The sequence below is a fragment of the Neovison vison genome, chromosome 8, assembly GCF_020171115.1.
Source record: "Neovison vison isolate M4711 chromosome 8, ASM_NN_V1, whole genome shotgun sequence".
NCBI classification, from domain to species: Eukaryota; Metazoa; Chordata; class Mammalia; order Carnivora; family Mustelidae; genus Neogale; species Neogale vison.
In genome coordinates, this window is record NC_058098.1 from 28,267,522 (window position 1) to 28,339,388 (window position 71,867).

At 44.7% G+C, this 71,867-nt stretch overlaps 2 protein-coding genes across 4 annotated transcripts; both read right to left on the reverse strand.

The window, feature by feature from the left end:
- Positions 1–17,971: 17,971 nt before the first annotated feature.
- Positions 17,972–30,412, reverse strand: LOC122915620 (signal-regulatory protein beta-1-like). Its single transcript, XM_044262381.1, has 6 exons — positions 30,253–30,412; positions 26,707–27,063; positions 24,061–24,381; positions 22,949–23,287; positions 19,053–19,160; positions 17,972–18,521 (listed from the first exon to the last, which is right to left on the reverse strand). Exons 1-6 carry the CDS (start codon positions 30,320–30,322, stop codon positions 18,502–18,504), a joined length of 1,215 nt encoding a protein of 404 aa, XP_044118316.1. The 5' UTR covers positions 30,323–30,412; the 3' UTR covers positions 17,972–18,501.
- A 2,471-nt stretch (positions 30,413–32,883) lies between these two features.
- Positions 32,884–55,257, reverse strand: LOC122915621 (signal-regulatory protein beta-1-like). Of its 3 annotated transcripts, none has more exons than XM_044262383.1 (7): positions 55,153–55,257; positions 53,231–53,542; positions 52,020–52,340; positions 48,587–48,895; positions 44,526–44,852; positions 44,301–44,410; positions 32,884–33,034 (listed from the first exon to the last, which is right to left on the reverse strand). In XM_044262383.1, the coding sequence occupies exons 1-6, from the start codon at positions 55,211–55,213 to the stop codon at positions 44,304–44,306; spliced, it is 1,437 nt and encodes a 478-aa protein (XP_044118318.1). In that variant the 5' UTR covers positions 55,214–55,257; the 3' UTR covers positions 32,884–33,034; positions 44,301–44,303. The 3 variants fall into 3 exon arrangements, with proteins under 3 accessions (XP_044118318.1, XP_044118320.1, XP_044118317.1); XM_044262382.1 differs by lacking the exon at positions 32,884–33,034 and adding an exon at positions 34,957–35,437; XM_044262385.1 differs by lacking the exons at positions 44,301–44,410; positions 44,526–44,852 and having other exon boundaries at positions 32,994–33,034.
- Between the last annotated feature and the right edge of the window lie 16,610 nt (positions 55,258–71,867).

Sequence of the window (71,867 nt, forward strand, 5' to 3'; positions counted from 1 at the left end):
AAGTCCCATCACTATTCTGCTTGGATGTGAGTTGCTTGGTTCCCTTGAACATAGGACACTTCTTGACCCACATGAGATGCACACTCTGTGGATAGAATCTCTGCACATGGTAGGTAATAGCCACCAAATCCAAGGGAAGTGATACTGCCACTATAGGAAGAGGGGACACACTCCAGAGAAAGCAGAGAATTACTACAGGAAATCCACCATGGGTTCCAGGGGCCTCCTGGAAGATGGGCCATTGTCTCAGAATGAGGAAAATCTGGAAGATATTTAGATATTATAAACTATTATGTATTTCAGTAGATTTCATACAGATACACAGCATAGTACTGTCTAACACTAAACCAAGGGCAGGGAGATCTAGATTGTGGTCCTTGCAGTAACCACAGTCAAATAGAGAATGGCAGGTAAGCCACTCATACTATATTTTTCAGCCTGAGGGAAATATGTAACTTCCATGGCCAGTCGGATGGCATGGAATGTGGCTGGACTTGAAGAGAACATTACTGAGGAAGACTAGTTCTCCCAGCAGAACAGATGGACACACTAATCTCACTGGATTTAATGTAATTAATTCAGGGAGTGGCAAGGAGCAGAAAACACTGGTGGATCTCAGAGAATAAGAGAACAGTAGAGCAGTGGGTATACCAGGGCAGACCAGCAAAAGATTATGTGACAGGAGAATGACTCTGCCTTCCAGGACAGCTTCTCCAAACAAGACCTGGGAGTGGATGACACACAAGACCCCTCCTTCCTGTCTCCTGGCTCTCCAGAAGCCATAGTAGGAAACAACACTCACTCATTGACTTTCTGTGTGAAGAACAGGTCCCTGACTGCACTGTGGGGGCCCCTAGTGACTGGCCACTGGGCCTCAATCACATTACAGTTAGAAATGGGTGAGTTGGCCTGTGGATCTCTTTGTTTTGAGTCAGGAGATATTAGGCTTGGCTGCTAACTACACCCATATTGAGATTTCATCCAAATCCAGAAGCTAACTTGTGGCTACAAGGACTGTGAGTGAAGGGTAGAGAGTCAGGAAACAGACTACAATAGACACAATGTGTATTCCTAAGGTCAGGTTTGTTTCTACACCTTAGAAAGGCCAATCAGACTTCTAGGCTCAGTTTGCCAACTTTTTGGACCATGCAATGCACACTTGTGGTTTTACTTTATCTATTTTTTTAAAGATTTTATTTATTTATTTGACAGACAGAGATCACAAGTAGGCAGAGAGGCAGGCAGAGAGAGAGAGAGAGAGAGGAGGAAGCAGGCTCCCTGCTGAGCAGAGAGCCCGATGCGGGACTCGATCCCAGGACCCTGAGATCATGACCCGAGCCGAAGGCGGCTTCTTAATCCACTGAGCCACCCAGGCGCCCTACTTTATCTATTGAATATCCTTTTATTTTTGAGTTTCTCTTACCTGATGTTTAGGTTTTGGGGGTTGTGCCATCAAAGAAGAGCTTGGTTTGCCAATATGACTTGATTCAATATGGGGCATAGAGTCCCTGACTATTAGAAGGGCCAGCTACAGAATACCAAACTACAAGGTGTTCATGGATTAAGGGGCATAGTATCCAGTGCATAGCAATGATTTGGTACATGTTTCAGGTTTTGAAAAATTTAGTTTTCCAAGCCAAGGAAATGGAGTTTCTGAGGCTGTACTCACCATTCAGACACATAGGTGCCTGGATGAGGTCCATATGCTGTGTCAGGATGCCCTATTACTTTTAAAGATTGATTGATTGATTGATTTTAGAGATGGAGCGAGATAGCCTGACCTGGGGCTCATTCTCACGACCCTGAGATCATGAGCTGAGCCAAAAATGAAGAGTCGGATGCTGAACTGACAGAGCCACCAGACATCCACAGATGCCCTCTTGTTCACGTCACACAGTAACAAGTGCCCACATCTTTGGGTTACATGTCAGTGATGCAGATGGAAGAGTGAGTTTGATTGACCTCTGTGTTTTCTACTTGGTTTATTCAGGGGCAGTGGTTTCCATTGAAACTGTAGATTAATTGCTGTTTTTGCCCATTTTCCCAGAACCACAAGACAGGCCCTGCTGGGGAGAGAGCAGACACATTGCAGCCCAGGGTCAAGGTCTCTCTAGCTCTGACTGAAACTGAACTCTCAGGCTGGGGCACCTGGAAGTCTTGATCTGAAGTTCCTGGAAAGAAAATTGGCTTCATTCCTCATGTTCTTTGTTTTGGACCAAGATGATGTGAGGGTCTGGTTGTAGTTCAAGGTGGAGACTTGTTACATACTCTTTTAGCAACGTTTACTGACACAAATTGATGGAAATTACAAATTGTGTTGGTATATGGAATAAGGGGAAAGGGACACATGTACAGAAAGGGGGCGGGTACCTTCCTACAGTATTATGATACAATGGCCTGTAGCACAGTCGATGCTGTGTAAACAGGGGAGCTTGCTGCATAACAAATTACCAAAACTTAAAAGTTTAAGAAAACATTTATTATTTCATAGTTTCTGTGCACCAGGAGTTCAGCCATAGCTCAGCTTAGCTGTCATACACAAGGGAAGATGATGTGAAGATAAAGGGGAATGCCGTGTACAATTCAAGGATGGTCTGAAGCTACCAGAAGCTAGAAGAGAGGCCTGAAACAGATTCCTCTTCGCAGTTTATAGCAGCTTTAGTTATAATTGCCAAGTTTGAAGGCATCCAAGATGACCTTCAGTAGGTGAATGGATATAGAAATTGTGGTACATCCTGACAGTGGAATGTTATCCAGCACTAAAAGAAATGAGCTAGCAAGTCCTGAAAAAATATAGAAGAAACCTTAATGCTTAGTATTGATTGAAAGGAAAAGCCTGCATACAGCATGATTCCAACTATATGACATTCTGGTAAAGGCAAACTGTGGTGAATGTAAATATATCAGTAAAAATATCAGTAAATATATCAGTGATTGCCAGGGGTTAGGGTGGAAGGAGGTAAAAAGGCAGAGCATAAAAGATTCTTAAGGCAATGAAACTACTCTATAAAATACAATAAAGGTTGATATCAAACCCCTAGACTATGCAATACTAAGAGTAAAACACTATGTGAACTACGGATTCTGAATGCTAATGACATTTCAGTGTAGGTTCATAATTTTAAATAAATGTATCACTTTGGTGGAGGATATTGATAATGGCAGCAGGTGTGATGTGTGGGGATGAGAGTCTCATGGGAAATTTCTGCACCTTCTGTTCAATTCTATTGTGAACCTAAAACTGATTAAAGAAATGAAGTCATACTATGAAAAAAATAATCCAAATCAAAGATCATCTAGATTTTCTTCTATGATATCTACTAGGAATTTTATACTTTTGTGTTTTATGTACGAGGTTTTTTTTTAAGATTTTATTTATTTATTTGACAGAGAGAGATCACAAGTAGGCAGAGAGGCAGGCAGAGGGAGAGGGGGAAGCAGGTTACCTGCTGAGCAGAGAGCCTGAGGTGGGGCTAGATCCCAGGACCATGAGATCATGACACGAGTCACAGGCAGAGGTTTAACACACTGAGCCACCCAGGTGACCCTATGTATGAGTTATTTTTATGAAGACTGTTAGGTCTGTATGTAGAAGAGATTTTTTTTTTCATTTGGATGTCCCTATGTCTAATTGCCCCAGCACCATTTTCTGAAAAGACTGTCTTGGTCCTTCTCAAAGACCGGTTGGCTGTATTTATGTGGGTGTATTTCTGGACTTTCCATCCTTTTGCATTGATCTGTGTGTTAGTTCTTTCACCAATGCCACTGTTTCAATTACTGTAGCTTTCTTAGAAGTCTTATAGTCCAATGGTGTCAATCTTGAGTTGGCTGTTCTAGATATTTGGACCAATGGCCTTGGGGAAGAGACTCCACAAGCTCATTTAACTTTTTCAGCAAGTAGAGACAGAAATGCATAGTTCTCTGGAGAGCGTGCAGGGTTCAGCTTCCATCACTGACCCAGAGAGACCTCTAATGACCACTTCTGACCAATATACCAAGAACACAAAAACTCTGCAAATTTTTAACAGCGGCCATTCTTGGATGGAAGCATCATAGATTCTTGTCCTGCTTTATAATGTCATGTTCTCCGACATTTGTTGTCCATTGAGAGGTAGCATCTGTGTGCTTGTAATACATTGTAAAGACAGGTTCTTTGTTCCTACTGGTTGAGGAATGATAATTCTGATGTGTGTGCTGTGCTCAGCCCTGTAACAATTAGTGGACGCCCATTCCCTAAACAAAAGTGTGTGGGACAGACACAGTCACGGGGAGTTTTTGTGAGCTGGGAACCCTTCCAATTTAGTTCTATAAATTCTGGGAGGACAGAAAAATTCTCTCTCCAAGAAATTCTGGGTAAACAGGTGAAAAGAACACAGTAAACAGGTATAGGGGTGTCCCCAACACATACTCCTGAGGACCCATTCCCCTGTAAATGCCAGCAGCAGTATCAGAAGTAGGGATGGGGATCCAGGCATGATGGCGGGGAAGTACGAGGAGGCACCATTTCAACCTGTGCCCTAAAGTGAGCTGATTACCTACCAAAGAACTCTGATCACCCATGAAATCAGTCTGAGATTAGAATTATACACTTCTGGATCTCTATGGGGGCAGAACTCACCAGTGGGCAGATAAAGCAGTGTGGGAACATCCAACTGATATGGGAAGATGAACAAAAGGGGGAGGGATCCACCAGAGGAGACCCATTGGAAAGTAATACTCCAATAAGAGAATGCCCTGCAACTGGGGACCAGCATTAACTTGGAGTCTGGTTGAAAGCACTCAAAAAGAGCAAAGCATCATGGGCGGAAATTGTGGGAATGGGGGCGATTAGGGACAGAGGCTTAAGTCCCCGGATCCAGGACAGCCACTCTGACACTGAGCCAGAGAGAGTGCAGCGAAGGAGCTCCGTCTTTATCCCTGAGCCTCCAGCGCACCTGAGAGTGTGTGGGTGGCAGCTCTGGTGAGGGTGAGGGAGCCTCACTAGCTGATAGAACCACAGCCTTTTGCACTCTTCACGTGCTCACCTCGAGACCAGAGTCTGAGGAGCCCCCCACACCCTCTCTGAGAGAGGTGCTTGCAGGCGCCAGCCTGAGCTCTCTCGGATCCTAGAGAATCTGAGCACTCCCAGCTGGGGCCAGCAGGAAAATCTCAGTGTGCCATCACTGCTTGGGACCTCTCTGGCCGTCTGGAGTTGCACAGACAGCCGGGGCTATCCTGGTTTTGGGTACAAGCGGGAGTTCCTGTGACCCCAGAGACTGTGACTGGGAACGTGCTCTGCCAGTGGCCGAGGGGGAATTTATGTGCTCTGAAGCACCCAGAGGGGAACAGACTGAGGCTTCTCTCTGAGAGGGAGGTCTGGAAGCAGTTTTCTTTCCTCCAAACCTCCAAAAACCATCAAAAGTTGCCAAGGGGAGAGAAAACAAATGAACAAACAAACAAAAAAAAACCTCCAGAGAACATAAGCCCGAAAAACCAGTTTCCTCAGAGCCTACCCCCTTGATGGGGGCAGGAGGACTTAATTCTAGGGACATTGCCTGAAAACCCATGCAGCAGGCCCCTCCCCTAGAAAGCCAACCAAAAAAAAAGAAAAAAAAAGAAGACAAGAGGACAACCACCACTACTTCATAGATACAACGTTTATTTTTAATTTGTTCCCACAATTCTGGTTCATTTTTTTATATGTAACTTTTTAAAAAAATTTTTAACAAACATATAATGTGTTTTTATCCCCAGGAGTACAGGTCTGTGACTCGCCAGATTTACACATTTCACAGCACTCACCATAGCACATACCCTACCCAATGTCCATATCCCCACCACTCTCTCCCGTCCCCACTCACCCCAGCAACCCTCAGTCTGTTTTTTGAGATTGAGTCTTTTATGGTTTGTCTCCCTCCTGATCCCATCTTCTTTTATTTTTTCTTCTTTTCCTACACCCCAAACTCCCCCATGTTGCATCTCCACTTCCTAATATCAGGGAGATCATATGGTAGTTGTCTTTCTCTGACTGACTCACTTCGCTAAGCATAATACCCTCTAGTTCCAGCCACATCATCACAAATAGCAAGATTTCATTTCTTTTGATGGCTGCATGGTATTCCATTGTGTATATATACCACATCTTCCTTATCCATTCATCTGTTGATGGACATCTAGGTTTTTTCCATAGTTTGGCTATTGTGGACATTGCTGCTATAAACATTTGGGTGCACGTGCTCCTTCAGAGCACCACTTTTATATCTTTAGGATATATACCCAGTAGTGCAATCGCTGGGTCATAGGGTAGCTCTACTTTCAGTTTTTTTGAAGAACCTCCACACTGTTTTCCAGAGTGGTTGCACCAGCTTGCATTCCCAGCAGCAGTGTAGGAGGGTTCCCCTTTCTCCGCATCCTCGCCAGCATCTGTCATTTCCTGACTTGTTCATTTTAGCCATTCTGACTGGTGTGAGGTGGTGTCTCATTGTGATTTTGATTTGTATTTCCCTGATGCTGAGAGATGTGGAGCATTTTTTCATGTCTGTTGGCCATCTGGATGTCTTCTTTGCAGAAATATCTGTTCATGTCCTCTGCCCATTACTTGATTGGATTATTTGTTCTTTGGGTGTTGAGTTTGCTAAGCTCTTTATAGATTTTGGATACTTGCCCTTTATCTGATATTTGGTTTGCAAATATCTTCTCCATTATATCAGTTGTCTTTTGGTTTTGTGAACTGTTTCCTTTGCTGTGCAAAAGCTTTTGATCTTGATTAAATCCCAATAGTTCATTTTTGCTCTTGCTTCTGTTGCCTTTGGTGATGTTCCTAGAAAGAAGTTCTTGCGGCTGAGGTCGAAGAGGTTGCTGCCTGTGTTCTCCTCAAGAATTTTGATGGATTCCTTTCTCACATTGAGGTCCTTCATCCATTTTGAGTCCATTTTCATGTGTGGTGTAAGAAAGTGGTCCAATTTCATTTTTCTGCCTGTGGCTATCCAATTTTCCCAGCACCATTTGTTGAAGAGGCTGTCTTTTTTCCATTGGACATTCTTTCCTGCTTTGTTGAAGATTAGTTGACCAGAGAGTTGAGGGTCAATTTCTGGGCTCTCTATTCTGTTCCATTGATCTATGTGTCTGTTTTTGTGCTAGTACCATACTGTCTTGTGCTAGTACCATACAGCTTTGTAATAGAGCTTGAAGTCCGGAATTGTGATGCCACCAACTTTGTCTTTCTTTTTCAAAATTCCTTTGGCTATTCAAGGTCTTATCTGGTTCCATATAAATTTTAGGATTATTTGTTCTATTTCTTTGAAAAAAAAATGGATGGGATTTTGATAGGGAGTGCATTAAATGTGTAGATTGCTTTAGGTAGCATAGACATTTTTGCAATATTTGTTCTTCCAATCCATGAGCATGGATGATTTCCCATTTCTTTGTGTCTTCCTCGATTTCTTTCATGAGTACTTTATAGTTTTCTGAGTATAGATTCTTTGCCTCTTTGGTTAGATTTATACTTAGGTATTTTATGGTTTGGGGTACAATTGTAAGTGGGATTGACTCCCTAATTTCTCTTTCTTCTGTCTTGTTGTTGGTATAAAAAAATGCAACTGATTTCTGTGCATTGACTTTATATCCTGACACTTTACTGAATTTCTGTACAAGTTCTAGCAGTTTTGGAGCAGAGTCTTTTGGGTCTTCCACATATAGTATCATATCATCTGTGAAGAGTGATAGTTTGACTTCTTTGCCAATTGGATGCCTTTAATTTCTTTTTTTTTTTTTTTGTCTGATTGCTGAGGTTAGGACTTCTAGTACTATGTTGCATAGCAGTGGTGATAATGGACATCCCTACCATGTTCCTGACTTTAGCAGAAAAGCTCTCAGTTTTTCTCCATTGAGAATGATATTTGCAGTGGGTTTTTCCCAGATGGTTTTGATAATATTGAGGTATGTGCCCTCTATCCCTACACTTTGAAGAGTTTTAATCAGGAAGGGATGCTGCACTTCGTCAAATGCTCTTTCAGCACCTATTGAGAGTATCATATGGTTCTTGTTCTTTCTTTTATTAATGTATTATATCACATTGATTGGTTTGTGGATGTTGAACCAACCTTGCAGCCCTGGAATAAATTCCACTTGGTCGTGGTGAAAAATCCTTTTAAATGTACTGTTGGAGCCTATTGGCTAGTATTTTGGTGAGAATATTCGCATCTGTGTTCATCAAGGATATTGGTCTGTAATTCCCTTTTTTGGTAGGATCCTTGTCTGGTTTGGGGATCAAGGTGATGCTGGCCTCATAAAATGAGTTTGGAATTTTTCCTTCCATTTCTAGTTTTTGGAACAGTTTCAGGAGAATAGGAATTAATTTTTCTTTAAATGTTTTGTAGAATTCCCCTGGGAAGCCGTCTGGCCCTGGGCTCTTGTTTGTTGGGAAATTTTTGATGACCGCTTCAATCTCCTTACTGGTTATGGGTCTGTTCAGGTTTTCTATTTATTTCTGGTTCAGTTGTGGTAGTTTATATGTTTCTAGAAATGTATCCATTTCTTCCAGATTGTCGAATTTGTTGGCATAGAGTTGTTCATAGCATGTTCTTATAATTGTTTGTATTTCTTTGGTGTTGGTTGTGATCTCTCCTCTTTCATTCATGATTTTACTTATTTGGGTCCTTTCTCTTTTCTTTTTGATAAGTCTGGCCAGGGGTTTATCAATCTGATTAATTCTTTCAAAGAACAAGCTCCTAGTTTCATTGATTTGTTCTATTTTTTTAAGTTTCTATTTCATTGATTTCTGCTCTGATATTTATGATTTCTCTTCTCCTGCTGGGTTTAGGCTATCTTTGTTGTTCTTTCTCCAGCTCCTTTAGGTGTAGGGTTAGGTTGTGTACTTGAGACCTTTCTTATTTCTTGAGAAAGACTTGTACCATTATATATTTTCCTCTTAGGACTGCCTTTGATGTGTCCCACATATTTTGAACCATTGTGTTTTCATTATCATTTGTTTCTGTGAATTTTTTCAATTCTTTTTTAATTTCATGGTTGTCCCATTCATTTTTTTAGAAGGATACTGTTTAGTCTCCATGCATTTGGGTTCCTTTCAAATTTTCTCTTGTGATTGAGTTCTAGCTTCAGAGCATTGTGGTCTGAAAATATGCAGGGAATGATCCCAATCTTCTGATACTGGTTGAGACCTGATTTATGACCTAGGATGTCATAGGTCAATAGGATGTGGTCTATCTGGAGAATGTTCCATGTGCACTAGAGAAGAATGTGTATTCTGTTGCCTTGGGATGGAATATTCTGAATATATCTGTGATGTCCATCAGATCCACTGTGTCATTCAAGGCCTTTATTTCCTTGTGGACCTTTTGCTTAGATGATCTGTCCATTTCAGTGAGGGGAGTGTTAACGTCCCCTACTATTATTGTATTATTTTCAATGTGTTTCTTTCATTTTGTTATTAATTGGTTTATATAGTTGGCTGCTCCCATGTTAGGGGCATAGATTTTTTTTAATTTATTATTTATTTTCAGCATAACAGTATTCATTATTTTTGCACCACAACCAGTGCTCCATGCAATCCGTGCCCTCTATAATACCCACCACCCGGTACCCCAACCTCCCACCCCCGCCCCTTCAAAACCCTCAGATTGTTTTTCAGAGCCCATAGTCTCTCATGGTTCACTGTCCCTTCCAATTTCCCCCAACTCCCTTCTCCTCTCTATCTCCCCATGTCCTCCATGCTATTTGTTATGCTCCACAAATAAGTGAAACCATATGATAATTGACTCTCTCTGCTTGACTCTTCCATAATCTCTTCCAGTCCCGTCCATGCTATTTGTTATGCTCCACAAATAAGTGAAACCATATGATAATTGACTCTCTCTGCTTGACTCTTCCATAATCTCTTCCAGTCCCGTCCATGTTGCTACAAAAGTTGAGTTCTACTTTCTGTCAGTCTTGTTGTTTGTCTGTTTTTGTTTGTATACTTCACAAATCTTACCTTGGGGCCCATTTGGGCTATGCCTTCTCTTTTGTTTTATCTTTCTTTTTTTTCCTGTCCCTCTCTCTCCCTCTTTATTTTCTTTTTCTTTCTTTTGGATGGGGACTCTTGATTCCTCAGAAGCGCTCCAGGGTGCCCCTTGCCTGCACCATGGTTGATACATTCAGCTACACATCTGTTCAGCCATCTCTCACCAAAATGACTAGGACGAGAAATGCCCAAGAGAAGAAAAATTCAGAGACTGGGCCTTCTGCAACAGAGCTAATGCATATGGACATAGACAATATGACAGAAAGGGAATTCAGGCTAACAATTATCCAGGCAATAGCTAGGTTGGAGAAAGCCATGGATGACAAAATGTGATTGATTAGAGCAGAAGTGAAAGCCACCAGGGATGATGTTCACAATGACCTCAATGAGTTCCAATCTAATCTAAATTCTCTAAAAGCCAGGGTAACTGAGACAGAAGATAGAATTAGTGATCTGGAGGACAAACAGATAGAGAAAAAGGATCAGGAGGAAGCCTGCAACAAAGAGCTTAGAAGCCATGAAAACAGAATTAGGGAAATAAATGCCATCATGAAACGTTCCAATGTCAGAATTATTGGAATCCCTGAGAAGAAGGAGAAAGAGAGAATAGAATATATAATTGAACAAATTCTCCATGATAATTTTCCCTATCTTGTGAATGGAACCAGCGTTCATGTACTAGAGGCAGAACGTTCTCCCCCCAAGATCATAGAATCTAGAAAGACCTCAAGACACCTGATAGTGAAAATGATGAATCATAATTGTACACAGGAGTTCTTAAAAGGAGCTAGGACAAAGAAATTCCTTACATACAGAGGAAAGTCCATCAGAATAACATCAGACCTGTCCACAGAAACCAGGCAAGCCAGAAAGGGCTGGCAAGATGTATTCAGGGCACTAAATGAGAAGAACATGCAGCCAAGAATACTTGACCCAGAAAGACTGACATTCAAAATGGATGGAGAGATAAAGAGCTTCCAAGACTAGCAAGGTTTAAAAGAGTATGTGACCACCAGGCCGACACTACAGGAAATATTAAGGGGGTTCTATAAAAGAGGAAAAATCCTAAGAATATCATTGAACAGAAATATATGGAGACAATCTATAGAAACAAAGACTTCACAGGTAACACGATTTCAATAAAAACGTATTTATCAATAATCATTCTCAATGTGAATGGCCTAAATGTGCCCATAAAATGACACAGGGTTGCAGATTGGATAAAACATCAGGACCCATCCATACCTTGTCTACAAGAGAGCCATTTCAAACCTAAAAATACACCCAGACTGAAAGTGAAAGGATGGAGAAGCATCTTTCATGGCAATGGGCCTCAAAAGAAGGCTGGGGTAGTGATTCTTATATCAGATAAATTAGATTTTAGACTGAAAACTGTAGTCAGAGATACAGAAAGACACTACATAATTCTTAAAGGGACTATCCACCAAGAAGATTTAACAATTATAAATATTTATGCCCCCAATATGGGAGCAGCTAATTACATAAGAAAACTGTTAATCAAGATAAAGAGACCTATTGATATGAATACATTAATAATAAGAAATCTTAACTTGCCACTCTCAGTAATAGACACATCATCCAAGCAGAAAATCAATAAAGAAACAAGAGCATGAATGACATAATGGACCAGATGGACCTCATAGATATATACAGAGCATTCCACCCTAAAACAACAGACTATTCATTCTTCTCGAGTGCATATGGAACCTTCTCCAGAATAGACCACATACTGGGTCACAAATCAGGGCTCAACTGATATGAAAAGATTGTGATTATTCCCTGCACATTCTCAGATCAGAATGCTTTGAAACTAGAGCTCAACCACAAGGAAATGTTTGGAAGGAACTCAAACACCTGGAAGCTAAAGATCACCTTGCTTAAGAATGCTTGGATCAGCCAGGAGATCAAAGAAGAAATTAAACAATTCATGGAAACCAACGAGAATGAAGACACTTCAGTCCAAAACCTATGGGATGCAGCAAAGGTGGTCCTATGGGGGAAATACATAGCCATCCAAGGCTCCCTCCAAAAAATTGAAAAATCCAGAATACACCAGCGGTCTCTACACCTTAAAGAACTGGAGAATCAACAACAAATTAAGCCAACTCCACACACAAGAAGGGAAATAATCAAGATTAGAGCAGAAATCAATGAGATAGAAACTAGAGATACAGTAGAATGCATTAATGAAACTAGAAGCTGAATTTTTGAAAGAATCAATAAGATTGATAAACCTTTGGCCAAACTAATCCAAAAGAAAAGAGAAGAGAGAAGGCCCAAATTAATAAAATTATGAATGAAAAGGGAAAGATCACAACTAACACCAAGGAAATAGAAACAATAGTCAGAAATTATTATCAATAGTTATATGCCAAGAGGTTAAGCAACCTAGATGAAATGGATGCATTCCTGGAAACCTATAAACTTCCAAAATACAACCAGGAAGAAACTGACAACCTGAATAGACTGATACATAGTAACAAGACTGAAGCAGTGATCAAAAACCTCCCAAAAAAACAAAAGCCCAGGACCTGATGGATTCCTGGGGGATTCTACCAAATTTTCAAAGAAGAAATAATACCTATTCTCCCGAAGCTGTTTCAAACAATTGAAGCAGAAGAAAAACTTCCAGACTCTTTTTATGAAGCCAGCATTACCCTGATCCCCAAACGAGGCCAAGACCCCACCAAAAAGGAGAATTTCAGACCAATATCTCTGATGAATATGATACAAAGATTCTCAACAAGATCCTAGCTAATAGGATCCAACAGCACATTAAAAAGGCTATCCACCATGACCAGGTAGGATTCATCCCTGGGCTGCAAGGATGGTTCAACATTCGCAAATCAATCAATGTGATAGAACAAATCAATAAGAGAGGAGAGAAGAACCACATGGTCCTCTCAATTGATGCAGAAAAAGCATTTGACAAAATCCAGCATCCGTTCCTGATCTTCAAAGTAGAGGGATAGAGGGAACATTCCTGAACTTCATAAAAATATATCTATGAAAGACCCACAGCAAATATCATCCTCAATGGGAAAAAGCTTGCAGCCTTCCCACTGAGATCAGGAACACGACAAGGATGCCCACTCTCACCACTCTTGTTCAACATAGTATTAGAAGTCCTAGCAACAGCAATCAGAAAACAAAGAGAAATAAAAGGTATCCAAATGGGCAATGAAGAAAGCAAACTCTCTCTCTTCACAGATGACATGATTCTTTATATAGAAAACTCAAAAGACTCCACCCCCAAACTACTAGAACTCATACAGCAATTCAATAACGTGGCAGGATACAAAGTCAATGTACAGAAATCAGTTGCTTTCTTATACACTAACAATGAAAACACAGAAAGGGAAATTAGAGAATCGATCCCATTTACTATAGCACCAAGAACCATAAGATACCTAACCAAATTTGGTTAGAATAAACCTAACCAAAGAGATAAAGGATCTGTACTCGAGGAATGACAGAACACTCATGAAAGAAATCAAAGAAAACACAAAAAGATGGAAGACCATTCCATGCTCTTCAATCAGAAGAATAAACATTGTGACAATGTCTATATTGCCTAGAGCAATCTATATGTTTAATGCCATTCCGATCAAAATTCCACTGGTATTTTTCAAAGAGCTGAAGAAAACAATCCTAAAATTTGTATGGAATCAGAAGACACCCCGAATTGCTAAAGTAATGTTGAAAAAGAAAAACAAAACTGGCGGCATCACGTTACCTGATTTCAAGCTTTACTATAAAGCTGTGATCGCCAAGACAGCAAGGTACTGCCATAAAGACAGACACATAGACCAGTGGACCAGAGTAGAAAACCCATTTATGGACCCTCAACTCTATGTTCAAATAATCTTCGACAAAGCAGGAAAAAATATACAGTGGAAAAAAGACAGTCTCTTCAATAAATGGTGCTGGGAAAAATGGACAGTTATATGTAGAAGAATGAAACTCAACCATTATTTTATGCCATACACAAAGTAAACTTGAAATGGATAAAAGACTTCAACGTGAGACAGGAATCCACCATAATCCTAGAGGAGAACATAGGCAGTAACCTCTTTGATATCAGCCACAGCAACTTCTTTCAAGATATGTCTCCTATAGCAAAGGAAACAAAAGTGAAAATGAATTTGGGGGACTTCAAGATCAAAAGCAACTGCACAGCAAAGGAAACTCTCAACAAAACAAAGAAGCAACCCAAGGAATAGGAGATGATAATTGTAACTGACAGTACAGACAAAAGGCTGATATCCAGGATCTATAAAGAACTTCTCAAACTCAACACACACAAAACATATAATTGTGTCAAAAAAATGGGCAGAAGTCATGAACAGACACTTCTCCAATGAAAACATACAAATGGCTATCAGACACATGAAAAAATGTTCATCATCACTAGCCATAAGGGAGATTCAAATCAAAACTACATTGAGATACTATCTTACACAGTTATAATGGCCAAAATTAGCAAGACAGGAAACAACATGTTTTGGAGAGGATGTGGAGAACGGGGAACCGTCTTACACTGTTGGTGGGAATGCAAGATGGTGCAGCCAATTTGGAGAACAGTGTGGAGATTCCTCAAAAATTAAAAATGGATCTTCTTTATGACCCTGCAATTGCACTACTGGGTATTTACCCCAAAGATACAGATGTAGTGAAAAGAAGGGCCATCTGTATCCCAATGTTTATAGCATCAATGGCCATGGTTGCCAAACTGTGGAAAGAACCAAGATGCCCTTCAACAGACAAATGGATAAGGAAAATGTGGTCCATATACACTATGGAGTATTATGCCTCCATCAGAAAGGATGAATACCCAACTTTTGTATCAACATGGACAGGACTGGAAGAGATTATTATGCTGAGTGAAATAAGTCAAACAGAGAGTGTCAATTATCATATGGTTTCACTTATTTGTGGGGCATAAGAAATAACACAGAGGATACGGGGAGATGGAGGGGAGAAGGGAGTTGAGGGAAATTGGAGGGGGAGATGAACCATGAGAGACTATGGACTCTGAAAAACAATCTGAGGATTTTGAAGGGGAGGAGTGTGGGAGGTTGGGTGAGCCTGGTGGTGGGTATAATGGAGAGCACGTATTGCATGGAGCACTACTTGTGGTGCATAAACAATGAATTCTGTTACACTGAAAAGAATCTAAATTTTAAAAAAGGAGAAGAAGTAGGGATGGCAGAGGTGGGCACAGTGGGGAGGCAGGGACAGGCATTGTAGTGGCCCCTGGAGCCTTCTCTGTCTGAACGCTGTCCTAGGGATGCCCAGGACTCCATGCTCAGAGGGGAGAAGGTACTCCCTGCCTCCATGATGTCAGAGGAAAGGGATTATGATGAAGGAATGACCATGGGCCTTTTATCACTTTTTTTTCAGATTACCAAATGGACATGAAAGGCGGCCACAAGCTGAGATGCTACTGGGCCAGTTGCTTGGGATTCCCAGAGCTTATGGAATCCACAAGAATGTGCTCACTCCTGATCCTCATCCCATCCCAGTCTCACCAAGCTGCACTCCTGCTGATGTAGAGGCTCAAAGACATGGTGTGGAATGAGGTTAGAGTTTTGGAGATGGTGATTATTTTTGTCTTCGAGGATGGAAGGGGCTCTACCCCCATGTTGATGAGACACTAGATGTGGCAAGGTCCCAGGCTTGAACTTGGGCATGGGGGATTTCCTCACCTGAGGTCATCTCAAAGAGGGCTGACAGCGCTATCTCCTGAGGCCAGGTGTATCACAGTATGTACCTCCATCTTCAGAGCCCTACCCACCTCAATTGCTTGGGCACAGGACATGGATTAACTTCATCCACCACTGAGGTCTTAAAGCTACCCTACCTCAAGCACCCAGAGTTCCCTGACTCCACCTGATCTAACCTGGGCTTCACTAGTTGGAAATATATAGAGTGAATATCATAGGGAACTGAGAAGCAGGTTGTTCTGGGATCTCTGAGTGCCAGGCATTGGAGTGAGCTGTAGCAAGGACAGAGGACAGAGAAAGGAAGAGGAACCTTAGACCTATGAATTAACATAAAATCTGGGTATAGAAACGCAGACATCTCCCCACCACACATTTCCTTGAATTGCCCTCCAAGGGGGTGCAAGAGGCAGAGATCCATCTGAGGACAAGATGTTGACTTTTTTTTTAGAATAAGTTTACATTTTTGGAACAGTTTTACATTTAGAGAAAAACTGAGACAATCACACAGAGTTCCAATATATAGGTGCATACAGTTTCCCCTCCTTATAGCATTTTACAGTAATTTGTTGCATCTGTTATAATTAGTGAACCAATATTGGGGCATTGTTATTAACCAAAATCCATAGTTTGATCTTGTCTTAGCTTCAGCCATTATATACATTAACAAAACAGTGTGAGCTGGATGCCTTGAAACAACAGGAACTTATTTGTCATAGTCCTAGAGGCTGGAAGTCTGAGATCAGGATGCCATGATAGTTGGGTTGTGATGAGATCTCTCTTTGAAGTTGCAGACTGCCAACTACTTGTATTTTCACCAGGTGGATGGAGTGAGGTGGCTGTCCGGTCCCTTTTCATGAAGGCAATAATCCCATTCATGAGGATTCCACCCTTATGACCTTATTATCTGCAAAGTCCCCACCTCCAAATCCCATGAGCGTTGGAGAGGTACAAGTATTCAGTCCAGAAGAGATTTCCTTAGTTTTCACTCTATGTCCCTTTCTGTCCCAGAATTCCATGCAGGTTACCACATTACATTTTCTTGTCATGCCTCTCTAAGCTCCTCTCAGCTGTGAGAGCTTCTTGGACTGGTATATGGTGGAATGACCCTCATTGCAATTTATCGGATGCTTTTCTCATACACAGACTGGGGAAGTGATTTGGGGAGGAAGGTCACAGAGGAAAAGTGTTGTTTTCATCACATTATATCAGGGAGCACACTGTTTATGACTATAGGTGAACTCGTGATGATGTGGCTGGACTGTATTTGTCAAGTGTTCCCTCTGTAGTTTAATTAGGCTATGAGATGTGGGAACACAGAGTGAGAGAAAGGAATTGATATTTTATACAGGGTGGTTTATGGAAGGGACTTTTTAATAAGGTGATGTTTAAACAGAAATTAAAAGAGGGACGGGGCGCCTGGGTGGCTCAGTGGGTTAAGCCGCTGCCTTCGACTCGGGTCATGATCTCAGGGTCCTGGGATCGAGTCCCACATCGGGCTCTCTGCTCGGCAGGGAGCCTGCTTCCTCCTCTCTCTCTCTCTCTCTGCCTGCCTCTCTGCCTACTTGTGGTCTCTCTCTGTCAAATAAATAAAATCTTAAAAAAAAAAAAGAAATTAAAAGAGGGAGAGAGTGTGGTGCAGATCTTTTGGAGGAAGAAGCAGAGGAAAGACACAGTTCGACCCCATTGCCATGGAATCACTGTAGCTGAAACTGGAGAGCTATAAGAGACAAAGAATGGTACAGGAAGGAGTACTGCTGGCCAGGACCAGGTAGCAGGCTTGGGGTAAGCATTGTACAGATTCTGGGTGGAGCTCACTGGTTTGGGGAGGAGGCTTTCTCTCACTCCTGAGAACATTTCAGGAATTTTATAAGCAAGTTGTTAAACACTGTTAGCTTGCCATTGGTCATATTGGGAGTGTTGACACCATGGAAGTCCACAAGCGCTACAAATCAGGCTTCTTTCCCTTTCTCTGAGTAGATTACTTCACATTTACTATGTGGCGACTGCAAACAGCATTCTGAAGGCAGAATTGAATAGGGGATATAAAGTAAGAAAACCAAGGATGGCTCCAGGCTTCTGAACTGCCAGCTCATGTATATGAGCACTGGGGCTGGGAAGGATGAAGGTGACAGAAGAGATAGTGTTCCCATCACAGGGAGGAGGGTGTTTTGTCCTTGGGACTAAGGAGTAGGACATGTAGGCAAAGAGGAAAGAGGATCATTTCTCTTCTTCAAACCAGGAGGAGATTCATTTTATTTAAGACCCAGTGAAGAACCTCACAAAGTCTAGAATGTCTGGGGGCTGGCAGAAATAACTCCCAAGAACATGGATGTGAGCATGCAGTCCATGGCCACAGTCCCCAGAAGATGAATGAGAGACACCTGGTATGTGTAGGTGGGACTCTTTTCTCATATTCAGGCAGATATCTCTGCATCAGTGCCCAGAGCAAGTTCCCATGGCCCCTCTGAGGACCTGGTATTAAGACCGAGCTCTGGGGGCATCAAGGATTGTGAGAAGGAGCAGAAGGGACTGTGGGCAGGTGAGTCTCTGGAAGAAGCAAGGTATTTGGGGCAGAGTTAGGAAGCTTCTCAATGTTCCTTGTCCTTGGCTGCACCCCTCAAGGACTGAAGGAGCAGAAACTGAGGGTGACATGTAGTAGGAGAGAAAGGGAGGAGCTGTGGGACCCATGTTCACAGTTGATTATGGGCACAACATTCAAGAAATGTTCCCAATGTGTCTCTTATGTCCTTGGTGCTATTTTCCTCCTGGGACACCTGTTAAGAAAGGACAGGCAGCCCCTGATAGAGGACTCTGCCACCTAAGCCTCCCTCCCTTAGGGCTTGATCCCCTCTCTCCATCCCCTCCAGTATCTCCCACAGAGGATCAGATTGGAAAAAGTCTTCAGAGAAGCCCTATGGTACATGTCAGCATTCTTCTAAACACAGACTTCTTGTGCCCAAAGGAGCCTCAGTTCTCCGTTATCTAGTGATGCTCTCCAAGTGATCCTCCCACCCAGCTGCCTGTCGTTCAGCCTCTCTGCCCACTTCTTTCTCAGAATCCCTAGGACTCTGTTCACAATCTTTGACAGCCTTTAACCTTGCCCATATTTTATAGGCTAAATTCCCCCTCCCCCAACACCTCAGGGAGCCTGGACCCCTGAGACTCCCGAGGGTATCAAGGGAAGTGTGTCACATGCTCTTTACTGCAGGTGGGCGCTGACCCTGTGTGACCTGTGGGCTTCCCCTCTTCCTGACGTGGCTTTTTCTGGGACTAACTGTGCCTGCTCTCCCTGACCCATAACTTACAATCGGGTGCTCCCTTTCTGTGGACATAGATGGCAGAGACAGTGATGAGCAGCAACAGCTTCGGGCCCAGGGTGACAGCCATCAGGAATGGAGTAGATGACCTTGACTCTGAAAAAGAAGGGATAGGAGGCACCATCAGAGGGGGGCACCCTGGAGTCCATTCCCTGGGTCCTCCACTTACTCTATCTGAAGTGACTCAGTCTTATCAAAGCTCTGAAGCTCATGAATTCTTCCCCTTCTCAAGGCAGAATTCAGGGTAAGATGTTCCTCACCTCACTCACCCCTTTCTTACAGCCAGGTGTCCTTCTGGAGGGAAGATATGAGGAGAACAAGCACTCAGGAATGGGTAAGTTCGGTTTACTGAATTGGTTCTCACACCCAGTGGTGCAGGTTACACAGCCTCTTTCTGATGAGCCAACAGGCTCCTAGTTTACAGAGGGTGGACAGATGAGGTGGCTCAGACCTGGAGAAATCCCTCAGTGCTGGCCTGCAGGATGACTCTGAGACCTTGTCTTTGGACCAGGACAAAGCCAAACTCTCTGGGCCATAGGGACAAATGTCTCTCCGGCCTCAAGGAGTGAGAACAGATATCACGGTCATTGAAGGGCAAGGCTGTCCTGCTTTGGTCCACGCACATGATTTGACAACTCCCATGTACAGAGGTGAGGAGGGAGTCCTCAGGATGATCTGACCTCAGGAGACCTGCTGGCTGGACAATATCCTGGGAAATCGAGGAAATGGGGTCTAATGCTCAGGAGAGTTTCAAACACCATCAGGCTACCTGAACCCCATTGCCACTGTCAGCCGACGTCTGTCTCTTGTACATAGACTGTTGATCTGGAAGGACAGATTCCAATTTTTTGACTTTATACAATGACCCATTTTTGTTTTTATATTTGAATTTTAAAAATCCACATATTTGGGGGAATATATAGAGTAATCTTAAAAGAAGGTGTTCAGCATATTTGCCCTGACATGTCAGAGGATGTCAGATCTCTGCTTTGGGGCTGCTGGACTTTTTCTGAGTTGAAGGAAATTGGCCATGTTTGTACCTGTTTCTAGAGGGGAGCTAGCAGTAGAAGGCTTGAGGAAGTGGAGGTGCAGATGCTAAACCATTCCTCTCCATTTAAAACAACTCACAAAGAGCAAGCAGCTTTCTTGCTCTCTGTCTGAGGCTGAGTCTTGCTGTCCTGAATTGTGTCAACATCTCTCTTTGCCAGTCCTACTTCCTACTTCCTACTTCACGCAGGTGAATCGGGCAGCAAACTACAGTGAGCCTTCTCTCTTCTCATATCATCTGAGAGTCTCCCTCCTGGGTCACCTGATGTGTGGAGTTTATCTGGTTGGAGTCTGGAAAGCCAACTCTAATGGGCCCATTTGGACTGGAGTCTCTTTCTGCCAGCTGGTCATGAGGCCCCCAGCCCTATGGGAGGTAGAGCAGGGTAGGTGTAGGCTTGCCTGCCCTTGTCACAGCTGAAACCTCACCAGGGTGACCTGGGCTGGTGTAAGCAGAGGAGGGGAGTATCCTGGCATTCTGATGACGTGCTAATTACAAGAACTACGGGTTGGGTGGCTCTTGCTGGGCATTAACCTTCGGAGAAAGACAATGCAAAGCAAAGACTGATCACATGTGAAAGGTTATGTGTGAATGTCAGGGGACTCCGCAACAGTGCAGACTCTTACCTCCTAGAGCTGGAGGGCAGAAAAAGCTGAGAACACAGTTGGGTCCAACATAAACATAAAAGAGTATCAGTGCTACAGAGCAGACTGAATTCTCAGCTACACTGCACCTACTGTGCTAGAGTGGGGCCCTGATAGGGAAATATGGGAGATGGATACTGAGATGTGGGATAGGGTCACTGGGGCCAAACATTTCAAAGCCCTCTGGGCACTTTGTAATGGGCTGCTGAGTACAAGACAGAGGCTTAACTACTCATCTCCAAATATAGCCTCTCAACCCAAAGGAAAAACAACAAAAGGACAGTAAATTCTATGGAAAACTCGCTCTCGGTAGTCCTTGAAGAGCAATGCCCAAACTGCAGAATCTCTGGAGACAAAAGAGAAAAATCTCCACATCCAAATGCACATCCCCTTATGCCATTCCCCTCCCACCTTCACCACACACAAGGGCAGGAGATGGTACGGACTCATCTCTCCCACCTCTCTTGGCTCAGTACAAGCCTGCCCCCTGGAACTCATGTGAGGTCCAGCCATGGAGGGCTCTGAAAGGTGGAAGAGGAAGGCAACTAAGCTTGTTGTTTCCATTCTGGAGGAGGAACCCACACCAGGTATCCTGGGTCCAAACTCCCAATGTCCCAAGCCCAGAGGAGGTCCAGCTGTGGTATTCGAACAAAGAAAAGTCTAGACTTGATAATGTTTTTCCCATTTCAAAAAAAAAATGAGGAGGAGCAAAATAAGCCCAAAGCAAGAGAAGGAAATAAAAAAAAGAGGAGAAAAAGGAAAGAAATTAACAACAAACAATAGAGAATATCACTGAAATGAACGTGGGTTCTTTGAGAAGACTGATAAATTTGAAAAACTTCCATCTGTTGTGATAATGAAAAAAAAATGAGAATTGACACTTTTCCAATATCAGGGATGAAATGGGATATCCAACAGACACCACAAGGATTACTAGGTAATATTATGAGAAGCTCTATGTGCAGAAATTGGACAACTCAGAGAAAAAGACTGAATTTCTCAAAAGCTCAACCTACCACAAGCATCCAATATGAAATGAAGAATTTGAGTAGACCTAGCTATTCAGATTCTATTCAGAGCAACAAAAGAATCATGGAGACCCAGATGTTTCATAGGAAAAATCTTTGAAGCATTTATAGGTTGAATTAAAACCAAGTTAGGTCCACAAAATAAAGTTAATAGAAGAAGCTTTGGAAAATTGGAATATATACTCCATTTTAGATGATACTAGGAATTATTGCTAATTTTACTAAGAGTTTAATAGTATTGGTTTTATAGAAGGAACCATGTCACTAGTCACATGACCACACAAGCGTGGACTCCATTTGGAACTGGATGTGGATCCATGACTAAGTCATTAGTGGACACAATTAAGCAACTTCTGCATACCTCTAGTTTTAAGGGAAATCGTTCCTTTTCCCCTTCCTATCTCTAGTCTCCTGGGCAGCAGTGACATGAACACTCGGAAGCCCAGTGTTGACAAGAGGACAATGTCATTGGGCACGTTAGAAGGAACATGGGCCTTTGAAAGATCTTCTGGAACAAAGACTCCTGGAAAACTGGCTTGACCTCCCCCTGATGTTACATAAGAGAGAAATAAGGATTGTTTTAGTTGTAAAAAGGGGCCTCTATAGTTTTTGGGACAATGCTCCCCTGCTATATTTAATCCCTCCCCCCCTTTTTTTTTACAGGTTGCTGGTCCATCTTCACGGACTCAGGTTTCCCTGGAATAGCTTAGCTCCTCAGCCGGCCTAAGGGCAGGAAATATCCGCCATCTGTCCCTCATTGCTCCCTGAGTCCCTTCTGTAAAATTCCAGGTCACAAGGTTAGTTAAGCAGGAAAGGAGACCAGAAATGAATTGGAATTGGCATAAAGTGAATGTGCTTTGAGCGATCATGACTATTGCTGGTCTATAAAGGGAAAGAAGAGACCCCAGGTGTGAAAACACACAGTCACCCAGGAGCCTGGTCAAGATGCAAAACTCCAGCTCTTCAGGGTCCCTTCTCGAATTTTAGAGTAGCAAGTGCAGACATTTTCCATGGTGATGATGGAAAAGCATAGAAGCAATAGAGACCATGGTAGGTGGGAAATAACAGCAGGAAGGGGGTGTCTGGACAGGCATGGTGGTGACTTAATCATGGTCAGGTGAGGAAGCAGGGAGCAAGAATCCTTGCGCAGGATCATTGAGGTCTCACCCTGGTTATTATGGGTTTCCTGGTCCTTCTGGTGAGCAGAGGCCACGAGGGTATGGTTTCTGGTGACCGCGGGCTGCCCATCGTGCTGCACCAGGCAGGTGAACACCACGTCTTCCCTGTGGGCAGATGAGTTCACCAGGAGCCAGCTCGTCCAGTTAAAGGTCCCATCCTTGTTCTCTACGAGGTTTGAGGCTCTTGAGGCCATTTCTGTTCGGGACACGTTGCCATTCTCTAACCAGGTCAGCTGGAGGCGCTGGGGGTAGAACTCCTTCACTTGGCAAGTGACCTTCACCTGGTCCCCTGACACGGTCTGCTGGGAAACCTCCACGGTGGGTGGAACTGAAACAGCACAGGGCAGAAGCTCTCACCTTATGGAACAGACAGAGCACGGGTTATCTCCCCCACACACAGCAAGGGAGTCACCCAGAACAGGGATAGGCATGCAGCTGGTCTCAAACACTGAGGGTAGTCTTTGCATATGAATGAAATCCCTAAGCACAGTGCCCAGCACACAGTAGGTGCTCAAGGAATGATGGCTCCTCATAAGCTAAGACTGACTGAAATCAAGATTCTCGGGTGCCTGGGTGGCTCAGTGGGTTAAGCCGCTGCCTTTGGCTCAGGTCATGATCTCAGGGTCCTGGGATCGAGTCCCGCATCGGGCTCTTTGCTCAGCAGGGAGCCTGCTTCCCTCTCTCTCTCCCTGCCTCTCCATCTACTTGTGATTTCTCTCTGTCAAATAAATAAATAAAATCTTTAAAAAAAAAAAAGATTCTCACCCCACGCATACAGTTGGAACAGAATAACTGTAGCAAAACAAATGACCCCACCAAGCACACTGTGGCATGAAGTACAGCAGGTGCTCAATAATTGGAATTGCTACGGTAAAGTAAGGGATACTACCGAGCCCAGTAATTGGCACATGGTAGGTGTTCACCACCCAGCGGCCATGGAAACAGTAGGAGGGGACGGCACATCTAGCTGCAGGTGACCTGGAGGGTCTGCCAGGGGTCAGATCCAGGAAATGGAGGGCCTGGGGCAGGAAGCGGGGGAGGGGCATGCTCAGGGGCTTGGGGGCCAGACCCAGGCTGGGGCTGGGGAGGAGGGGCATCTACCTCGGAGGACCTCAGACAGGTTCGCAGTCCCACGAAGAGGAGGGCCCCCCTGCAGGGTCACGTGGGTCACCTCGCAGATGACCTGGGAGCGAACGTCCCCCGGGGCCAGCACCAGCCTGGTTGTGCTGGAGATGCTGTAGGACGTTCTGTCTCCCTCTGGGTCCACGCTGGTCTGGGAGGCTGCCAGCTCATTCCCGTTTCTGAACCATCTCAGGGTGATGTTTCTGGGGGAGAAGCCATGGGACTTGCAGGTGAGGCTCACTGTCTGCTCCGGCGAGGCCCTGGCCGTGGGGCCGAACACCACTGGGGGAGATGGTTTGGCTACAAAAGGAACATTTTTGAACAGTCATCATGACTATGGTCCTCAGCACTCAGGATACGTGTGAGGCGCTGTGGAGCTGAACTCTGAGTTGGGGGCAGGGCCCAGGTGCCGTTGTAGGCCCAAGTTCAAGTCACCCTTCTCTTCTCTGCCAGGTGACTTCCCACCAATCTGGGCACAGGAAGGACGTTTCTGATGAATCTGACCGTTGGCATCAACCATTCCTAGCTGCCTCCTGAAAACCCTCCTGAGGTCAGAGAGGGTGTGCAGCAGTCTGTGCAAGGGACAGGCGACCCCCAAGAAAGCCAGAACCAGGCTGGCCAGGTGACCAGAGGCATGGCTGTGGCACAGTGTGGCTCCTCTGTGACATGGGACAGGAGGCATTTCTCCTTCCTGGGGCTGCAGGGATAAGTGAGTAAGGGAATGTAAGTAGTTTTGTTTGGAATTTATCACTGAATACACAGATAGAAAAGAGCAGATGAATCAGAAAGTGGCTGACAGTAACCTCAGTCTCATTATAGTGTTAGAATCCCCCTCTGAATACTCTTCTCTAGCCCTAATATAGAGAGCCTACTTGCCCCTGTTCCGCATTATGGTTTTGGCAATTATTCCCTGTAATCCCTTACCTGTAAAATAAAGACAGATTTGTCAGGGAACTTCCCCTGGGTGGTCTCTGTTTCTCCCTCACCAAGGAGCCAAGTTCCTTTGGTCCAGTTACAACGGGATTGCTCTTTACCGATCATTGCATCCCAGGGGGACTTCCTGTGGCCTCCAGCTGTTTCATCCACAACAGAGCAAATGTCCCACCTTCTCCAGCCTGACAGCCACCCTCCTTTTCCATCTGACATTCTCACTGGAAACGGTTATGGGGAGGGGTCTCTCCGGGTGTCCAGACATGTTTACTTGACAACAACAGAGGGAAGATGTAGGGTCCTGACAGCTGAGTCTAGAATGTGAATTCTCGCTCACAGAGCTGAACACCCTCCAGGATGTGCCTCCCACTCATTCCTAGTGGGCAGAGCCACAAATGGGGTACCCGGTGTTGCTGGGATAGCGGGGGCCCCGCTGCTCTGTTCAGGCTGGTACCCCAGGCTGCTCAGTGAAGGAGCAACACCACAAAACTGGAGAAGACTCCAGAAGCTCTTACACGTGAGAAGCCTTGTCCTCCAGGAATAGACTCGACACTTCACCAGATGTTTGCATACCTGTCTGATCTGGGGGTTCAAAGCTAGCCCACCTCTTCCCGTGTTTTCTTAATGTTTACTGCTGAAAAGAGAACCATACAAGACTTACAAGAGTTTCAAGGAGAGGGTGGGCACTTTCACCCACTTTGGCTGGCGCAGTGAGGTGCAGAGAGCAGAGGTGTGAGTCAGGCTGTGGCTCACTCCCCTGCTCAGGCCGGATCTGCTGAGCCTCAGTGTCCCCATCTGTAAATGGGCTGAGATGGTCCCTCCAGCTTCATCCTTTCTCAGCCAGGGCATCCCCTGTGTGGGCAGCTTGGGGAAGAGGAAGGGGAGCTCTCCCAGCAGGAACAGATATGCACAGTGCTGGAGCCACGTACTAGTTCTGGTGCCCAGGCAAGGTGGGTACGACTGGGAACTCCTGTAACACCTGTACAATCAGGATAAAACCACCCGCATGCCTATGTCCAGGAGCTGACGGGAGACTCAGTGCTCTTATGGAAGTCAGTCCCTGAATTACATGATGGTTTTTGGACAGACCCGCCACAAATGGCCAGCCTCTGGCATCTTCTCCATCCTGGGCTCTCAGCATAAGCAGTGAGTTTATACCCCTTCTCACTGTGATTCTTTACGTTGAAGGAGAGACATATTCCACCTCCCTGCCCTGGATGCATTCGTCCACAGGAAGGGAAGGGAACGTGAGCTTCATGAGAAAGGAGCCCTTGCCTGTTTTGTTCCCTGTTTCTCCCCTGCACACAGCAGGTGCTCAGTAAGTGTTGAGTAGAGAAGAGTCAGCCACATGGAGGGGACACTCTCTGGAGGCAGGACTAAGACTGGGTCATGTGACTGGCCAAGTCACTCAGAGTGTAAATCCCTCATCCCTGGAACCAGAGAGCTGGTCAGGATTGAAAAAGGTGAGAATGATGGACCCACATACTGGGGTTCTAGACTTTCCCACCATTTATCAGGGGCCTTGAGCAAGCATCAGGACCTCTCCAGGCCTCTCCTTCCCTGATTCGTGGCAGCGTCTGAATTCAGGGACATCCACCACAACGCCTGATTCTTAGCTGTTGGTCAGACAATGGAGGGCATTCTTATTGCCTTGTTGTCATAACCAAGGGACAAGAAGGCCCAGGCCGTACTCACCACTCACAGTGACCTGGGTGCCTGGTCCAGACTTAAACTCCACATCATGAGGGGCCCCTTTCTGGAACTTCACACAGTAGTATGTTGCGGCGTCTGCTGGGGTGATGTTACTGATGCGGATGGAAAAGTCCATGTTGTTTCTCCTTGTGACGTCTGAAACATTTGTTACTCGGGGGAAGTGGCCTCCTTTGACACTGAAGATTAACTCCCGGCCTGGCCCTGTCCCCCTGAACCACTGAACCGGCCCTGTGGGGAGCAGGGAGGTCAGGGTGCAGCGCAGAGTGACTGTCTGTCCGGCTGCGACAGACACTGACTTGTCAGGCTGGATCACCTGCAGCCCCGCCTCACCGGCCACACCTGGAGGGAAAACAGAGCAGTCGTCTCCTCATCCTGCTGTGATCCTGCACTTCTCCTCATGTGTTTACGCACAACAGCTCCCTGACTGAGTGCACACCTGGAGCAACCCTTCCCCGGAGCCTGTAACTGGAGACCCCATCACAATGGAGGAAACAAAGACACAGAGAGGCTCAGTGATGTGGCACAGAGCAGGTTTGACTTTGCAGGTGGATTTCCTGCCTTGGTGACTAGCTCATCTCTGGAGACATCGAGAAACAGTAACCCTTTACTTCTTATGTGAAAAGTCCTCAAAACCAGGCAGGGACAGAAATCAGAGAAGCAGGCTGCTGGTGCATCACACATACACCCAGCGTTCTTTTCCATTTCTTAGCTACTCCTCAGAGAGGAAATTTGTGGTTCACCGTTGCAGAGTGTGAGCTGATAAAACCCATGCACTTAGCGGTACTTGCAACCAAACATGCCTCCTAAGGAGGGCACGAGCTATTACAGGCACATCCTGTGCGTGCCAAGAACATCATGTACTTTGATTTCTAGGTCTGGAGAAGACTGGGGTCAGGAAGCTGAACTGCTAGGAGAAAAATGGGAAGAAACAGAAATGCACCATGGAGGGAGACGTGGAGGGAAAATGGGAGGGGAGAAGGAAGAGGATCAGGTGGTCATGAGGAGCCGAGGAAAGGTGAAAATTCTACCATTTGTGTGTCTATAATCCTCCTATTTCTATTTTGGACCCACGTCTTGCCTCTCAGCTATGCTATGTATGTCCAAACACCACTCGAACTTTTTCTTAGCTAGAAGTAAACCTCACACAGCTAACATGTCCTAAACTGAACTGTTTCCCACATATCCTTGCACATCTCAGCGGCGGCACCTTTATTTTCGCAGGTGCTTATGGTCTTGACACTTGGGTGCCTTTATTGCCCACCTCAATTCCTATGCTAATGGCTAAAGACTTCCCTGCTGCAGGCACCCGCAGGCTGACCTCTTCCCTTCCCTCTCCTGGCTGCTGTCTTGCTGCAAACCAGTTACCTTGTTCACATGGAAGCACTGAGCTCTTGAGGGCTCTAGTTACTTCTCTCTTTGTCCTGTGGTCCTCCATTCAACCAAATGCTAGAATGAAACTCATGTCAGATCGTGTCACTTCTGTCTTCAAAACCTTGCAATAGCTACCATTTCATTCAGAATAAAAGCCCAAATCCTTGCACAGAGCAAGAGGATTCTGCTCTCATGCTGTTCCCAGTGAAGGCTCTTCCTCCAGAAAATCACATGGCTCACTCCCCTGCTTCTTACAATCTTTGCTCCAGGCTACCTGTTTAAATACATCCCACCCTAGCAGTTCTCCCATTGTCGTATCCAGCTGTACTGTCTTGTCTTTTCCTTAATGTTCACCACTCTCTGTACCTCTGTTATTTACTGATTTATTGCATCTATTGTTTCCTGTCCTTTCCTCCACTATGATACAACTTCTATAAGGGCAACTACTTTGTGTCTTTTATTCATCAACATGCCCTATGTTAATATAACTGTTCTTGTCGCCTAGTAGGTATATAGTTAATATTTGTGTAATGTGTGAATTGCCCAATGTGATCCCTTTCGGAGACCAGGAAGTTTATTTTCAGTGGAGAATTTCTCAGGACATTATATCAGAAGCCGAGTTTCCCACATAGATACTTGGAGGAAACAAACACTTGCATATACTCAGAATACAGAAACACTTGAGAGAAGCAAACTACAAATGTTCCTTATCACACTACCCCCTTCCCCACATTGACTGCAAGATCTGCAGAAATCTCATGGGATCTACCTGGGGTCATAGGGTTTGTGAAAAGAGCAATGGTTAGACCTGTGAGATCTAGAATCAGACTGCCTAGGTTCTAATCCCACCTTCCCACTTATACTCAATGACCTTGGCCCTTTCTGGGCCTTCTTTTCTTATCTCCAAAGTAGGGGTGACAGGAATGTCTACCTTGAATACAAAGATCGCATGACCTAACAGACATAGGCATTTCCAAGTGTGTGTAGCACATGGTGAGTGCTCAGGAATTTGGAAAGTTATCACTCGTGAGATTTCTTGAGACACGGAGGCATTAGTGGACACCAGAAAATTGGGATTGGGATGTGAAATTGGATATAATTACAGATGCAGATCACAGAAGCAGCAGTTTCTGAATTTGTGTCCCCTTCTTTCCTCACCCACTTGAATCCAGCATGGAGGCATTTCCAAGGTAGTAATGCACAAGGTTCTACTCATTTTACCAAGAGAGTAGTTTGTTTTTAATTTAAGAGCTTGGTGAGGGGTGAGAGGTAGGTTTAGAGAATTAAAGAAGAGGGTGAGTAGCTCAGGGCAGGAATCCAAACATCATTCTGGACTGCATTATGAGGAGAAAAAGCAAAGTGTTTTCCAAAATCCCATGTGTGTGTGCACATGCATGTGTGTACCTTTCCCTATGCCCATTCCTATGCACGCATGCACGTCACACACACACAGAGGTTAAGTGCATTCTCTGTACATGTACAGTGTGGCCCAGCATGCTAGTATAGAGATTGTTTTGAGGATTAAGTGAAATTATAGTTAAACTTCAATAACAATTTGGCACCTTGGAAACATGAAGCACATCATTAACAAGAGTTGTGAGTACATGCAGCACAGTGGAACTCTAAAGACCTCTATGTGTGATGCATGATGGCTCTCCTTCTCTTTACCTCTCTGTGTTTCTGATCTTTCAGCACTTGACCTCCACTGAGGAGCCAGTCACCATAACATGGTTAATAAGATGAACTGTGGAGCTGAGTGGGCTGGACATGAACCCCAGCTGCTCCAGAGACTTAAGTAGGTGACTCTGGGCTGGTTTATTCTCTCTGCCTCATTTTCCATATCTACAATCTGGAGTACAGTCATAGCTATCAAGCAAGGATGTTGTGAGGATTAGACCAATGAACACACACAAAGCTGTCATTGTTACCCATTGAAGCATTGATTTTTTGGATGTTGGTGGTAACCAGCTGCAAGTGATGGATCCCCAGAGGAAATGCTCAGATGCCTGATTTCATGCTCAGATGAGACTCAGTCCTTGGCTTTCTGTGGAGGGTGTGGGTAGCACACCTGTGTTTACATGGAGGTCCTAAATGCCCAGGGACAGGAAGTGGTTGAGGACGCAGGGAAAGGGGAGTCTCCCTCAAAGCAATGCTCACCTGTGAGTCCCAACAGCAGAACCAGCAGCAGGTGAGGAGAAGGGCAGGGTCTGGAGGCAGGGGCCCACATGGTGGAGGCCTGAGGATCCCGCTCTCTGCAAATGTGTGTGCTGGGGTGATGGGGCCTCTGTTCTGTGGGGAGGAACAGCCCGCCCTCCTGGTGATGGAAGAGGAAGGAAGCATCTATAATGCAGTGACACAGCTGTGAGGCAGCAATTTGCTTCTGGATTGTGAAACAGACGTCAGGCCGAGAGGCCTCACATGGTGAGAGGGACCTCTTCTTCCATTTTGGGTTGTGTGTGTGTGTGTGTGTGTGTGTGTGTGTTTTCTTTATTTGAATCTATTTATTTATTTATTTATTTTCAGCATAACAGTATTCATTCTTCTTATGTTTTGGGGGGTTTATTGTGTGGGGTTTTTTTTTTTGAAAATTATTATCATGTTATGTTAGTCACCATACAGTACATCATTAGTTTTTGATGTAATGTTCCATGATTCATCGTTTGTGTATACCACCCAGTGCCCCATGCAATCTGTGCCCTCCTTAATACCCATCACTGGGCTCACTCTTCCCCTCACTCCCCTTCCCTCTAAAACTCTCTGTTTGTTTCCCGGCGTCTATAATCTCTCATTGTTGGTTTCCTGCTCTGATTCCCCCCACTTTATTTTTCCCTTCCTTCTCCTTTTTTCTTAAATTTTATTTATTTATTTGACAGAGAGACAGATCACAAGCAGGCAGGCAGTAAGAGAGGAGGAAGCAGACAGCCCAATGTGGAACTCGATCCCAGGACCATGACCTGACCTGAAGGCAGAGGCTTTAACCCACTGAGCTACCCAGGCACCCTCCCTTCCTTTTCCTAATGTCTTCCATGCTATTCCTTATGTCCCACAAATAAGGGAAACCAAATGATAGTTGACTTTTTCTGACTTATTTCATTAAGCATAACCTCCTCCCCTCCTGTCCACATTGATACAAAAGTTGGGTATTCATCCTTTCTGACAGTTGAGTAATATTCCATTGTACCATTGTAAAGAGCCATATCTTCTTTAAACATTCATCTGTTGAAGGGCATCTCAGCTCATTCCACAGTTTGGCTATTGTGGACATTGCTGCTATGAGCATTGGGGTGTATGTGGCCCTCCTTTTCACCACTTTTGTATTTTTGAGCTAAATGCCCAGTAGAGCAATTGCTGGGCCATAGAGTAGCTCTATGTTCTAATTTTGAGGAACCTCCGCACTGTCTTCCACAGTGGCTATACCAACTTATATTCCCACCAACAGTTAAGAGGGTTTCCCTTTTTCCACAGCCACTCCAGCATTTGTTGTTTCTTGTCTTGTCAGTTTTTGCCATTCTAACTGGTGTAAGCTGGTATCTCAATATGGTTTTGATTTGAACCTCCCTGATGGCTGATGACGATGAACATTTTTTCATATGTTTATTACCCATTTGTATGTCTTCTTTAGAGAGTGTCTGTTCATGTCTTCTGCCCGTTTTTTGATGTGATGATTTGTTCATTGAGAATTGAGTTTGAGAAGTTCTTTTTTTATTTATATTTTATTTCTTTTCAGTGTAACAGTATTCATCGTTTTTGTACTGCACCCAGTGCTCCATGCAATCCGTGCCCTCTCTAATACCCACCACCTGGTTCCCCCAACCTCCCACCCCCTGCCCCTTCAAAACCTCCAGATTGTTTTTCAGAGTCCATAGTCTCTCATGGAGAAGTTCTTTATAGATCTTGGATACCAGCCCTTTATCTGTAGTGTGATTGCCAAATATCTTCTCCCATTTCATGGGTTGTCTCTTTCTTTTCTTTTTTCTTTCTTTCTTTCTTTTTTTTTTCTATGTTGTTGTCTGTTCCTTTGCTGTGCAGAAACTTTTATCTTGGTGAAGTCCTAGAAGTTTATTTTTGCTTGTTTTCCCTTGCCTTTGGAGACGTGTCTTGAAAAAAGTTGCTGTGGCTGATGTTGAAGAGGTGACTTCCTATGCTCTCCTCTAGGATTTTGATGGATTCCTGTCTCACACTGAGGTTTCATCCATTAGATTTTAAGCTAGAGACCGTAGTTAGAGATACAGAAGGACACTATATCATTCTTAAAGGGTCTATCCAACAAAGGGATCTAACAATTGTAAATATCTATGCTCCCAACATGGGAGCAATCAACTATAAAAGGCAACTCTTAACCAAAATAAAGAGACATATTGATAATAAAACATTAATAATAGGAGACCTCTACACTCCACTTTCAGCAATAGACAGATCCATCTAAGCAGAAAGTCAGCAAAGAAACAAGAGTTTTGAATGACACACTGAACTAGATGGACTTCATAGTTACATACAGAACATTCCACCCTAAAACAACAGAATACTCATGCTTCTCAAGTGCACATGGAACTTTCTCCAGGACATACCAGATTCTGGGTCACAAATTAGGTCTCAACCAATACCAAGAGACTGAGATTATTCCCTGCAATTTCCCAGACCACAGTGCTTTGAAACTGGAATTCAATCACAAGAAAAAATTTGGAAGAAATTCTTTTTATGTTTCAGAGAGAGTGGACAGGCCCAGCAGAAATGATGCTTCCTGCCTGCCTGGAGCCTCTTCTTTCTGTACTGGGCCCCTCCTCCCATCTTGAGGTCTTCATGGTGATTCTCCACTTGGGAGTCCCAGGCCAAGAAGGATCTGCAATTGAGGGCTGTGTCCCATCTCCTGAGCTCTGGACACCTGGGGTGGTTGGCTTGTGGCCTCATTCTGCACCAGCTTCCACTAAGAGCTACTGAGCTGGAAAAAGAAATGGATTAATCAGGACCTAAGAAATTTGGGGATCAGATGAGGTCGGCTCCAGAAATGACTCCCTATTCTAATCCTTTATTGATAGAATAGTAAACTTAGCCCAAATGCACAGTGCAGTGTGGACTTCAGAAGTTGTATTTGCTTAGGGTATGTGGTTGGCTCAGTTGGTGAAGCGAGCAACTCTTGATGATGGGGTTGTGAGTTTGGGTCCCAAGTTTGGTGTAGAGATTACTTTAAAAAGAAATACACTTTTTTTAAATAAACTCTTTTTAAAAAAGAAGTTGTGTATGCTTGCTTCCAACAATAAGCATCATTCTTCCTCTTTCCAGAGAGGAAGTGGGTTTTATGTCCCAGAGATCACTCTCCCAGGCATTCATCTGACCAAAATGAAGACCATAGCTTTACACAGTCTCTGTATAAATGTTTAGAGCAGCTTTTTTCATAATGGAAAAAAATTGGAATCATGCAAAATTCCCAGTGATAAGTGAATGGTTGAACGAATTGTGGTGCATTCCTATCAGGAAATACTATAGCAATAAAAAGGAATAACATATACATGTGCACAACTTGTGAGATTCCAAAGGTATTATGTGGAGTGAAAAAAATCACTTTCAAAATGTCCATACTTTGGGACTCCACTTCCACAATATTCTCAAAGTTAAAGAGAATAGACCGGCATGGGCCAGAGGATTGGGTGGTGGGCTGGCTCTCACTAAGAGAGGCTAGCACAAGGGTAAGCTCTGCGGCCATGGAATTGCTCTGTATCCTGAATATGGTGATGGTTACCCAAAATAAACATGAGCAGATCAACACACACAAAAGCTGGGAATGTTACAAGGTTGAGACACTTGATGTAACAAGCACTGGGTGTCATATGTTACTGATGAATTACTAAATTCTACCCCTGAAACTAACACTACACTATATGTAAACTAACTTTAATTTAAATAAAATCTTGAAGGAAAAAAAGGATTGAGTATAAAACACAATGTCATTGCCATTATAATGGCAATATAAAAGCAATGTATAATGATAACTGACTATGACATTATCTAAAATTAAAATGTTAAGGGGGTGGGGTAGAAATATGTACATGTGGTGTGGTTTCCATAGTAACAGAGCATTGTATTTCCATCATCCAGAATAGGAAGTCAGTAAATAATGTCTATGGGTGAGAAGTCAAGAAGAGACAATTCATGCTCGCTCTATGAGATTTGGGTATAGAATCTGGAGGAAAATGATCAATTAAAGGAGTGGAAAATAGTTGTCTCTGGGAGGTGGAACATAGCGGGAGGTCGGGAGACTCCAGTTTTCATATGTAGAAAGTATAGAACTATTTGCCTGTTGAAGCGTATGCATCTGTAACTTTAATGAAGGTAAAAACTAACCTAGGTGAGATGATTAATGTTGTAAGAGTTACACAGAAGCTTTTGATTTTGATGAAGTCCAAGAGAGACTATGGACTCTGAAAAACAGTCTGAGGGGTTTGAAGTGGCGGGGGGGTGGGAGGTTGGGGTACCAGGTGGTGGGTATTATAGAGGGCACAGCTTGCATGGAGCACTGGGTGTGGTGAAAAAATAATGAATACTGTTTTTCTGAAAATAAATAAATTGGAAAAAAAAAAGAGTTACACAGAAGGGAATGCCCGTGCATTAGTCTGAGTGTGATAAGTTTGATGGATAGAAGATCAATTTTCAAAACTCAATTACCTTCTTTAACCCTAGTCACCCAGACGCCCCTCAATTACATTCTTATACAGCAGTCCCAAACACATAATAATTTTTAAAGATTCCATACACTAGAAAGTATTAAAGATAGCTCTAAGTAGGGATGCATAAGACCATCATGAGACTAAAAAGCCCTATAAACTGATGAACTGAAAGTCATCAAAGAAAACCTCAAACACCTCATGTCTGTGAGTGGCAAAACTCAGTATCAGAAAGATGTCAATTTGCCCACATGGATATACAAAGTGAAAGCAATCAAATCATAATTGTAAGAGGGTTTTTAATGAAAGTTGACAAAGTGATTCTAAAATGCATCTGGGCCAAGGAGAGCCATAGCCATTCTGAACAAGATGAGGTGGGAAATTTTGCCCAAAAGAGGGATTGAAACGTATTATAAACTGGGACAGAGCAGTCTTTTTTTTTTTAATACATTTTGCATCAGCAAAACTCTCATTGATGCTCATAGATGTTCTTTGGTGGAGCTCTGATGAAATCTTTTTTATGCACATAAAAAATGTGATTGTCCTTCTTCTTGCTGCTTTGTTGTTAGAGTTCTCTAAATATTCTCTCAGGCATTGCAAACTTCTTAGAGGACCAGATAGTAAATGCCTTATGGCTGCCGGCCTTCAGGTCCGGGCTGCAATCACCTCTCTGACATCTCAGCCTGAAAGAAGCCACCAATTCTAAAAGTGATTAGTACAAACAGGCAGTTGTCCCCAATCCAAGTCTTTCATTAGATTTCATGTGACAATTATTTTCTCCCAGTCGGTAACCTTCCTTTTCTTTTTATTAACAGTATCTTTTGAAGAATAAAAGTTTTAAAGCTTCATGAAGTCAGATGGATCAATGTTTTCCTTTATAGACTGTTTTTCCCCTGTCTTATCTATGCAGTGTCTGCTAACCCAAGACCAAAAAGATTTAGTTTTGTTGGTTTTTTCCCCCCAATGGTTTCTTCTAGAAGCTTTATCATTTCAGATATTATATTTAGGTATGATCCATCTGATCATACTAATTTGTTCTTAGTATTTTGTGTGTTGTTCAGTAATATTGATATTAGGTTATATTATTTTAGGAAGGAGATTGTGCCGAGTGAAATAAGTCAAACAGAGAATGTCAATTATCATATGGTTTCACTTATTTGTGGAACATAAGGAATAGCATGGAGGACATTAAGAGAAGGAAGGAAAAATGAAGGGGGCAGAGAATCAGAGGGAGAGAGGACTATAGACTCTGGGAAGCAAACTGAGGATGAGTGAGCCCAGTGATGGGTATTAAGGAGGGCACATATCACATGGAGCACTGGGTGCAAACAACGAATCATGGAACACTATATCAGAAACTAATGATGTATTGTAAGGTGACTAACATAACACAATAAAAAAAGAAAATATTGAATCTAGTGTTTAAAGAAATAGTTAAGAGTCTTCTTTTTTTAACATTGGAGTATCTAATTGTTACATGGCCATTTGTTGAAAAGATAATCCTTTCCACATTGAATTGTTTTGGAAACTTTGTCAAAAATCACTTGGCCAAATACGTATTATGTATGGGTCTTTTTCTTTTTCCATGCAAAGGCATATTTTATTTTTAGAATATTTTTAAAGTTTTTATTATTAAAGTTGTCTTACAGTGCTGATTAGTTTTAAATGCACAACACAGTAAATTGAAAGTTATATGCATTAGGCAATGTTCACCACAGTAAGTGTAATCAACCTCTGTCACCACACAACGTTATTCTATAACTGTTGACTGTATTCCCCTGTACTGTACTCTCATCCCCATGACATACAGGGTGAAGATTTTTTTTAATAATTTTTTTATTATATTATGTTAGTCACCATACAGTGTATAATTAGTTTTTGATGTAGTGTTCCATGATTCATTGTTTGCATATAACACCTAGTGCTCCATGCAATCTGTGCCCTCCTTAATACCTATGATCGGGCTCACCCATCCCCCCACCCACCTTTCCTCAGTTTGATTCCCAGAGTCCATAGTCTCTCATTGTCCATCTCCCCCTCTGATTCTCCAGCCCCTTCATTTTCCCCTTCCTTCTCTTACTGTCCTCCATGCTGTTCCTTATGTTCCACAAATAAGTGAAACCATGTGACAATTATCTTTCTCTGTTTGACTTATTTCACTTAGCATTAGCTCCTCCAGTTCCATTCATGTTGATGCAAAAGTTGGTTATTCATCCTTTCTGATGGCTGAGTAATATTCCATTGTATATATGGACTACATCTTCTTCACCCATTCATCTGCTGAATGGTATCTTGGCTCCTTCCACGGTTTGCCAAACTTCTCAACAGGATCCTAGCTAATAGTAATCCAGCAGTACATTAAAATGATTATCCATCACCACCAGGTGGGATTTATCCCTGGGAGGTAAGGGTGGTTCAACATTTGCAAACCAATCAATGTGACAGAACACAGAAGTAAGAGAAGAGAAAAGAACGACATAGTCCTCTCAATTGATGCAGAAAAAATATTTGACAAAATACAACATCTTTTCCTGATTAAAACCTTCAGAATATAGGGATAGAGGGAACATTCTTCAATTATATAAATATCATCTATTTAAAGCCTAGAGTGAATATCATTCTCAATGGGAAAAGCTGAGAGCCTTTCCCTTAAGATCAGGAACAGGACAAGATGCCCACTCTCACTACTATTGTTCAACATAGTACTGAAAGTCCTAACAACAGCAATCACTCCATGGTCAAATAATGTTCAACACGCCCCTCAAAATCAATAAGAATAGGCCCACACCCCGTCACCTAATAGTAAAATTTACAAGCCTTAGTGACAAAGAGAAAATCCTGAAAGCAGCCCGGGAAAAGAAGTCTGTAACATACAATGGTAAAAGTATTAGATTGGCAGCTGACTTATCCACAGAGACCTGGCAGGCCAGAAAGAGCTGGCATGATATCTTCAGAGCACTAAACGAGAAAAACATGCAGCCAAGAATACTATATCCAGCTAGGCTATCATTGAAAATAGAAGGAGAGATTAAAAGCTTCCAGGACAAACAAAAACTGAAAGAATTTGCAAACACCAAACCAGCTCTACAGGAAATACTGAAAGGGGTCCTCTAAGCAAAGAGAGAGCCTACAAGTGGTAGATCAGAAAGGAACAGAGACAATATACAGTAACAGTCACCTTACAGGCAATACAATGGCACTAAAATCATATCTCTCAATAGTTACCCTGAATGTTAATGGGCTAAATGCCCCAATCAAAAGACACAGGGTATCAGAATGGATAAAAAAACAAAACCCATCTATATGTTGCCTCCAAGAAACTCATTTTAAACCCGAAGACACCTCCAGACTTAAAGTGAGGGGGTGGAAAATAATTTACCATGCTAATGGACATCAGAAAAAAGCAGGAGTGGCAATCCTTATATCAGATCAATTAGATTTTAAGCCAAAGAGTATAATAAGAGATGAGGAAGGACACTATATCATACTCAAAGGGTCTGTCCAACAAGAAGATCTAACAATTTTAAATATCTATGCCCCCAACGTGGGCGCAGCAAACTATATAAACCAATTAATAACAAAATCAAAGAAACACCTCAACAATAATACAATAATAGTAGGGGACTTTAACACTCCCCTCACTGAAATGGACAGATCATCCAAGCAAAAGATCAACAGGGAAATAAAGGCCTTAAATGATACACTGGATGAGATGGACATCACAGATATATTCAGAACATTTCATCCCAAAGCAACAGAATACACATTCTTCTCTAGTGCACATGGAACATTCTCCAGAATAGATCACATCCTCGGTCCTAAATCAGGACTCAACCGGTATCAAAAGATTGGGATCATTCCCTGCATATTTTCAGACCACAATGCTCTGAAGCTAGAACTCAACCACAAGAGGAAGTTTGGAAAGAACACAAATACATGGAGACTAAACAGCATCCTTCTAAAGAATGAATGGGTCAACCGGGAAATTAAAGAAGAATTTTAAAAAATCATGGAAACAAATGATAATGAAAATACAACGGTTCAAAATCTGTGGGACACAACAAAGGCAGTCCTGAGAGGAAAATATATAGCGGTACAAGCTTTTCTCAAGAAACAAGAAAGGTCTCAGGTACACAACCTAACCCTACACCTAAAGGAGCTGGAGAAAGAACAAGAAAGAAACCCTAAGCCCAGTAGGAGAAGAGAAATCATAAAGATCAGAGCAGAAATCAATGAAATAGAAACCAAAAAAACAATAGAACAAATCAACCAAACTAGGAGCTGGTTTTTTGAAATAATTAATAAAATTGATAAACCCTTGGCCAGACTTATCAAAAAGAAAAGAGAAAGGACCCAAATAAATAAAATCATGAACGAAAGAGGAGAGATCACAACTAACACCAAAGAAATACAAACTATTATAAGAACATACTATGAGCAACTCTACGCCAACAAATTTGACAATCTGGAGGAAATGGATGCATTCCTAGAAACATATAAACTACCAAAATTGAACCAGGAAGAAATAGAAAGCCTGAACAGACCCATAACCAGTAAGGAGATTGAAACAGTCATTAAAAATATCCAAACAAACAAAAGCCCAGGGCCAGATGGCTTCCCGGGGGAATTCTACCAAACATTTAAAGAAGAACTAATTCCTATTCTCCTGAAACTGTTCCAAAAAATAGAAATGGAAGGAAAACTCCCAAACTCATTTTATGAGGCCAGCATCACCTTGATCCCAAAACCAGACAAGGATCCCATCAAAAAAGAGAGCTATAGACCAATATCCTTGATGAACACAGATGCAAAAATTCTCACCAAAATACTAGCCAATAGGATTCAACAGTACATTAAAAGGATTATTCACCACGACCAAGTGGGATTTATCCCAAGGCTGCAAGGTTGGTTCAACATCCGCAAATCAGTCAATGTGATACAACACATCAATAAAAGAAAGAACAAGAACCATATGATACTCTCAATAGATGCTGAAAAAGCATTTGACAAAGTACAGCATCCCTTCCTGATCAAAACCCTTCAAAGTGTAGGGATAGAGGGCACATACCTCAATATCATCAAAGCCATCTATGAAAAACCCACTGCAAATATCATTCTCAATGGAGAAAAACTGAAAGCTTTTCCACTAAGGTCAGGAACACGGCAGGGATGTCCATTATCACCACTGCTATTCAACATAGTACTAGAAGTCCTAGCCTCAGCAATCAGACAACAAAAGGAAATTAAAGGCATCCAAATCGGCAAAGAAGAAGTCAAATTATCACTCTTCGCAGATGATATGATACTCTATGTGGAAAAACCAAAAGACTCCACTCCAAAACTGCTAGAACTTATACAGGAATTCAGTAAAGTGTCAGGATATAAGATCAATGCACAGAAATCAGTTGCATTTCTCTACACCAACAACAAGACAGAAGAAAGAGAAATTAAGGAGTCAATCCCATTTACAATTGCACCCCAAACCATAAGATACCTAGGAATAAACCTAACCAAAGAGGCTAAGAATCTATACTCAGAAAACTATAAAGTACTCATGAAAGAAATTGAGGAAGACACAAAGAAATGGAAAAATGTCCCATGCTCCTGGATTGGAAGAATAAATATAGTGAATATGTCTATGCTACCTAAAGCAATCTACACATTTAATGCAATTCCTATCAAAGTACCATCCATCTTTTTCAAAGAAATGGAACAAATAATTTTAAAATTTATATGGAACCAGAAAAGACCTCGAATAGCCAAAGGGATATTGAAAAACAAAGCCAAAGTTGGTGGCATCACAATTCCGGACTTCAAGCTTTATTACAAAGCTGTCATCATCAAGACAGCATGGTACTGGCATAAAAACAGACACATAGACCAATGGAACAGAATAGAGAGCCCAGAAATAGACCCTCAACTCTATGGTCAACTAATCTTCGACAAAGCAGGAAAGAATGTCCAATGGAAAAAAGACAGCCTCTTCAATAAATGGTGTTGGGAAAATTGGACAGCCACGTGCAGAAAAATGAAATTGGACCATTTCCTTACACCACACACAAAAATAGATTCAAAATGGATTAAAGACCTCAATGTGAGAAAGGAATCCATCAAAATCCTTGAGGAGAACACAGGCAGCAACCTCTTCGACCTCAGCCGCAGCAACATCTTCCTAGGAACATCGCCAAAGGCAAGGGAAGCAAGGGCAAAAATGAACTTTTGGGATTTCATCAAAATCAAAAGCTTTTGCACAGCAAAGGAAACAGTTAACAAAACCAAAAGACAACTGACAGAATGGGAGAAGATATTTGCAAACGACATATCAGATAAAGGACTAGTGTCCAAAATCTATAAAGAACTTAACAAACTCAACACCCAAAGAACAAATAATCCAATCAAGAAATGGGCAGAGGACATGAACAGACGTTTCTGCAAAGAAGACATCCAGATGGCCAACAGACACATGAAAAAGTGCTCCATATCACTCGGCATCAGGGAAATACAAATCAAAACCACAATGAGATATCACCTCACACCAGTCAGAATGGCTAAAATCAACAAGTCAGGAAATGACAGATGCTGGCGAGGATGCAGAGAAAGGGGAACCCTCCTACACTGTTGGTGGGAATGCAAGCTGGTGCAACCACTCTGGAAAACAGTATGGAGGTTCCTCAAAATGTTGAAAATAGAACTGCCCTATGACCCAGCAATTGCACTACTGGGAATTTACCCTAAAGATACAAACGTAGTGATCCAAAGGGGCACGTGCACCCGAATGTTTATAGCAGCAATGTCCACAATAGCCAAACTATGGAAAGAATCTAGATGTCCATCAACAGATGAATGGATCAAGAAGATGTGGTATATATACACAATGGAATACTATGCAGCCATCAAAAGAAACGAAATCTTGCCATTTGCGACAACATGGATGGAACTAGAGCGTATCATGCTTAGCGAAATAAGTCCAGCAGAGAAAGACAACTATCATATGATCTCCCTGATATGAGGGAGTGGTGATGCAACATGGGGGCTTAAGTGGGTAGGAGAAGAATCCATGAAACAAGATGGGATAGGGAGGGAGACAAACCATAAGTGACTCTTAATCTCACGAAACAAACTGTGGGTTGCTGGGGGGAGGGGGGTTGGGAGAAGGGGGGTAGGGTTATGGACATTGGGGAGGGTATGTGCTTTTGGGTAAATTGGAAGGGGAGATGAACCATGAGAGACTATGGACTCTGAAAAACAATCTGAGGGGTTTGAAGTGGTGGGGGGGTGGGAGGTTGGGGTACCAGGTGGTGGGTATTATAGAGGGCACAGCTTGCATGGAGCACTGGGTGTGGTGAAAAAATAATGAATACTGTTTTTCTGAAAATAAATAAATTGGAATAAAAAAAAATAATGTTCAACAAAGCAAGAAAAAATATCCAATGGAAAAAAGACAGTCTCTTCAATAAATGGTGCTGGAAAAATTGCACAACCATATAAAGAAGAATAAAACTTGGCCATTCTCTTACAGCATCAACAAAGATAAACTCTAAAAAGATGAAAGACCCAAGTGTGAGACAGGAATCCATCAAAATCATAGAGGAGAACATAGGCAGTCACCTCTCCAACATCAGCCACAGCAACTTCTTTCAAGACACATCTCCAAAGGCAAGGGAAACAAGAGCAAAAATTAACTTTTAGGACTTCATCAAGATAAAAATCTTCTGTACAGCAAAGGAAATAGTCAACAAAAAAAGAGACAACCCATGGAATGGGAGAAGATATTTGTAAATGACACTATAGATAAAGGGCTGGTATCCAAGATCTATAAGGAACTTCTCAAACTCAACCCCCAAAGAACAAATAATCAAGTCAAAAAATGGGCACAAAACATGAACAGAGACTTCTCCAAAAAAGACATACAAATGGCTAACAAACACATGAAAAAATGTTCATCATCATTAGCCATCAGGGAGATTCATATCAAAACCACATTGAGACACTGCCTTACATCAGTTAAAATTGCAAAAACTGACAAGATAAGAAACAACAAATGCTGGAGTGGTTGAGGAGAAGGGGAACCCTCTTACACTGTTGGTGGGAATCCAAATTGGAGCAACCATTTGGAAAACAGTATGGAGCTTCCTCAAAAAAATTGAAAATAGAGCTACCCTATGACCCAACAATAGTATTACTGGGTATTTACTCCAAAGATACAGATAGAGTGAAAAGAAGGGCCATATGCCCCCCAATGTTCAAGGCAGGGAAGTTTTAACAGAGATAGAGAAGTAGTTCAATGGCAATAAGACCTCCAAAAAGAATCACACATTTATGGAATGGTCTGTTCTATGGCAAAGGCAGCTGTCTGATCAGTGAGTTCTGGACATTTTTATCCCAATGGGAGGGAAAAAAATAAGATCCGTACCATCTCTAACACACAAGCACAGAGCTCAGAAGAATAAAACCAGCTCAAAGGTATAAACAGAAAGAGCAAAACTTCATAAAAAACTAAAAGCTTTTTTTGTATTACAAAAGCTTCCAAAGGATACTAAAACGGTTGCTGCACAGACCACAGCAGAGGAGCTGGAGGGTCACTCCCATGTGAGCCCATGGACACAGAGACAGAAATGCTTGTTGCAAAGCTGTATTACCCAAACAGCAGACAGAGCTTTCATACCATCCTGAGAAGAATTTTTAAGTTGTAGCATATTCTTACAAAAGAGAGCTACAGGGTCATAGAAAATTGACAGAATGGAGATATGTACAACAACATGAAAAATCCCACAAATTATGTTGAGCATAAAAGAATGAAAGTTCCAGAATACTGTGTACATATAATATCATTTACATAAAATCTGAAACATGCAAAGTAACATTGCATATTGCTTGAGGACTTATATAGTATGTTATAAAGTTATAAAATCTAATTTGAGAATAATAAGCACCAAATTCAGGATGGTGTTTTTAAAGAAACAGAGGATCCTAACAGCAAAATGTTAATATTTTGCAAAATTTGAGCACATACTATGTGGCAGGCCCTCTCAAGATGAGATTGATGGTGCATATCAGAAAAATTACCCCTACTCACTGCAGCCCAGCCCCTCTGTCTGAGTTCTGAATTCTCCCCCACACACAATCATCTTTGCCACTAGTTAAAGCCTTCCAGTCCTTCGTCAGCTCCATTAGTAAAGTTTAGCATTACTTTTCTTATTTATTCCAAAAATAACTCCTATGAAATTGGACATATGAAACAGTATATGGGGGCACTCTCTGGAGTTTGGAGCTGAAAGCTTTGATCTTCATCCTTCCTTCACACCTTGGACCCCTGCCCAGAATTCAAGAGACTTTACTGAAAAACCTTCAAACCCCAGGCCACTGCAGGATGTATGAGAGCTGGAAGCTTCTGAGATCTTGTTCAGACATTTAGAGAAAACAGCAGTGTTTTCAACTTTTTCTTGAGGCTGTGTGAAGTAATGGGCTCACCTTGGACCACTGTGGCCAGCTCACGACCATGACATGACCTCACTCTCTATGTACTAAGGTCTACCTCCAACTCACCTGTTACAGGTTCTGCCGCCTGCAGATGTACGTGACTATGAAACTCATCACCAGCAGCACCTTGAAGCCGAAAAGGAAAGCCACAAAGATAAGGACAGGCATCTGTGGACCTAGGTACCAATGGGCAGAAGGAGACAGCAAATGGTGCTCTGTGAGTTTAAAGACCTCACTCCACTCACTAGACAAAGGTGACCCAGTAGCTTTGAGCAGTAGAGGTGAGCTTACCTAAGCTTTCCATGGGCTTGTATGTGCCGTGGGCTGCTCTGGACAGTATGAGGTTGGCCTGGATAGGAGGTTGTGCCTCATGCTGCACCTTACAGGTGAGGACCCGCTCAGACTCCTGCCCCGACACATTCACTAAATGCAAGCTTTCCAAGGTGTAGGTCCCATCGCTATTCTGCTTGGATGTAAGTTTCTCAGCTCCCTTGAAGGTATGACAGTTCTCTGTCCAGGTGAGATGCACACTCTGTGGATAGAATCTCTGCACGTGGCAGGTAATAGCCACCAAGTCCAAGGAGAAAGAAGCCTGGGAAGCTGTCACTGTAGGGGGAACTGACACAGTCCAGAGAAAGCAGACAATTACTATAGGAAGTCCACTGTGGGAGCCCAGGAGCTCATTGAAGATGGGTCACTTGCCCAGGGCCTGCCCCAGAGGAGGACTCAGGACCCGGTAACAGGTGCATGCATGAGTAAATGCAGGACTGAGAGTGCATTGAGTGAATGCATGTTTGATGCATGGATCCATGCACAGGAATGCATGGATGAAAGAATGACAGGATTGAGGAAAGTCATCCAAATCATTTCTCTCTCTCTCTCTCTTTGTTTTTTTTTTCCACTTTCACTTTCAAAAGATGCAAAGATAAACATTTAATTCTATTTAAGAACCTACAAGTCAGCTGCCTCATTCTATGGCTTGATAATAATAAGATCTGAAGATGTACAGATTCTATATGGTTATGAGTCCAAGCCACTGAGATTTTAAACAAGAAGGAACTAGGGCGTGGAGAAGTTCAGAAACTTGCCCAGGGTCACAAGGGGCAAAGCTGGGATTACAACAGATATAGCATATTTTACCACCATTTTCTCAACTTTAAGACCATATGTGTTTGTGATCCTGGCTTCTGAAATTATGATCTAAAAACTTCTGTAATTCTTCTCAACTGATTTCCAGCTGTGCAGTAGAGTGTATTCATAATGAGGAAAATATGGAAAGTGTTAGATACTATAAAATGTTATGTATTTCCGTAGAATTCATATGAACACACAGCATGGTACTGTCTAACCCTAAACCAAGGGCAGGAAGGTCCAGATTGAGGTCTTGCACTAACACCACAGTCAAATGCAAGAGCTTGTTGAGTCACTTTCCCTCTGTCTCCAAAATTCTTAAGTCATGCAATTGTCTAAGGTCAAATCATGTGTCGCTGGCCTAGTTAAGACATTTCCTTCATTGGTCTTGGGGAGAGAAACTCCTTCTGTTGAGCCATAGAAGGAACAAAGGCCATCTGATCAACCCACCCAGCCTGATAAAATTCTGTCAGTGCTGCTTAATGGATGGGTAGACATGGAAGGCCAACACCAGAAGGTCTTTATCTGTACTCACCATTTCCCCTTCAGCACATAAGCAGGGATTACTCCCAAGCAAAGGGTAGGGGGACCCTGAGGAGGGAATATTCAGGCCTCGGAACTGGGGTGATGTCCAGGAAGAATAAGCCAGGATAAGGTACCCCCAGGCCAGGGTTATGGACCATGAAAGATGCTCAAAGGAGGGAGAGGTTCAGATGTCCGTTCTAGCTGCCAGGGAGTTCTCCTGGCTGTGTAGTGTCCAGGCACTGCTGGGAGGACAGAGACCCAGGCACGGCGAGTGATCACTGCTCCCACACACAGGATGGCGGCACATATGATGCCTCGTTGAATCCTCACAAAACCAAATGAGCTAAACACAGAAGGCTACTTGGTATCAGAAAACAACAGGGGCACCTGAGTGTCTCAGTGGTTAAGCCTCTGCCTTCGGCTCAGGTCATGATCCCAGGGTCCTGGGATTGAGCCCCGCATTGGGCCCTCTGCTTAGTGGGGAGCCTGCTTCCTCCTCTCTGCCTGCCTCTCTGCCTACTTGTGATCTCTGTCTGTTAAATAAATAAAATCTTTAAAAAAAAAAAAAGAAAACAACAAAAATCCACTTAGAAGAAACGCATACAAAACAGACCCCAATTTCATAGACACTGTCAAGGAAGAATGGGTTGCAGTTTCATCCTGAAAAACATTTCAGTGATAAAACTAATTTTTTAAATTTATATTTTAATTAAATGTAATAAATAACCACAACTATGCACCAACTCTTAGAAGGAATGAGTGTTGGGAGTATAAGAAGGTAGATATAATTTTTCCCCAAACCTTACACGACAGTACCAACAAATCCATATGGTACCTACAGATCCCACATTCGCAGCACCATTATTAAAAGGTATTGGAAAAATTATTTGAAAGCTTTTGAATAGTCTATCAATTTTCACCAGGACCAGAGGACACTTGTCCTCCAATGATATTAACGGAATCATGAGCATCGTGAATCTTTCTACCTTGAAACACTCAGAGGCTTCGCCTGTGATCCCAGCAGTTCCCCTGTATCACCGGCATCAACTTCTTGCAATACAACTTTAGCAAAATCTTTGGTTTCACTTTGCAATGGATGCAGATTCTTCCTCACAGTGTGGTGTCTCACTGGCCACACTTCAATCAAGGCAATGCTGTTCAAGAGCAGAGGGTTTCTGAGCTCCACTTCCCCTCCCCCGCATTGCTCCATCTCAGAGCAGCTGAGCTGGGACGTGCCTCTCCCTCCTGCAACTCCCGCAACACTTCCCAGATCTGCTGCCTTGGGATTTCTCCATAACCACCAAATGCCACCCAGACCATGCGGGCACATTCCCAGCTCCCTTCCCCACCCAGGGGTAGTCTACCTAGTTCTGAGGACGAGCATTCTGAGGAACTAGGAATACCTAGTTCCTGAGGGTGTCCCAGCGGTGCCGAGCCTCAGCTGCCCACCAAGGCACCCGTTCAATAACTCACCCTTTCTTAGGTGTCCTGCTTTCCCTGTCCAACATTCCCCATCCCTTATCCCAACCTCCGTGCCTCTGTGGATCCTTTCCCAAACACATGCACCCAGTCCTGGTTTGAAGTTCTGCTTTCAGGGGAACCCAGACAGAGACACCCACAGGGGCATTTCCGTGATGGGAAACCCAGCAGAGATGCAGGGATATTAAGCAGGGAGGGGTTTGAGTGGGGTTAATTTTATAAGTAATTAATTCATTTGTGAATATTTGTATTTTCTATGATTTTTGCTTTTCTATATGCTTGTCCCAACTCTGGGAAATTATATAATAAATGCTCAGATAAGGGGGACCCCCTAAATGATCATTTTCCTGCTTTATACTCAAGGACACTGAAGCAGGTGATCCCACAATGGTAAAAAGCAGTTAGAAGCCTGAATTCATGCAAAAGCTCTCTCACTCACCAGCTTTACAATCTGGGGCAGATTGCCTCTTCGAATCTCAGTTTCCTCGTGTAAATCACCAGTGGGACAAACAGTATAGGTCAGTGGCACACATTAAATGAATCAGCTCACACGCGTGTGCTTTACTGACTGTGTGCTTAGCTCATTTGAGGTGTTAATATCAGTATTTTTATTCATGTGACACGATGCCTTTATTGCCATGATAATAGAAAAAAATATTGAGGAAACTATTTTATAGACTTTAAGGTCCTATACATATTTAAGGAATTAATTTTCCTGCTATGCAACCTTGGACCACTCACTTGCCTTCTCTGGGCTTTAGAGTTGTCATAAACAATGGGATGATTGCTATAATTCCTTCTGGTCATGAGACATATGACCTCACTGAATTTACAGACCTGTCAAGCATTCATCCAGGCCAGGGAAATCAAGCACAACAAAAATATCAGATGATTTAAAAAAAAAAAAGACTTTGACATGTTCTTCATATAAAACAATAATAAAAATGCAAAATTCCCAGAAGATACTGTTCCGCATTTTACAGGTGAGGAAACTGAGTCCAGAGAGGGGATGTGGATAGGACAAACAAGAATGAGTAGTTACAGAGCAATTGGTTAGCATGAGCAAGACCTGTGTTATGTACTTGGCAGTTCTTAGTTTGCTGAATTCTTGCCACAACCAAGTGAGAGCTGTACCATTTTCAGAGGAGGCAACTGAGGCAGAGACATGCACGGCCCAGCTCTGGGCTGACCCACCTGAACAGGGAAAATGTCCTTACCAAGGAGGTACTGGTCCAGGCTGATGTTTTTGTGGAACACCAGCATGAACTTGTGACTGACGTGGCACTGGACCACGGAGAGCACGTCGTCAGCCAGCAGAGGGACGAGGACTCTGCTGGTCACGTTGTACGTGTCTCCGCTGGCGTGAACGTGGGTCTGCTGCTTGGGGAGCTCGCGGTTCTTCTTCAGCCAGGTCACAGTCACGTGACGTGAGGGGAAGCCGGAGGACATGTAGGTCAGCTGGATGCTTGTGCCCGGCTCTGATCGCTGGAGGGGGCCTTGCAAGGAGGAAGGGTGGATGCTCCGACCTGCAGGGAGAAAGCCCTCCGGTGAGAGGCAGGAAGGTGCCCAGATGCCAGCAGCTCCCTGAGCAGCCCCATGGCTTCCTCCCCCATAAGGTGTAAAGGTTACTTCTGATGGGAGTTGGATTCTGAAGCCGACATCAGCGGCCAGGCAATGACAGCATGGTCATTGCCGACTCCCGGCAAACACCCACATCGCCAGACTCTGCTGTCCAGCTCTGACTCACCAGGTTATCACTGCAACTGTAGGAGGTGAGGATGCTTACTATCTCCATTTCACAGATGAAGACCCCGAGGTCCAGACCAGGCTACGTAGTCAGTCAGTGGCAGAGCTGCTGTTCTTAGTCGGACAGTCTGGCCCCAAGGTCTGTGTCTGCAGGCTTGGCTCAGGTCTGTCCTCCATACCCAGAAAGGGAACATCTCCCCCACACTCTAGCCCAGGTCATATAAAAAAGCAGGTGGCCCAGAGACGAGGTTAGGAGCACGGGCTTTGAGGTCACCCTCAACTGGAGTTTGCATTCCCGGCCCCTTCCCTGGCTGAGCCCGAGCAACCTAGCTCTCGATGACCCAGCTTCCCCATCTGCAAAGTGCAGATGATTCTTAATTCTGAGTTAATAAATAAAGTAAAGGAACTAGAGTAGAATATAGTGATCCCATAATGATCCCTCTTTAAATGATCTACCATCATCCTATACTCACAATAACCATCTGAGAAATTGTTGTTAATTGTATTTCTGATGTTAGAGAAAGAAACGGCTCAGAGAGGGTTAGTAATGTTCCCACGGGCCTCACAGCAAACAGAACCCACGTTCTAAACCAAGGGTTATGACTTCAGGTCAAGGGCTCTTTCTGTTACATCACGGCTGCCTCTACTTTTCTATAGTTGGTCCCATAATGATCAGTGAACTTGAGTTCATTTCTTCCTGCAGCCCAGCTTTGGACTGTGTACTGCAAACAGTACCTGGGGACTGCAAACAGTCATGGCCCAGTGCCCTTTGTGTGCCCCCTTGTTCGGTTCCCAAGCAGGGGTCAAGGAAAGGAATGTGCCACGAGGCAGGTGCCACAGCTGTTAAGACAGAGATGCAGAACTGATCCCAGGACAGGCAGCGCCTTGCCTGAGGGCACAGACGGCTGGTGGCAGCCCTGTGATGGGACACCCACCAACTTAGCTCCAGAGTCTGGCCACCTACAAACACAAGATCCAGAGTCTGCTTCAGAGGAGTGAGGATCCCATCTCGGAGGAGATGGGAAAGCAGACAGAGCCCAGGAGCAGGAAGCCCCAGGGGCCTAAGTGACACAGCGGGCCGTTCAGGAAGAAGGCAATCCCAGAAATAGAGGGTGTAAGACAGAGATTCGAGAGGAGACGTGACATCACCGCGAGGTCTGTATTCTCCAGAAGGAGGAGGGACAAATATACAAAAGAGCACATTGAACTTCTGGACAGACTTCCAGCTTTCTGACCCCAGCTCAGACCTCTGAGACGTCTGGGCCCTGGGCCCTCCGCTGCAGGTCAGCCGAGCCATGCGAGCACGCCTGGGACACGGTAAGTGCCCTGCAGGTGCCAGCCCAAGGCCAAAGGAGGCCCGAGGTGAGGATGCTGAAGAAGCGGTCTGTGGGCTAGACTGAGGAGGTCTAGCTACGCAGGTTCGCTCACCCAATACAGAAGAGGCCCCGAGCGCCCGAAAAGGAAGGAAGATAAGACAACGAGGAAAGAGCTCGCAGTGAGTCAGCAAAGAAGAGAGTCAGGAAGAATAAAGACACCGTTTCGGAAGAGAAAAGACTAGTTTGAAGTTTTCCACCCCGATCCGTGTAACCCGCTGGGTAAACGGTTCTCTTATTTCTGCTGGACAACAAACAAAAAGGAACCCGAGAAACTGAACGGCCAGTGGGATCAATCCCCCACGAATTCTTAGAGCAGGCAGATCAGGGCCCGATCTGTGGGGGGAGAGATGGGATGCAGCGTGGAAGCCCCTGCCAGGGAGACGTGCTGTTTCGCCAGCCGCGCCTCCATCCATCCTTCGCCGGGAGCAGCGTGGGAGCCGACACCCGCGCGCAGACGCAGCGGCTCACACCTGCTGGAGCGAGCGGTCCTTCCCCACTTCGTGTAGCCCCGAGAGCTGTCAGTCCGCGCTGGGCTCACCCAGGCCTGGCCAATCACAATACTCTCTTCTCTTCCCACCCAACATCCCTCCCCCCGCCCCGCCCCGCCCGCCAGTCACTCGGTCTCCCAAGGGGGTCCAGGCTGGACCCAGAAAAGCCGCGAGCGCTCCTGGGTCTGAACCGCTAGCAGGCAGCCCCCCCTAGTGGGCAAAGTCATGTGCGGCCGAAAAGGAGAAGAGCTGGGAAAAGGAGAGGAGGATTAGGATGAGGAGGAGGGAGGGTAGAAAGAGGAATAGGAGGAGGGGCCTGGAGGAAAGAAAGAGAGACAGAGAATACAGAATAGTAGAGAGGAGAATCTTGCTCCAGCACCCACTCTGTTTCCCACTTAAGAGAGTCAAGAATTCTGGCTTCTCTTTAAAACTTACTCCCAGAGGGGTGCCTGGGTGGCACAGTTCGTGAAGTGTCTGCCTTTGGCCCAGGGCAGGATCCTAAGTTCCTGGGATCGAGCCCCGCATTGGGCTCCCTGTCAGTGGGGAGTCTGCTTCTCCCTCTTTCTCTGCCTCTTCCCTGGCTCGTGTTTCCTCTCGCTCTTGCTCACTCTCTCAAATAATTAAATCTTTAAAAATAAAATGAAATAAAATGAAATTGACTCCCAGAAACTTCCAGCAGAACCAGTCGTGATTAAAAGCCTTCCTGGAAGAGACTTTGGTACTCAGCCGCTCATAATCTCTGCCATTTCCTGCAGTCAGGTGTTAAGGCAGAGAACTTTCTACCTGAGGAACACATGGAATTGGGAAAGGGAAGTCCTGCTCCTTCTTCTTGGTGAGGGTTTGGAGGAGGGAGGGAATTTAGGGGTGAATGGCTCAGAGTTCTATCACCAGCCCCGGGTATCCTCAATTCCTTTACCTTCATCCAGTGCTGCCCTGAGTCTCTGACCTACTGCTGCCTACACCCTACAGGCTAATGGTTGGTGTCTTTATGCCCTCCAAGCCATGCCGCCCAGAAGGCCCCAGCAAGAGACCACACCCACCTTTCCCTGACCTTGACCCCTGGGCCCGCAGGGTGATGTTGGCCTGGACTGGGGGCTGCTCATCCTGGACCACCCAGCAGGCAAACTCGCTCCCCTCCAGCGTGGCCTCTGCCTGCCAGGTGTGCTCCAAAGAATAGGTCCCATCTGGGTTTCTTGTGACCTGTGGGGACTCCACCGTCTGCACCTTGTGTCTGTTCTCCATCCAGGTGAGACGCAGGTGGGAGGGGTAGAAGTGGCCCACGTGGCAGGTGAGATTCACTCTCTGATGCACGTGGATGTGTATCCCCGAGGTCTTGGTGGTGATCTTCAGGGTGGGGACAACTAGAACAACGAGAAACATCTGTTGAAGTTACTCCTGCCTGCCCAGCCTGTTCCTACTCCCAGGGTCCTGCCACGAGACCTCTCACATTCTTGTTGGTTATGTTTTTTTGTTTGTTTGTTTTTGTTTTTTAGAAATAATGTTTTCTTGTATCCTTAATGTAAGGCAAATAAAGTGAAATGTTAATGTTCATTAAATATGGTAGGGGTAACTAGGGGTCTGGTATATTAGTCTTTGCATGTTTGAAATATTTCATCTCATGAAATATAATGTTAAGAACGACTAAAATAGGATGCTCACACAGATGAGGATTTCATTTTATTGCTGTATCCACAGCCCCTAGAACAGTGCCTCGCACGCAGTAGCTATTCATTACTGGCTGAATGAATAAGACATTTTTCTAATTTAAAAATAATAACAATGATATTAATAGAGCAAAGATGTTTGGAAAATGGAAGATTGCAGCCAGGTCATAAGATAATAGAAGATTATAAGGATGATAAGTGGAAGGTTGGGACCAAACATTTGTAAACAACTTACTGGGGGCCAGGTACTGTTCTGGGTACTTAAAACATTTAATACTCACCTGAAACCTACAAGGTGGTTTTATTTCTATTTGCATTGTAAGAGGGGATCTGAGGCACAGAGAGGTTAAGTAACTCACCCAAGGTCACCCATGTAGAGTGGTGTGGCCAGGATTCAGCCCCCATGTTCAACCTGTAAAACCTATGCCTTTCCTGGCCACACTGTGTGGTCAGCTATGGCAATGAGGAATTCTGGGCTCCCTGTTGTGAGCTGGGGTTCTGGGCAGAAGACTCTAGAAACCAGTGTTGTTAGGAAAATAACATCCCCCCAACACACACACACATACACACACCTACTGCCCACCCACCTTGGAGTACTTGGGACAGGTTCATGGTCTTCCGCAGGGGCTCCTCAAGCTCTCTGTGGGTGACCTCACAGGTGATCCCCAGTAAGATATCTTGGCGGGCCAGTGTCACCCACACCTTGCTGGTGACGGAATAGTTGCCTTTGTCGTTAGTCACTACGTGCTGAGCTGAGGCTGGGTGCTCATCTCTGCCCTTCATCCAGGTGACATTGAAGTCCCAGGAGCTGAAGGGGCCAGCAGTACAGTTGAAAGGCACCGGATTTCCAGGGGTTGTCCTCTGAGATGGGCCCGTCAGAGAGATGAAGGGCTTTCCAGCTGTGAAAGAGAGCTTGTGACCCCACAGGACAGGTCACGTTGCACACTCAACAGCCTGTAAGGGCTGCCTGTGGCACATCAGGTCCTGTGGGCTGACTATGCTCTGTGTCTGGTTCCAGGCTTGGGAATGTAAAACAGATGATAAGTAAACAAGCAAATTTATCATTAAAACGGGGGCTCAACTTCAGAAGTGCAGAGGTAAAGAAAAAAAAAATGTCAGAAGTCTTAGTCTGGAAGAGAATGGAGAAGGCTTCCTGGAGGAGATGAGATTTTGAGTTGAACTTGAAAGACAGAGAGGAGCCAGCCATGAGAAGCGGCAAGGGAAGAACATTCTAGAAAGTGGGATAAGCAGGTGAGGATACATTGGGAGTAAGGGCTTGGTGGGCTTGAGAGGCTGAGAGACCTATAGGACTCCAGCCTCATGGACAAAGAGGTCCATTGGGAAGAGCCTGTGGCACAGGGTGATGACCCTGACTCTGTTCTGAGTGTGATGGGAGGCCACTGAAGATTGTGAACACAAGGGCAGGTGGCCTCGTGGACGTGGTTTAGAAGGAAATTGGTTCCCGTGCGGGGGATGGAAAGGAGGGTGGCAGGACGGGAGCTGGGACACCAGCGAGGAGGCGGTATAGGCTTGCCTGGCCCAGGATAGAGAGACCCATGTGGCAGATATGCCTAGCAGCACTTGGTGACACGCTGAAGAGATGTGGGGGATACAGTGGGTCATAGGGAAATGTCTCCCAGGCTTTTCTCTTGGACATCTACGTGGATGGTCCCGTTTGGAGGGAGAAGTATGGTAAAGACTCAAGATTTCCTTCTTGAACATCAGTGTGAAGTCAAGAGCTACTATGGATAGGGATGTTTGGGCCTCCTAATCAGATCTTCTGATTGGGCGTCCATCTACCCTCTGCTTGCTCACCTCTGGGGATGGGGAGTTCTCTCCCCCTGAGGCAATTTTGCCCACCCTCTTCTAGCCTAGCCTCTGTGTCCTAGAGTCGTCCCAAGACAACTGCAGGGCTAGATGCCCCTCCCCTCAAATTATTCTGAACACCCAAGAAACGGATTAGAAGTTTTAGAGAACGAAGCTGCATGTCTACAAAGCCGAAAAGTGACCCGTGGAAGATGGAATTCACCGCACAAGAGATGGATACAGAGAAGTTTAGTGACTTGTACAAGGTCACCCAGCCTGTTGGGGGGCTCAGGAAGGATGTGAAGAAGGTCTGTCCACCTGAGAGTCCTGTACTTTTCCCACGTTGCCCAAGGTGCCATCATTCAAGGTCCTCTCCCTCTGTCTCTCTGGCCCTCACACCCTCTCGGACCTAGAGCAGCCAGCCGCTCAGACCAGAGGTGACATCAGGGAGACTGGGTGGGAGGTGGGCTCCTTCCCACTCCCTGTCCTTCCCCAGTCTCTCGCCCTCGAGTCCTCCTCACCCCCATCACCTTCATTTCCACACAAGGTCCGCAGTGAGAAAGGGACACAAACTAGCACCCTGGCAGGTGGGCAGAGGGCTCAGCGAGGTACTCTGGGACCCAGACCTCTGCCACACAAGGAAGCTGGGTTTAGTAACCCCCAAGGGCCTCTGTACTAGCTCTGGGCAGCACCCAGGACTTACCTGTGAGTCCCAGCAGAAGGATGAGGAGGGAGCCCAGGGTCTGGCCACATGTAGCAGCCATGGTGAGGAGGCTCAATGTCCCTGATCCACACTGGGCACCCACCCTGGAGGAGTCTCCGCTGGAACCCAGGAGCCACAGCTGGGTTTCCCAGCAGCCCATGCGCTTCCTGGACACATGCCCACTTGGGGCCCAGAGCAGTGGTTTGAGCCACAGGGAGAGAAGTGGTCCCTGTGGCCCAGGCTTCTTTCCAAACCCCATACCCTCAGGCCTGGGGTCTGTGGCTGGGGAGGTGTCTGCTGCCTGTAGCCTGGATGCTGACTATCCCATAGACCCCAGAACAGGGGAGTCGGAAATGGCTGGGCTGCACCTGATCTTGGAGCCACAGAGCTCCTGCGATGCGCTGAGTCTCCTCCGTGCTGAACAAATGTGAGAGACAGCCTGCTCTGGCCCAGGCCATGGTGGCTCCAGGGCTTGCAGAGCAGGCTGAATGCCACCCAGGAAGGGCTAGTGAAGCAAGCTGGGACATACATGAGCAGATAAAACCGAGGATTGCTATCTTTGCTTCATTGCTGTGACCCGCACCTTGCACTGTGCTGAGCACATAGTAGGTCCTCAATAATAATGAGTGGGACCAGGTAGGTGTTCAGGGCTAATAAAAAGCAATCAAGTCTGTCTGGGCCCCCAGCCATGTTCTCTGTTCACCCACCCAGCTGAGGACCAACCTGTTAGCCTGAGGGGGACTGCTTTGGAATCTCTTCTCTTGTCACTCACCCAAGCAGGCTCCCACAAATACCTCTTAGGGATAGGGGTGCCTTTGGGAAGAGGAAGTCGGCTCTTCCCCTCCAGGTTTCTCATGAGGCAGACAGTGGACTTGCCATACTAGCAACAGAAAAAGGAACTGAAGAGAGAGAAGGTGGTGGAGGTGTGGTCTGGACTTTCCCCGCATGATATGGCTGGGGGCCAGGTCCTCAGAGAGCCCCTAGGAAGGAGGATGGGTAAGCTTAGAGCAACCTGTCAGCAGCCCCCTCAAGAAGACTCCAGAAGCGAGAGGTTGTGGCAGGGATTCTGGGGGCAGAGCCACAGAGCTGGATCAGACCGTGCGCAGGAGAGTTATGCCGTAGGCACCCCTGCAGTATACACATGCATGCCCCCAGGCATGCCCACACATAGGTGCACCCCAACAGGCACGCCCACACACAGGTGCACACCTACAGGGCCCTTGGAAGGACTCACCTGGGACCCCACTCAGGGACAGGAGGAGAAACCACTCCCAGATGCCGATCCCACAGCAGAGACACGGGGGGGCAGCGCTGGCCAAGGTGAGGGGAAGAGCAATGTTGGCCTGACGCTGGATGTGATGGTGGAGTCTGGAAACAGCTCTGGTGGGTCTGGGCTTTAAACAGGGCCTGACACAGAAGAGCTTTTTCATAAAAGCTTGATAAAGTGATTCATCCGTGGTCATCCATTTGTTTAACTATTCTAGAGCATCTTCCAGGAAGTGTCCAGAAGCATGGGCTCTGCCTAAGAGACAGAGAGGCAGGTAGAAGGAATGTGACAGAGGCAGGCTGGAAGCTGGGTCCAGAGACAAATAAAACCAGTGCAGGCCAGGCTCCCTGCCCTGCCAGGTTCAAAGTCATTGCACCAATCACAGGACCTTGGTCAAACCCAAGCCTCGATTTCCTAATATGTAGCAAGATGCTAGTGATATCAACCTGGGACTGAGTTGTGTGCATGGAATGTCTAAAGTCCCAAGCACAAAATAAAAGCTAAATAAATGTGAGTTTCCATCCTGAGAAACGTGAGCCCATGTCTGTACCTCTCAGATTTCTTCCACCTGTTATCTCCTTGTACTCCCCTTTCCGCTCTTTGCTCAGCTCTCTCCATAGAAATACAGGGGGAGCCACAGGGAGCTTTAGATGTCCAGTATCCATGCGGAAAAAGTAAAAAGAAAGATGAAATTAATTTTAACTAACATTTTAACCCAACATCTGAAATCATATCATTTCAATAAATAAATGCTATGAAAAGACTGATGTTTTACATCATTCTTTCCTTTGTTCTTTGAAAGTTTCAACGAAGTGAAGTGTAGTCCTACCAAAGCAATAAAGTAGTATTTAATAAAATATACATATTTTTACACTGCTTCAGTTTTTAAATTTAAGTTTTAATTAATTAAATTTAAATGCAATTAAAAACTCTGTTCCTCCACCAATATTTTTTCACAGAAATAGAGCAAATACGAAAATTTGCATGAAACCACAAAAGACCCCAGATAGCCGAGGCAATCTTGAAAAGGAAGAACAAAGCTGGAGGCATCACAATCCCAGATTTCAAAATATACTACGAAGTTCTTGTAATCAAAACAGTATGGTACTGGCACAGAAGCAGACACGTCGATCAATAAAACAGAATAGAGGGTCCAGAAATAAACCCATGCTTTTATAGTCAATTAATCTACAACAAAAGAGGCAAGAACATACACTGGGGAAATGTCGGTCTTTCCAATAAATGATGTCGGGAAAACTGAACAGTGCTAAAGAATGAAACAGAACTCCTTTCTCGTGCCATACACCAAAAAAAACTCAAAATGGATTAAAGACCTAAATGTGAGACCTGAAATCACAAAACTCCTTAAAGAAAAGATGGGCAGTAATGTCTCGGACATCCTCCTTAGTAACATTTTACTAGACACGTCTCCTGAGTTAAGGGAAACAGAGGCAAAAATAAACTCTTGGTGTTACATCAAAGTAAAAGGATTTTACACAGAAAAGAACCACTAACAAAATGACAAGGCAACCTCCTGAATGGGAGAAGGTATTTGCAAGTGATATAGCCAATAAGGGGTTAATATGCAAAATACATGAATTACTTCTACAACTCAACACCAAAACACTCCCCAACAATGTGATTTAAAAACAGGCAGAGGACCTGAATAAGCACTTTTCCAAAGAAGACATGCAGATGGCCAACAGACACACTGAAAAGATGCTCAACATCACTCATCATCAGGGAGATGCCAATCAAAACCACAATGAGATATCACCTGTCAGAATGGCTCAACTAAAAAAGATAAGAAACAGTAAGTGTTGGTGAGGGTGGGGAGGAAAAGGAACCCTTGTGTTCTGTTGGCAGGAATGCAAACTGGTGCAGCCCCTGTGGAAAACAGTATGGAGCCTCCCTAGAAAGTGAAAAATAGAACTACTTAAAGATCCAGTCATTCCATTCCTGGGCATTTACCCAAAGAAAATAAAAACACTAATTTGAAAAGATATATGCACCCCTATATTATTGCATTATTTACAATAGCCAAGATATGGAAATAACCTAAGTATCCATCCACAAATGAATAAAGAAGATGTAATATATGTACACAGAGGAATATTACTCAGCCGTAAAAGAGAACAAGATCCAGCCATTTATGAGAATATGGATGGAACTGGAGAGTATACCGCTAAGGAAATGAGTCTGAAAGAGAAAGACAAATACCATATGATCTCACTTACATGTGGAATTTAAGAAAAAAGACAAATGAACAAACTGAGAAGCAAAGAAGAAACAAACGAACAAAACCCCTTACTCTTGAACACAGAAAATAAACTGGCGGTTACCGGAGTGGAGGTGGGTGGGGGGATGAGTGAGACAGGAGATGGGGGATAAGAGTACCTTCATCATGATGAGCCCTGAGTAAAGTATAGAATCGCTGAATCACTAGATCAGATACCCAACTAATATAATACTGTATGTTTACTTTTATTTTAAAATATATGTGTGTTTATATATTATGTTTGTATTAATATAATTAATATTACATTACATTACATAATAATATTAATATAATATAATTAATACTATATAATGCATAGTGTACATATATATATATATTTTTTTATTCACTTCCTTTATGGTACTGGCCACATTTCAAGCGTTTAGTAGCCACTTGTAGCTAGTGGTCTCCATTTTAAATAGTACTGTCTTGGGTTGAACATTCCTTCTTCAGGAAAGCCATCCCTACCCTAACACACACACACATACCCACCTGCCCTGTAGATTTGGTACCTCTCTGGCATAGCATTTATCACAGCTGTAATTTTTTTTTAAGATTTTATTTATTTATTTATTTATTTTACAGACAGAGATCACAAGTAGGCAGAGAGGCAGGCAGAGAGAGAGAAGGAAGCAGGCTCCCCACTGAGCAGAGAGCCTGATGCAGGGCTCAATCCCAGGACCCTGGGATCATGACCTGAGCCAAAGACAAAGACTTTAACCCACTGAGCCACCCAGGCACCACTGTAATTTACTTTTTAATTTGCAATTAGTTGCATAATTTCGTTCCTTAGACTGTATGCTCTATAAGGGGGACTGCCATGTTTTAGTTCCCCACTGTGAATAAGTGCCAGGGGGAATAGTAGGTGCTCAATGAACATTTGTTGGTTGGATGGATGGAGGTTTAGATAAACAAACAAACAAGAGAGAATGTGTGCTCTGGGGGTAAGGGGAAGGAGGAGGTGCTACTAATGAGAAAGCAAGGAGGCTTTCTGGAAGAAGTGACTTTGTCTTCAAGGGCCCTTTTTGGTCCTTAATCTTCAATCATACCATCTGCAAGAAAGGAAAGGACTGGGCACATCGGGCTGGGGCTGTAGGGGGTGCATCGTCATGGGCAGTCTGCCTTGTGAAGCTGGAAGGCTTGAGAAATGGGCGATTGGAATGGTCTCAGGGGTGGTCTGAAGAGTGCCAAGATAACCACAGGGCTCCCCTAGGCTGGGCCTCATGCCCACTGGGTGAAGTTGAGTTTCCTGAGTGGAGCCACTCCAGTCTTCTTCCTGATTCCAGTGGCAGCAGGAAGTGAATCTCAAACAGTTTGCAAGCACAGTGTCGTATGGATGGAGGGTCCCAAGAGAATTCATCGTGGGTGTGGACCCCAGCCCTGGCGCAAAGCACTGAGGAGCCCAAGAGACAGAGGAGCAACGATAGTCCTTAAAACCCAGCCCCTTCCAGCAAGGACCCATTACTATTCCCCCACCTCATCTTCTTAGACTCGGCTTAGACAAACCACTCCTGTCTCCCTATTGCTCCTCCAACAATGTGTGTCTCCCCAAGATGGTGACCCAACTCCCTGAAGGCAGGAACCATTGTCCACTTGCTCCATGTCTGAGTCCTCAGTGCCTAGCACAACGCCCAACACAGAATAGCCTCCCAACACGTTTGCAAAGTGACTTCATTTCATTATGAGTTTGCTTCTTCCTACCACAGCCCTCTACAGGACACCAGTTATGTGCCAGGCCCCAGCAAGTCCCCGAGGAAGTGAGCAGTGAGCAGGACAGTCTCCACCCTCCGGGAAGCTGTGTTCTGGAGGGGAGCCTGCAAATAAAGGAACACATATGCCCCATGACTTCAGAGAGGGTTAACTGGGAAGACCTGGCGGGGATGGAGGCCCGTGAGCTGAGACCTGAATGAAGGGAAGCCACTGTGCCATCCTGGGGAAGCGTGCTGCAGAGGATGGGTGCTGGGGCAGGATGGGTGTGAACGGGGTGCAGCTGGATGACAGCATGGTCACTGCATGGGAGCAGGGGGAGGGGAGCACACAGTCGTGGGAGAAACCACAGGGCCTCATCTTGTGGGCTGTGGTAAGGAGGTTGGATTGCAATCTGTGCACAACGCATCAAAAGGCAGAGGTGCGACGAGATCTGAGTTGTAAATTAAAAACTCACACACAGGTGGCTGGGAGCTGGGTGGGAAGAGGGGCCAGGAGGGGCTCAGCAGGGCGATGGCGTAGGGGGTGGGAGGAGGGAAAGAAAAGCAAGAGGCCACTGCAGCTATGGAGCCTGGAGCCTGGGGGAGATACAGGGATGGTGGGGAGGAGGAGCTAGGCATTTGCAAAGTGTGTGCATGGGGAGGGTTTCCATGCTGCATGGGGTAAGGGCAATTGGGAAACATGGAAAGGAGAGAGAGGGGGAGGGTCCCAACGCTGGGGCTGTGATCTGGCTCTGCCACCAATTTGCAGGGTGACCTTGGGCCATCTCTCTGGGCCTCAGATTCCACAACTGGACATGGAGGGGTTTGGGTCAGGTGACCACTAAGGACTCTCTTGCCTGACTGTTCACAAGCTGGGTTCATTTCCTGCAGTCTGGGGTCCCTCCCAGCCCCAGCCCCCTTCACACAATGGCCCCAGCAAAGGGCAGGGTCAGCATCAACGTCGTGAGACCCCTGCAGCTGTGGAGGGACCAAAGTGGGACAGACTCACACTTGATGTCCTGCTTTGCTACTACTGTCTGGAAAGATTTAATGATTTTTGAACAAGGGGTCCTGCCTTCTCAGTTCGCACCTGGCCCTGTTAATTACATGGTTTGTGTTCCCGAGTGCCCTTGACCTCCTCGGTAAGTGAAGAGGAACTGCCACAGACATGGAAGCATCCTGCAGCAGGGAGGGGAGAAGCCCCTGAGGCCGCTGCGCACCAGGACTGAGGACCCCAGCTAGGCCCCTCTATGGCGTCTGGGTCCTGGCCATCACGGGCACCTCCCCACACCTCCCAGACACTCTGATATCCCCCACGGTCCCAACGACTTCCCCGTTCCAGGACGGAAGACTTTGACCACTTGGATGGACTGACTCCAGTGACCCCACTCCCACTAAGCAAAAGAAAATAAAAGCAAATAACAGGAGATGACAGGTGAAGATCAAGGCCCAAAGAGTGGCTTTGATGATGGACTTACGGGCTCCATGCACTTGGGAAAGGGGGCACATGTGTGGGAATGGGAGGAAGAAAGCGAAGCCAGGGGAGATGAAGTGACTCGTTTGATAGAGACCCGCAGCCGCGCGGGAGCCCACGGGGAAGTTCCAGGAAGGTGCCTTTCAGAGAAAGAAGGGCTTTCTAACAATGACCGCTCTCCAATAGTGAAACCTCTTACCTTCTAAGAGGGAACTTCCCCTCACCAGGGGCGTGCAAATCACTCATGTCACGAGACAGGACGCGTGTCACGGATGCCAAAGAAAGGGACTAGGGAAGTGTGGGGTTTTTTTTCAAACCATTGGCCAAAATGCAATCCTAGGGTATTAAATAAATTGAATGAACCTAAAGCAGCATTATTTTTTTTTTAAGAATGGAAAAGATAGGAGACGAGACTAGAGAAGACAAGAGGAAATGCCATGGGTTTATCTCACGTAGTAAGGAAAAAAGCTGGGTCTTGAAACTTTCCGTGCGCGTGTGTATGTCTCTGTGTGTGTGTGTGTGTTTGCACTGGATGCCAACATAAAGGGTATTACTCACCATGGGTGCTAATCAGAAAGACTGAAAGCCTCAGGAAGTTCTTCTTCAAGAACCTTCCAACTTTGCAGTCATCGGAAGCAAGGTTTTTAGATTTTATGTGTGAAATTATGAGACTGGAATTCTAAGATTCATTTCTTTCTTTTTCATTCATTTATTTCACATTTATTTAATAGCTCTTGTAAGCCATGCTGCAGTGCTAGGGGTACGGAGATAGATCAGAATCAGTCCCTGCCCTCAAGTCAAGTGATGGAGACAGATATTTAAGCAAATCATTATATACAGTGTAGCAAATGCTTCAGTAAGCACTTGGCCAAGATGTGTGCGTAGTTTACCCAAACCTGTGAGGGAGGTGCTTTTCTCAGCACCAATCTGCAGTTGAGAAAAAAAAAAATCAAGACCCAAATGGTCACACAAAGGAGTAATCAAGGACATCCAGCAAAGCCCTGATTTACACCCAAGTCCACCTGAGGGTACAGGTGGGAAGTATGGAGGGTCAAGGAAAAAGGGTCTATACTGAGCCGCTGGGGTTGGTTAGGGAGAGTCCGGGAAAATATCACCGCAGAAAGGGACCCTTGAACGGTCATGAAGGAAAAGTCGGAGTCTGATGGGATGGCCAGGCGAGGTGGCAGAGGCATTCCTTTCTTCAAGAGACAACCAGGAGCCATGCTGAGCATAGGGAAGGGTGGGATTTTAGAGCAGGCAGCCCTGGTTTGAACTTTAGTTCCAGCTTTTACTAGGTGTGTGACCCTGCACAAGTCACCTACCCTCTCTGGGCCTCCATTTTCTCATGGGAAGTTAGCATTAGATTAGAGACCCCATATGTAACGTGTCTAGCATTAGCACAATAGTGGGAACTTCATGCTGATTACAACCCATTAATAAGGTTTCCCTGAGTTCAAATCCCATCTTTGGCAGTTACCATCTACCCGGGTGACCTAGGGCTAGTTACTCACTTCTCTGTGCCTCATCTTTAAAACCACATAAGGTATGAAAATAAATCAATGCATGTGAAGTGCTTAGAAGAGCATCAGGCACAAATCAGGTGCATGATAGAGCTTGCCCACTGTTAATATTTCCATGTGCTACATGCTGTGTTAAGAGCTTTATAATTTTATTCATTAATTAGATTAACAAATGACTGTTGAGAGGGTCGCCATGTTGCAGGCAATGTTCAAGGTTCATCAGAGAGTCTCATTAATTCAGCACATGGCTGGAACCCTGAGTGTGATACTGAGGTCATCTTCTGGGGGGAGCAGCAGTGGGGACAGGATTGGGTGGGAGGTGAGATGGGTGGTGAGAAATGAGGCTGGAGAAAGGAGATGGTTCAGATAATGAAAAACATTTTATGTCACATCACCCTATAAGCAGGGGAGAGCCCCAGGTGATTTTCAATCTGGGGGATTTTTATTCTTAGAATTTATGATTCCCCCGGTGCAAAACTCTAAGTCTAGATGCCGAAGTCTTTATGATCCCAAGATTAGAGTCCTATGATTTTGTGACCCTTAATACTTCTTGCTTGCAATGGTAGATTGATATAAAAAATGGCCATAATAGGAACTTCTGGTTTCAACTCTGACATGTAAAGAGCTTAAAAGCCATTACTTCTGTCGTAACAATAAGAAAAAGTTGGGTGAGCTGAAAAACAATGACTTTTCTTGAAAGAGAACAGAGGCTGCAGGGCAAATGGCCACCCCAGAGTCTGAGGATTCGGGCGCATCCAAAAAGATATGTCACCCAAAACTGGCTTAGCTGTAGCAATGCCAAAAATTGATGGGAACACCTAGGCAGTAATTCTGATGAATTGCTGAAGGCAATTTAGACACCAGCCTAAGATACAGAAGCCCCTGAGGAGCCCTGGTCATAGGCAGTGGGAAAGACCTCTTACTTTTGCAGATTTTTTCCTCTGGGAAAGAGAGCTCTCCAAGAGCGGCCATGGTGAGGCCCTCCTGGAACCTTTCCCCTCGATTCCAGTGGATAGGACTTTGCCAGAGCGCAGGTCAGAGAATTTAGCCCAGCTAAGGCCAAAGAAATGCTGCACAACTCCAGACTTCACCAGACTTCCTGTTTCAGTGGCCAGGGCGGGGGATAGGAGGTGGGATTCCGAGGTTGGAGAGGGGGGTAGAAAACACACACACACACACACACACACACACACGTCGTAGACCACACAGTAAATAAGCTGGACTGTCGTAGCCAGAGAAGAGACCAGAAGCAGGGGGAGGGGAGCTCTACCTCAGAAGGAGGAACAGAAATACTTCCAAAAGGCCACACCCCTGAGATAAGAGGAACTCTACTAAAAGCCTGAAACTTCATTAGAAGGTTCGGAATGTACACCCTCCACTCAGCTCTACCGGCACATCAGTAAGCCTCCCATATAATAACAGTGGATTACAGCTGAAATGGCTGTAAACCACATACTTTTCTGAGGAACAGTACAAAAAGGAAACTCCAGAGCCAAAAAGGAGAGAACAAGGACACAAAGGAACTTGAGCACCCCCCACCCCACCCCCACGCAGCACCCCTCCTTCCCGTGCCTAGAGCTACAAGCATCAAGAGCAGCTCAGTGCGTAGAAAGATTAACAACAATCCTCACACCAAAGTTCTATCCCTTAGTATTTACTATCCTATACAACATGTCCAGCTTTCAATGAAAATTTACGAAGTGTGCTTGTATTCACTTCCCTGAGGCTGCTGTGATGAATAACCACAAGCTCAGTGGCTTAAAACAACAGAAATGGATTTCCTTACTGTTCTGGAAGCCAGAAATCCATCCCTATCACTGGGCTGAGATTAAAATGTCAGCAGGGCCACCTCCCCTTGAAGGGACCCTAGGGGAGATTCTCTTCTTTGCATCTTCCAGCTTCTGGCAGCAGCTGCCATTCCTTGACTTGTGATGGAGTCATTCTGTTCTCCCCCTGGTCCCCTCACCTTCTCTTCTGTGGGATTCCTGGATGGATGTGACTGCATGCATCCTGGGTAATCTTCTCATCTCAAAGACAAGAAAAGAAAAGAAAAAAAAAAAAAATCATGGACTGCAGAGACAAAACAGACATGAGAAGCAGACTCAGATATGACACTGATGTTGGAATGATCAGACAGGGAATTTAAAATAACTACAACTATAATGTGAAAGATTGTAATGGAAAAACTTTCCCCGGGATTCTATATATGTTAGGCCACACACACAAAAAAAGTCTTAATAAATTTTAGAGTATTGAAATTACATGGAGAAAAGATGGCCTTTTAACAATCAGTGCTGGAACAGTTAGATGTCCGTGTGAGTAAAACAAAAAGATCCTTGGTCTAGGCCTTGTACTTTAACTTATGAAAAATAACTAAAGAGAACTCAAATTGATCATAGACCTAAAGGTAAAGCACAAAACAATGAAAGTCTAGAAGAAAGCATGAGAAAATCTGCTTGACTTTGGGTTTGTGGTGAGTTTTTAGATATAATACCAAAAATGCACATCCACAGGAGAGAAAAAAGTGGTAAGTTGGACTTTGTCAAGCTTTTGTTCTGTAAAATGCACTGTTAATAGGATGAAAAGACAGGCCAGAGGATGGGAGTAAATATTTACAAATCACATTTCCAAGGAAAGATCATATCCAGAATATGCAGAGAAGTTCTAAAACTCACCAAGAAGAAAACAAACAATGCAGTCTTAAAATGGGCAAAGGAGGGGCGCCTGGGTGGTTCAGTGGTTGAGCCTCCACCTTCTGTTCAGGTCATGATCTCAGGGTCCTGGGATCGAGTCCCACATCAGGCTCTCTGCTCAGCAGAGAGCCTGCTTCCTTCCTCTCTCTCTCTGCCTGCCTCCCTGCCTACTTGTGCTCGCTCTCTCTCTCTCTGTCAAATAAATAAATAAATAATATATTTTTAAAAAAATAAAATGGGCAAAAGATAGGAACAGACACCTTCCCAAAGAAGGTACACAGGTGGCATCATTTATCTTCAGGAAAAACAAATGAAAATAAAAATACAAATGAAAAAAAACAACTACATGCCTGTTAAAATGGCCAAGTTCCACTGCCACCCCCCCACACACATACACACACAAAAAAAATTGGCAAAACCAAGTGCAGATGAAGATGCAGAGGAGAAGACACTCTTACTCACGGCTGTTGGGAATGCAAGATGTCACAGTTACTTTGGCAAACAGTTTGGCAGTTTCTTATAAAGCTAATCATAGATTTACCATATGACCCAGTAATTTACCCAACTGGTTAGAAATATTATGCTTACACAAAAGTTGCACACAAGACTTCTACTCCTGATAAAGCTGGCAACAGCAAAGATGTCCTTTACTAGGGGAATGGATAATGGTGGTACATCTATACTATAGAGTGGTCTTCAGTGATCAAAAGGAACCAGCTGCTGAGCCAGGCAACAGTATGGATGCATCATAAATGCATATTGCTAAATGAAAAAGCCAGTCTCAAAAGGTTACATACTATTTGATCCCATTTATATGATTAGCAAAAAGGCAAAACTCTAGAGATCAAAGACAGACCAGTGGCTGCCAGGGTTTTGAGGAGAAAGGGATAGTGGACTGGGTGAAGCCCCGTGGATATTTCTGAGCCACGAAACCATTCTGCACAGCACTGGAGTAATGGATATATGACTCCCCATTTGTGAAAACTCACAGAGCTTGACCGAACAAGAATCAAAGTGAATCCTAATGTAGGCAGATTTTAGAAAAGCGTTTAACTATGTTACAAACATAGGGCATCATCTCACTGAATGATGGGAGCGGTAGATGCGAGGACCTGAATAACTTAAGAAATAACTGGAAATAAGACGAAAGACCAAAGAACTGTCCATAAGCACTGTACTCTAGTTGGTGAAGTTATTTCTCACGGGAATATGGGTTGACAATTCTGAAACTCCTGTGCATGGGTGCTAGAATTGAACAATGAAATAAATGAGTACACCGGATGGTAGGAACAGGCATCTCACTGTTGAAGTGGGGGGTTATAGATAAGCGGGGGGAGAATGACAGAATGAATGGCGTGAGTGGATTTGAGTTGGAGGCAATAGCCTGAACTCATGATTAGGTTCATATAGATACTAATGGATGGATATGGAAAGAGTTATAGTGATTTGTATACACAGGCTAGTACGTGTGTGTGTATGTATGTATACACAGTACCCACTAAGAATGGACCTCAGTTGTCACAAGCACACTCAGGACCCAGATCTTGATTTTTTACTTGCATTTTTTTAAAGATTTTATTTATTTATTTGACAGACGGAGATCACAAGTAGGTAGAGAGGCAGGCAGAGAGAGAGGAGGAAGCGGACTCCCTGCCGAGCAGAGAGCCCGATGTGAGTCTCAATCCCAGGACCCTGAGATCATGACCCTAGCCGAAGGCAGAGGCCTAACCCACTGAGCCACCTAGGCGCCCCTGGACCCAGATCTTGATTTTTTAATACAATTTTCCAATAAAAAGAAACAGACTCCTCGGAGAAATGGCTGATTTTAGAGCTGGAGAAGAAAATAAATTCGATGAAGTTTGAGGCTTTTATGGTGCCAGAATGTAAGGAAGTGTTCAAAAATAAAAATAAAGACAAAACAAAAATGATGAGATTATATCACAAAGTCACAGAAGTCAACACTCATCTTGATAGCCCAAACTGGAAAAATGTGAACAACAAAATAGACAACACAGTATTAGATGATGATGCAAAGTATAATTAAATACTAGTGAGTCCACACTGACATAATAAATGATTGAATAAACAAATAACAGGACAATTCCAAATAACTTACGTAGATTCTGCCCCCTTATGGAGGCAGAGAGTAACTTTTCATCTCTTAAATGTGGGCTGTGCACAGTGACTTCCTTTTACATAGATGGAAAGGGGGAGAAAACAGTAACATTCCAGCAAAGAAACCTGGCAACCTCTACCTTAACTAGGTGATTAAGGTTAACATCGTTAATGGTAAATGATGCTGATAGCTTGTTCTCTTGATGTCATGCATTGAAAAGGACACTTGGCTTCTGTGGTCTTCTTCCTCGAAACCCAGAACTCCATCTAATGGTGAGAAAAACACCTGACAAACCCTAATTGAGGGACAGCCTACAAAAAAAATCTGACTAGCATGCCTCAAGACCGCCAAAGAATCAAACACAAGGAAAGTCTGAGAAACTGTCACAGCCCAGAGAAGCCTTGGGAGCTAAGATGATTAAAGGTAATACAGTATTCTGGATGGGATCCTGAAACAGAAACAAGACATTGAGGAAGAACTAATGAAATCTCAATAAAGTATTGAGTTTAGTTGATAGTTAGCCATTGGTTCTTTAGTTGGGACAAATGTACTCCAGTAATATAAGGATTACCAATGGGGGAAACTGGGTACAGGGTATAGAGGAACTCCCTGAATCACCTTCACAACTTTTTTTTTCTTTTCTGTAAATCTAACTCCTGTAAAATAAAAACATTATTTAAGTATATTTTTTTTAGTGACCGCAATAGTTCATGTCCCTGGCCTCATATCCTTTGCAATATAACTTTGCCTCTCCTCCCTTGGAGAGCTGATTTCTATTTCCCCATTGAATCTGGGCTAGCTCACGACTTCCTTGGACTCAAAGAATGTGATATCAGTGGAATGTGAGACCAGTCACGGAGTCTCAACAGGCGTTTGCAAGTTGCCTGATGATGAGCCATGGCCCAGGCACCCTTCTTACCCCCAGCCAATGGCCAGCCACACGCCAGCCACATGACTGAGCCGATGCTTCTAGACTAGCACCCCCACCCCGCAGACCTGCCCTCTGATCCAGACACAAGAGGGCAAGACAAAAGGAGCCTGGCCTCATCCCAATCCACAGGGCCACAAGTGATTTATATAAATAATAACAAAATCTATTTGTGATACGGCAATAGCTAAGTGATTCATTCACATCTGAGCATAATGGTGTGTGTACAAGGTTATTTGGTGTAATGATATGATTGTAAAAGATTAAGAGCCTCCTAAAGGCTCATCAGCAGGACACTATCAAATAAGGATGAGATCTGTACAATGGAATATTATGCAGCTGTTCAAAAGAATGAGGCCTCTCTGAACCATGAATCACTATAGAAAAAATCCCACGATGCACTTTCTAAGTGAAGTCGCGAGATGCAGAAGAGCATATAGGGGAAGCTGTGGATCCTTTTAAATATTTATATGTGCATAGACTTTCAGCTGGAGGATACACAAGAAACAGGACAATGGCTGCCCCTAGGAAGGGGAACTAGTCGGCTGGGAAGAAGGGGAAGGGACATTTCCTTTTCACTCTACCATCTTTTTTATCTTTTGAATCATGTAAATGTGTTATCTATTCAAAAATAAATAAAAGCAGAATGACAAAAACCCTCCTGTGCCTTTCAATTTCGGTCTATTATTCTCTACTCCCAAGATTTCCCAGATCCACGGGGCTACAAATAGCCGTGGGGGAGCCAAGCTGTATTTTCTCCAAGCAGCCTCCAACCAACCACGTGCCAAGTGAAGCCAGTTTCCCTGTTAGGAGCTTTGCCAGGCCCGCACAACCTCGCCTGCCCACTGGGGGGCAGTAGGAGGCTTCCTTTCTGATACGGAACTGCAGGGAGATCAAGGTCTGCCCTGAAGAGCACAGCAGGCAGGCAGGCTCCTACAGAAAGGGCTGGGGCCTTCCCTATTAAATAATAAGAACAACAACAATTAATAATATTATTATTATTATTATTATTAATAAAATATATGGTTTCGAGTCAGGACAAAAACATCCCAGAACCCCCACCAGGCGCTGGATCATCCAGTGATTGACCACAGTGTCCCTAGGGGAAGCCTGAACTTCTGGGGTTGGGTCAGGGTTGAGGGGGGTTGGCAGAGAGGGATGGGGTGGGGAGAGGAGGGAGATGACCGGAACCTCCTAGTCCCTCGCCTCCCCCGGGGCTCTATAAAGCCACTGAGAAAACTCGACCTTCAGGCAGCTCAGACTTAGATTTGGAGGGCTTGTCATTGACCGTCTGCTGCGACCTTGAAAAAGCCCCTTTCCACCTTGAACCTGCTCCACATTGGTGAACTTGAAGCGATGATTGTAAGAAAGAATTAAGCAATTAATTTGGGCCACTGAACTAAGGACCTTCTAGACTGCTTTACCCCCATTCTACAGAAGCTGGGGCCCTTGCGGCAGAGTGGCTTGCTCCTAGCTACACAGTCCGCAAGGGGCGGGACAGGGTTTGAATCCAGGTTTTCTTGGCTCCTGACGCCCTGTTCTTACCGCTGAACTCATCCAGCCTCTGAGGGCTGCCCAGAGGGAGTGCACAGGAGAGGTGGCCGAGAAAACGCTTTGGAAAGGGGCTCGAGGCCGCGTTCACGACCTAGTCGCTTCTGCGCGCATCCCTCAGGGAAGCTGCCTTCCCCTGGAGACAGGCTGCGTGACCTTTGCGCCCCCTTGGGACCCGCGAGCAGGAGGCCCGCGGCTTGCGGGGCCCTGCGTCCCCGCGGATAGTCTAGATGAACGCGCAGCGCCGCCCTCCCCTCCCGCGGCCCGGCGCCCCCACGGCCCGGGTTCGGCTGGGCAGGGCACGAAGCTGCGGGGCCGCGGGCACGCTGCGCTCCGCAAACCCCGCGTTTCTGCAAGCGCTGGTAGTGTTTGCGTGCGCAGGCCTCTGTTCGCGCACTGGGGACCGAGGGGACTGAACGGCTGCTTTTCAGCGATCGCTTCTGTCGCGTCTTGAAACACACAGGCGCCCGGAACAAAAACGCGCCGCGGCGGAAACCCGCGCTCAGAGCGGTTCCTGTGCGGGTGCGGCGGGACGAGTTCCTCCCAGGCACTCCGCCCCTGCCTCAGTTTGTTCGTCTCGGGGAGTTGGTGGGTAGAAGGGCTCAGCCCAGTGCCAGGTCCGAGCAGGAATGCGTTTTGGTTTTGTGTGTGTGTGTTGTGCTTCCCACCCCCCGCAGGCACAGCGGGAGGCAGCGGGGAGGCTGCGGTGGGAGTTTGTGTTTCCCAGAGGAGTAAGACAATAAACAAGTACAGGAAAAAACAGACAAGATAATTTGAAACAGCAAGTGTTAATATAATAGAAGCACTAGTATACAGCTTGTGCCAAACTCCGTTCTGAAAGCTGTGGGATGTGTGTTGCCCACCCCACCCCCCACCCCGCAAGCTCACGGAGAACCTGGGAAGGAGTAATTATCACCCCCCTTCACATATGGGAAAATGGAGGTTGACTCGCCCATTGGAGGGAAATGAGAAGTTGAAGAATCTACTCAAAGCAGTTGAGAAATTTCCTCGAGTGTCCAGGCGATGGTGGAGGCCGGATTTGGACGGCTCGCAGGGGCTGGGCTCCAAGTGTGGCCTCTTAATGCTCCAGTCTGTCACTCGGGCTGTGCGATGTCAGAAAGAGAGCCCCTGAGGCTAGAGCGGAGAGCTACTCCCAAAGGGGTGTCATGGACGGTCTCTGCTGAGGGAGGCCATCAGCCG

Coding starts and splice junctions, on each gene's coding strand:
- LOC122915620 (XM_044262381.1), bottom strand. CDS start 30,322: ATGTGGGCCCCTGCCTCCAGACCCTGCCCTTCTCCTCACCTGCTGCTG. Junction 27,064..30,252: donor TCTGCTGTTGGGACTCACAG/GTGAGCATTGCT, acceptor TTTTCCCTCCAG/GTGTGGCCGGTGAGGCGGGG. Junction 18,522..19,052: donor CAGAAAGGGAGCACCCGATT/GTAAGTTATGGG, acceptor CTTTCTTAACAG/GTGTCCCAGGAGGAAAATAG.
- LOC122915621 (XM_044262383.1), bottom strand. CDS start 55,213: ATGGCTGCTACATGTGGCCAGACCCTGGGCTCCCTCCTCATCCTTCTG. Junction 52,341..53,230: donor CCTGTCCCAAGTACTCCAAG/GTGGGTGGGCAG, acceptor TCGTTGTTCTAG/TTGTCCCCACCCTGAAGATC. Junction 48,896..52,019: donor GGGGTCAAGGTCAGGGAAAG/GTGGGTGTGGTC, acceptor TTCTCCCTGCAG/GTCGGAGCATCCACCCTTCC.